We start from the raw sequence: 65613 nt of genomic DNA, 5'->3' as shown, positions 1-65613 counted from the left end.
TGACACTAGCCGTGGGTGTCGAGGATGCATTCTTAGTATCAAACAAGACTGAGTTCAACAGACACTTCAAACAACATGCTTAGTCTTTGATTGTTTGTTTGTTTGTTTGTTTGTTTGTTTTTAAGTCTCCTGAAATCTTCACTAGGCCATGGAGGCACCTCAGGCAGCTCTTCCAGGTTGTCTATCCAGTACAGGATGGCCTGGCCCCAGCTCAGCAAGGACTCCGCTCCTCTGGGATGTTTCCATCCGGGCAGGTGGACATGCACCATGCAGGACGTGTGTGCTGCAAGCCAGCCTTCTGATTGCTACTCCAGCTCTGGGATTTCCAGGGTCACTTACACGGAAATCTGAAATACTGCCCAGTTTGTTCACACGTCCAGTGCCGGTGGATGGTGGATGTATGCCTTTTGCCTTGTGTGTGGAAAACAGATAGCCAAAGAACCAGCTAAGTACTAGTTACTTTGATGCTAGTAAATATTTTCCTCCCTCACCAATTTGGAGAGTTTGTTTTGTGAGCTCTGCAGTTTGCTCCTTAAGCACCTTCACAGGCTGTCTGCGGCATCAGTCCCTCACGGTGCGTGAGGACAAGCAGGCTGCCCTGGCTCCGTTCCTCCGCTGCCTTCCCGTGCTGCCCCCAGCCCCGCAGCCCCCTGCCAGGGGCCCTGGGCCGAGTTCCTGACCCTGCCATGCACTGCTGACTACTGCCACTCCAGGGCTGCTCTCCAGTGGTGGTACAGAAAACCCACGAACAAAAGCCAACAGGAGAGAAGACGTGGTGGTGATGTGCTCCAGGAGGGCCCCAGGACAGCTGCTGTTGCCAGAGCTCCTGGCACTCCTTACCCCGGGGTCTCACCGTAAGGCCCCAGGAGAAGACGCTGTCCATGGGCCGCAGACAGACACCAGGCAGCTGCTGCCAGCCCCCGGCCCACTCCCACCTCGCTGGATGGGGTCTACGTGTGCCAGACTGCTGCAGGCGGTCCTGTGCAGGACACGCCATCTTCCTGTGGGGGGACGCCATTTCCAGCTCCACAAGATGGACACAGGGGCAGATCAGAAATTTATCTTCATGAAAAAAAGAGCCTAGTGGAAATTAAAGCAGTAGAAAGTAAACATAGAAATGGTTCAACTGTTGGGATCAGGAGGACTGGGAATGCTGTCTGCACACGTGCAGTCCAGTCCTTTCCAATTGCAGAGAACAGCCTCACATAACCTTGCCAACCAATGAATCAGGCCCTGCCCAAAGCCTAGTTGGAGCTCTCCTCTCTGCAAATCCTCCTGAGGGATCTTTCCAAGACATTTACCAGACATTTTTATTTGCTTACAACTTGCACCAGTTCTTTTTTGCTAATATTGCCTCATAACACAGATAACTTTTTTCTACCCTAGGTATTTTCCTACCAGCATATCTGTATCAGGAGTCATACCTGTGTTCGTTTGGCTGTTCCCCATTACTCCTTTGATCACCCTTGAAATTATTCCTGTTCTATTTCCTATTCTTCTCTGAACTCTTGTTTCTTCACAATGAGAGTAGTGATTTTGCACACTGGCCAAAAATGTGTATAGTCACACTGCCACCACCACTGCCACCTCTAAGAGGGAGCGTTTGCGAGGGCTGTGACTGTCACTGCGTCTGCTGCTGCAGCACCCCAGGCTGCCCAGATCTGCCTTAACACTCGCAGCCTCCTGGGTGCTGGCAGATGACCATCCCCAGGGAAGCGGCTGCTGCTGGGCCCCAGGCTGGCCACGACACCCTAGCGTGGCTTCTGGTTGACTTTGCACAGACTCACTCTCATTTCAGGCATTTTTTTCTATGACATCTATTACAAGATGTATTTATGTCCCAGAAAATCTTTAGGACTATGCCCTAGGATAGCAAGCTCAGTTACGTATGGAAAACAAGGGCTTTAGGCTGCCTCAGGGCAACACAAATACCAATCACAACCATGCCAGCATGCCAGAAAACCCTGCCCAGCAAGGGGTTTGGGTGGCAGTACGAGGTCAGTCTGGCTGCCCCGCTGCCTGCCCCTGCCCAGGCCAAGCCTTGGAGAGCATGCCGGAGGCTTTCCCTCCCCTTCGCCCTGTCCCTCTGCCTCCTTACCTTGGACGGACGCATGCTGTCTGGGGGGAACTGCCTCCAGCACAGGCAGCGAGGTGAGGACTTGGGATCAAAAAGCTTCCCAGCCAGGACTCATACCTCAGCCTGTGACAGCACACTTTGAGGGAGGTGGCACCAAGCCCTCCACCAGCGCAAGGAAGCTGCAAGCACCTCAGGAGGTGGTTCCTTGGAGGAGCCCCCAGGGATGCAGCTGCACAAGTTTATGGGGCGCAGGGTGCAGGCTCTCGGCTGCCCGTGTGCCGGGGGGCTGCAGGCGCAGGAAGGAGGTGTGGTGCCCTCCAGCTCCCGCCCCAGCAGTTCTGAGGCCAGCGGAGAAACCCTTAATGCTTGAACCATGGGCCACCTTTTAAGTTACCACATGCTTTCTGGCAATTTTCTTCTATAAACCGTCTGATACACACGGTGTTTGAGGTGGACTGGTTCGGCTTTAACACAAGCCAATGGATGATGAATGTCAAATAGGCTCCCAAAAGAGGCTGTAAGACAGTCAAAAATGTGTGAGATAAGGAGGAAGTCAACACACTGCTGTCACCCGCCTTGATGCAGACATTTCACTGTAGACTAATGACCTCGCAACCCCTTTTTCCAGTTATATCAGAAATAACGTAGTCCGTTGGAATTATTTCACATTATAATATCCATTACTGTATCTATGCTCATGCTTCTAAATGACAGTAATTATACAGCTCTTAAACAGCCATTCTTTTCTAAGTAGTCTAATATTCGTCTTCATTATTTAGGAGTATTCACCCCTAAAAAATAGTCTGACCTTTAAAGTCCTAAAATCCAACTGAATTTTAAAATACATCGAATCTAATCCGTGCCCGGACTGATCTCCTCCTGTCACCGTCTCAGAGGACAAATGTGATCGCAGTGGGTAATTCACTGCTGGCACCGCATCTTTCCTGAATGTGTGTGAGATAAACAGCTTCTTGTCTTTTAGCCCTTTCTCCCTGGCCTCTGGGGGAAAGCTGTGGGAGAGGCAGGCCTCCGTGGTCCCGCGCTGTCTGGGCAGATGCTTACGGGGTGGGGCACAACGAAGCTGGAGTGTGGGGGGCTGGACATGGGGAGAAACCTTCCCCTCTGTCCCAGGCAGTGCTGTGGGGCCCGGAGGGGCTGGGGGATCTCCATCCTGGAGGTTTTGGGGAGCTGATGGAGTAACGCCCTGAGCAGCCTGGCCTGAGCCCACAGCCGGCCTCATGCAGAGCAGGGGCTGGGGCAGGACCCCGAGGCCCTGGTCCTGTCCCACCTGGGGACTGTGTCTGGGAGTCAGCGCAGGGCCACGGGGGTGGCCTGGACTAAAAGCAGCAGTTCTGCTGTTCCTTTTGTTCTCTGTTCACTTCAGTGTTTACTTCCCAGGATGTGAAGTTACACAAATACCTGCAAACAAAGGGACTGAACTGCCCGTGGGGAACAGCGGTTCCTGCACCTCAGGGGAAGCAGCAAAGGTTCCCCTTCTGTTTTTTCCGAACGCGCGTCGGGACACAGCAGGTGCAATGTGAGGGCAACCCCGGGAGGACACGGACAAAGCAGGGAGCTCGTAGAGGCACTAGGTAGAGGTATGCAGTGCTGTTGTGTCAGTCTGCTGCACTGCCTCGTGTCTGAATGAACACTGGGAATCGTGTTCTTCAGAGGAAAAAGCATTTTCAAAATGTGACCTCTTTTATCCCGTGGAAAATGTTGTATTTGTTAGCGTATCAGCCCATTCTTATCCCTGGTCTCGTTTCAATCACCTCTATCCGCACAATGTATTTCAAATTTTCAGCTGGCAGTTTTGTAGTTTTCTTGAGCGGGCAAGCATACCACTAAGAGTTTTCTCACATTAGCTTGTCATTGTGCTTGGCCGTGACACCGCTCTGCAGCTTCTGTGGTGACCGTTCTGCAGCCTGCGCCCACAGCTCCCTGGGAGAGGGGGTGACTCAAGGTGACTGCGACTGCCAGGTAACACCAGTGCATCTCTCTGTGCCATAAACCAGCACTGAGGCACCTCGGGCCTTTTTTGCAGGGTCTGTGGCGAAGGTCTCCGTCTTTTTAAGACAAAGGACAGAAGTCACTGTCAGCAGCACGGGTGCCGTGTGGACACAGGTGGCTGCGGCGATGCGAGGCCAGGAGCCGTCCCCAGGCCGCAGGGCACAGTGGGCAGGCTGGCACAACCTGCACGAGTCCCTTGGAAGCCCTCTTCTAAGGTCCTGCCCAGGTGCTTTGGGTCCAAGCCGTCAACAAAAGGAAACCCCCCCGGCCATGCCTGCAGCAGGGGGCTCTGTCCCTCCCAGTGTTGTCTGCGCTGCCTGCGGCTGTCCCTGTATGAGATGCGGGCGGGCGGGTGCACTGCATCCAGCTTCGCTGCCAGCCTCCCAAGCACACCTGCCCCAGGCCCGGCCCTGCCGCAGGACGCAAGCAGCCGGGGAGCCCCGTGCCCACAGAGCAAAGGGCCAGGCCACCCCTCGGCAGGGGGGCTGTGCTGTGCTGGTGGCGTTGCTGCCTCTTACCCTAGGGTTTCACGTTCTGTGATACAGAAAACAAGCAAATGGTGTGAGACAAAAATCTCTGCAAGCTGTCTGGAGGTCGCTGGTCAAGGGAGTCAGGCTATGGCCAAACCCCCGTGTTCCTCGGTCAGTGGGTGCAAGGGCACCACGAGCAGGTGAAGCCGAGCCCTGGCATGGCAGCACAGCACACAGCACACGCAGCGCACAGAGTGCATGCAGTGCATGCAGCACACCCTGCCCTGTCACCACAGAAGGAACAGGCCTACAGCCCCAGTGAGCAGGCATTACAGACACATTTTCACTGTAGGCTCAGGTGTGACGTGCTTAGGGGGATGAAGCCCAGCACCAGCCAATGAGTGGTGCCTATTGCAGCTGGAAGAATAAGGATAAAAGGAACCAGCTGTCTAATCTCCTAGCATGCAGACCAGCCCATCATCTGGTAGAAAGCCAGCCCTGCTGGGGCTGGGCAGGGATGTGGGAAAGGTAGGTGCATGCATGCATGGGTGCTAAGGTGGGTGAGGGTGCTGTGCTGGAGTATGCTTTTGAAGCTGGGACTGTCGGGGCTCCCTGGTACCAGACTTGTCCGAGAGAGGTTGCTCCCCTTTGCTGGGAGGAAAGTGCAAGCTCTAGAGAGGCCCCAAAACATGTCCTTGTCTGCTTCTCTCTTGGGGCAGATAGTCAAGGTATTGCACATGTATTCATTGAATCATGAATCATGAATGGCTTGGGTTGGAAGGAACCTTAAGGATCATCTAGTTCCAACCCCCTGCCACAGGCAGGGATGCCACCCACTAGATCAGGTTGCCCAGGGCAATCTAGCCTGGCCTTGAGCACCTCCAGGGATGGAACATCCACAGCTTCTCTGGGCAACTTGTGCCAGTGCTTCATTGCCCTCTGAGTAAAGAACTTCTTCCTAAAATCTAATCTAAATTTCCCCTCTTTCAGTTTAAAACCATTCCCCCTTGTCCTATCATTTTCTACACGAGTAGAGTTCCGCTCTATCCTTTTTATATGAACCCTATAAGTATTGAAAGGCTGCAATGAGGTCTCCCCAGAACCTTCTCTTCTCCAGGCTCAACACCCCCAGCTCTCTCAGCCTCTCTTCATAGCAGAGGTGCTCCAGCCCCTTGATCATCTTCATGGCCCTCCTCTGCACCCGCTCTAACAGCCCCACATCCTCCTTGTGCTGGGGGCCCCAGACCTGGACGCAGGGCTCCAGGTGGGGCCTCAGGAGGGCAGAGCAGAGGGGCACAGTGCCCTCCCTCCCCTGCTGCCCACCCCTCTGGTGGTGCAGCCCAGGACGCAGTTGGTCTCTGGGCTGCAGCCACACACTGCTGGCTCGTGTCGAGCTTTTAGTCCACCAGAACCCTGCGATCCCTCTCTGCAGGGCTGCTCTCTGTAGGTTCTTCCCCCAGTCTGTGCTCATGTCCACCCTGTCCCAGGTGCAGCACCCTGCACTTGGACTTGTTGAACCTCATTGGGTTCGTGTGGGCCCACTTCTCAAGCTTGTCCAGGTCCCTTTGGATGCATCCCTTCCTTCTGGTGGATCAACTGCACCACTCAGCTTGGTGTCATCTGCCAATTTGCTGAGGGTGCACTCAATCCCATCATCTATATCATTGATGAAGATATTGAAAAGCACTGGTCCCAGGACAGACCCCTGAGGGACACCACTTGTCACCGGCCTCCACCTGGACACGGAGCCATTGACCACCACATTCTGGGTACAAACTTCAAGCCAATTCCTTATCCACCGAATGGTCCACCCTTCAGATCCATCTCTCTCCAATTTGGAGATTAGGATGTCATGTGGGACTGTGGCAAAGGCCTTACAGAAATCCAGGTAGATGAGGTTTGCTGGTCTTCCCTCATCAACTGATGCAGTCACAGCAGGCCACCAGGTTGGTCAGGCACAATTTGCCCTTGGTGAAGCCATGCTGGCTGTCTCGGATCACCTCTTTGTCTTGCACGTGCCTTGACATTGCTTCCAGGAGGATCTGTTCCATGATCCTCCCAGGCACAGAGGTGAGGCTCACCAGTCTGTAGCTCCTGGGTCCTCCTTTCCACCTCTTTTAAAGATAGGAGTGATTTTTCTCTTTTTTTCATTCACCGGGGACTTCACCTGACTGCCAGGACTTTTCAAATAGGATGGAGAGAGGCATGGCAACTCCATCAGCCACCTCCCTCAGGACCCTGGGATGCACGGCATCGGGCCACACAGACTTGTACCTGCTCAGTTGCATCAGGAGGTCCCGAACCTGCTCTTCACTTACAGTGGGAGGGACTTGGCTCCCTCAGCTCCTGCCCGGAGGTTCGGAGAGATGTGGGAAGCAGGGGGGAGGGAGGGGAGGCAGGGTACTGGCGGCAGGGAAGAAGCCTCAAAGCCTGACAGGGGCTCTCACCGGTGCTGCGCTGCAAGGACAGGCAGGAAAGCAAGCACAGGTCAGTGCTCTGGGCGGTTCCCTCAGCAGCTTCTTTTCAGCTCTTCTGTGCTCCCTGTAAGTATGGCTGTTGGTGGTAGGACTCCCTCGAATCCCGGTTGTGCAGCACTGCTGGGTTTTTGGGGGGTTAATGGATTGTGGGAAGCCAAAGATCCATTGCAATGTGGCTTTGTGTGCTGGCGTCAAGGCTTCTTAGTGCACATATTTGGCTGTTTCAGATGTTTCACAGAACTGAAAGCTGCTGTACAAGAGCAGCGCAGCCTTCCAGGATTCTGTCCTCAGGTTAGTTGGGCTCATTTCCCTGCTTGATGGGTCGGTCTAAGGCTGCTCAGTTTTGCTTCCAGTTAGCATTCAGTCCTAGAAGTAAAGGGCTCCCGAAGCCTTCTGCATTCCCTGGCCAGCCAAACTCTGTTTGCAGTGTTCTTGCCTCTAACAGAGGGGGAGTGAGGGATTTTTCTCCTGTGTCCTTGTTGGTTTTTACCCTCTGATCTCATACTGCTTTTCCACCTCTGTGTGGGTGGGGGATGGCAGTGCTAGGGCTTGGGCTTGCTGGGATGGTGCAGCAGGAAAAAGGGTTCCAGGCTGGCAGGTTTATTTCTTAGCTCTAGTCTGGGGGGGACACAATTCCTCTCACGTCGCCTGAATATTGGCTGCATCTAATCAGAAGTGCAATCACACACTTGTCGGTTCCTTCCAGGAAGAGTGCTGCTCTCCGGGGTGGGGTGCCCACGCGGTGTGCCCAGGTGTGCAGCGCTCTGCACGCGCAGCCGATGTGCTTCCTGCTGAGACCCGCGCCACTCGCAGCCCAGTCAGGGGGAAAGGAAGGCTTCTTTTCCTGCAGGTATAGTATTTGTTGTGCCGCTCACTGAAACCAGACAAACTTTGTAATCGAATGTGAGCATCTAGCATTATCCAGGTTGAAGCCAACTGTATTAGTGGAATGCAAGCACTCAGAAGAATGTTGATTTTGTAATTACTGTAAAAAAAAAAAAAAAGAAACATTCTTAAAGGAAAAAAAAAGTGGTAGCTTTCTCAGAAAGATTCTTACTTTATAAGATCTAATCTGGGGTTCAGAGTGACCTGACAGAGCCCTCTCACAGCAGTTCAATACAGTATGCTCCACAGTATCTTGCCAGCTGCATGCTGTGAAACTTTTGCAGTCATTAAATAGTGAATATATTTGACATACCACAATTACAGAGTCCTCTGGTGAATAACTGTGCTATAAAGCACAACTGCGAGGACTGCTATTTTAGAACACGCAGTGTTGTAGTTCCTGTTATTTGTGCTGGATAATATGATGTGTAACTATGTTGAATTTTGATGCATTTTAAATGGGGTTGAAATATATTTGTATATTTTGCTGATGCAATAGAAAGATGAAAAACACATGTATCCTTTCTTTCCCTATTACTCCATAACATTAAATGAACAAATAACTAGTCTAGTTCGTATGTGAAGATGCAGGTTATACTTCAAAGTGATACAGCAGGGTACAAATTGCACCCAACACTTCTGACACCTTGCAATAAACTGAACCTAAAAAAATCCCTGCAATATAGAAGAGCTAAAACTGATCTTGTTTCTTTGTTGGAGATATAGGCAGCATTATTAAGTGTGCAGAGCTTCACCCAAGGGACAAGGGCCTGTGATGCTCTGGCTCTGCAGAGGAGAGTGGATGCGCGCCTGGCTCTCCTAGTTGCCTGTGGCATTGGGTGAGTTCTCCTGGTCCCCTCTCGCAGTGTGTCAGCAGTTAGGAACAAACATTGTTGGGTGGCACTGGAAGAACAACACACTGACTGCTTTAGATGTAAGAAAGAGGAATTCATCAAATTAACAACAGGCTCAGTGCAGCAGTTAGAGGAGGTGCAGACAGTGCTGCACCAACAAAGCGCGCGGGTACAGCACTGGCCCCTCTCGGCTAATGCTGCCTGCTACAAAGGCTGTGACTTTTGTTTGTGGTGCCAAGAATTGATTATGTGATAGGGTGCTGGGGAGGCTCCAAGGAGAAAGCTGTCACTGTTCATTAGTGCTGCACAAAGTGCCTGGATCTGCTGGGCACATGCAGCATCAGCACGGTGCTGTGTGGGGATGTGGCCAGGGATGTGCCTGTGACCGGAGCGCAACACAAATGCTGTCTCTGTGGCAAAGGCTGGCTGGAAACATGCCGGGGGGGGGGGGGGGGGGGGGGCAGGGGGAGGCGTGCAGTGGGGCAGGCAGTGTCTCTGAAGAGAGCTCCTGGTTCTCTGCTGCTTGCTGCTGGTGGCAGAGGCTGTGCTCCTGCTGCCGTAGGTAACGGCAGGTCATCAGTCCCGTTCTAGTGCTTACCAGCCAAGGATTTGAAATGTAGATCTTAAAGTAAGATCTTCTAAAATGTGGTGCAGGTGAGGAGCTGAAGGTCTTCTTTTGCAGTAATGGGTTATTGTTTTTTGGTGCGGTTTGGCTCCATAGTTGCACCTTGCAAACTTCATCCCCAAATGCATTAGAACACAAGTTATCTGTATTTTTGATACTGAAGGGAGAACTTGGTAAATGGAAACATTCAGAAATAATCACATAGAGGAGAATAGTTTCCCTATTGCTTTTTTGGTACTGTGAAGGTTCAATACAAATCACCCTAGACAAGTCACGGCTCTGGTGCCTGGCATAACAATTTAAAATTACCAGAAATGCAAATACGGGTTAATCTAGACTATCAATCATAAACCTTTTAAAATCAAAATAAATGTGTTTATATCTTGCTAGGGTCTAGAATACAAATAAGTATATTACAAAAAAACTAACGGTCTTTAGCTTGGCCTCCCAGACGAGCACGTCTTTTTCAGCTTATGAACTAATTACTGGAAAAAGCATTGGTACAAGCTATGGTGTTAAACCCTCAATGAGGGCTGGTGGCTCCCTCAGCCAGAGCACGGCCACTTAAGGCAGCTGCTGGCATGCTCCTCACTGCGGCAAGCCCCTGGGCTGCTGGCAGCTGGGGGAGGCAGGTAGGATCAAAAACCACTCTTTTGTCAGTTTTCCTCCCTTAGCCTTTGGCCCTCTCTCACAGGTGGGTGCTCTGTCAAGCTGGGTATTTCTCCTCCAGCGGCCGAACGTGACTGGGTGCATCCCGTGGGCCGCTGGGTTCTGCATCCCGCCTGGGTGCGGGGGGCGCAGGAGCTGGGCTGGGGGGAGTCTGAGAGCTGCTGGGCTTCTTCAGGTCGGAATGGGTCGTGGCACCAAGTCTGGTGGGTGCAGTTCAGGAAGAGCCTGGACAATGAATGCTCTGTTTGATTCCTGGGTGGTCCCGTGTGGAGCCCGGAGCTGAACTCCGTGGTCCTTGGGGGTCTCTTCCAACCTGGGCTATACTGAGTCTAGTTCTCTGAGGTCTGGGAAATGCGATGGTGTATGTGCCTCTGCGCTGTGTGCTCTGGAAACAGCAAGCCTCACTGCCTGGCCGAGCTGCCGTGGTCCAGGCATCAAGCTGAAAGAAATGGCAAGAGCGAGCACACACACGGACACCTCCTCTCCAGAGATGCAGCAGCTGACTGGGCTCTATGCAGACATACTGACTCAGATTTCCTTTCTTCTGCCCACACAGCAGCAAAATCTTGACCTTCTGAGCGTGGGGGAGGGCTCAGGCAGGACTGTCCCCTCTGACTGCTGCTGGTCCTGGCACAGCCAGCACATCTTGTTCACTTGTGTTGGGTGAGTCACACGCCTTGTTCTGCTTTGCTCTTTCTGCGTTTTTGTGTCATGAAAACCCATCCAGCTGCTAAATATGTTCTACCTTCACCTCTAAGTAAACAGCAGCAGAAGCTGATGTTGCGTGGTGGCAGATGGAGTTTATGAATGCTCTCTCTGTTTAATGTTTGCATGGTGCAGGGCAAATATTGCCAGCAGTTCTTGGTGCTTGGGGGTGGAAGTGTGAGCTCAGCACTGGGGCAGACACTTGCTCCTGTGCCTCCCCCGGGGGGGGCTCATGCAGCACCTCACCTACAAGCGCCATGAAGGGCTTTACGGGGGCCCTCGCCTGTTCAGTGTTACCAGTACCGCGCTCTGTGCTACAGCAAGTGCTGTGTGAGGAGTGGGGGAGCCTGGAGGTGCAGACCCTGGGAGGCGCAGCAAGGCCTCTGGCTGCCCACCCGGCTCCTGACCTCCCGGGGAGAAGCAGCCCCAGCTTCAGGGCTGGGAGCTGCAGGAGGCCCTCGGGGCTGCATCCAGCATTGGTACTGCCCTGTGGGGCCTGGGCCGTGCCAGCAGTGGCCTGGCGAAAGGAATGGCTCTCAATGTTATTTGGGCAATGTCCTTGTGTCGGGCAGGTCAAAATGGAATCGGGTAGCACAGGAGGCAGACTTGCAGAAGAGGGGGTTGCATGCGTGCTTAGGTAAAGGGTTTGCCTTTATCTTTTCCTTGCTCTTTCTGACCATAGGTCTTGCTGCTCTAACACAAAGGTGTTCTGTGCAGGCTTAGCACTCAGCCTATGAGCAGAAATTAAATGCCAGATCTGAAGCTTTTTGGAACACAGTGTGTCGTGTCCCCCCCCAGTATTCTGTCTGTACAGTCCTGTCTGAGAACACCAATGCCTGGTGCAGCTCAGGCACGGCAGCGGGATGGGGCTGGGTGCAGGGCTGCCTTCCCCCGGCCGTGCCGCAGCTGGACGCCCGCACACACGCAGCCCTCCTGCCCGGCCGGCGCTCGGCCGTGGAGCAGCAGCGAGAGCGGAGCGTTATTTTTATGTCTCATTTGCCTTTCGTGACGGCGCAGATGCTGGTTAGGATGGGAACGTTCACACGGCTCAGCCCACACGGAGGTATTTTTGTGCTGGAGGAACGTGGGGGCTTTGCTGCTGCTTTCCTGGAGTACCGACAGCGGCTGGCACAACACAGCCCTTCGCCTCCGGGGCAAGGCTCTGTGGAGGGAAGCCCTGCCCTTGTCTGGCAGGATCCGGCTGCTTGCTGGATGCTCAGCTGCTGCCCTTGCGTTGTATAGAGGTCAATATCCAGGTCTCATGCCCTGCGGTGGGGTGAGCGGTCGTGGACGGGGCTGGCAGGAATCAGACAGTTCTGCGTCCCATCCTAACGAGAGTGACCCCCCCGACAGAAAACTGGCATCAGCAAAACTACAAAAAGCCCAGAAGTGTGTGCCAGGGTTATGATAGGGAAAAGAAGGGATGATGGATTTCTAGGAGTTGTTTGTGAAAGCTTTGCCTGATTCCTAGATGGAGTGTCTCTGATCCAGACAAACAAGGCTGCAGAGCTAAAGACACCTGAGCAGAGTGGGGTTTGCGTGCTGCTGGGGATGATGAGGAGGTGCAGGTCTATTGCTGGGTCCCTCCATGCAGCAGGGTGAGGGTATGGCCCACCGGCCCTTCAGGCTCACAGCGTATGCACAGATTTCTTCCCCTCCTGCAGGGCTGCTGCTCTGGCTGCTGTGCCTCCCCCGGGAGAGGCGTGGGGCGCTTAGCAGGCTGCGGAGGGTGGGGTGTCTCAGGAAAGAGAGTAACCCTGCTCGGGTTACATACCACCCAGAAATGACATCTTGGGACACAGGGCTTTGAAATATGGTAATGTCCTTAAAAACAAAATAAAAAAAACACTGAGAATCAGAAAGGAAAGGAAATGTCTGCCTTGTGTCTATGATGGATAGGGAAACAAACGGTGGGTGTGCAGAGCCAGTGTCTGGAGCAGAACTGGGAACTGCCTCGGGTGGTAGGGCATGGGCAGCTTATCTGGAGGTCTGCAGGTCCAGCTGGACTGGGGATTCAACAGCTGCCTCTGGGAGCATCTCCTGCTAGTCTGTCCTTCCATGGTAAAAAAAAGTACTTCTAAACAGAAATCTAATTCTGGAAGGAAACAGAACGAACCAAGGGACTCTCCTGCTCTCTCTTCATGAACCTGTTGCTCTTGTCTTTGCTGCTATTAAGCAGCTTTTCTGCACGGCATGCAGAGCGAGAAGTGAGTCAGTGGATGAAGTCTCTCATCCCGCTGTGCCACCTACAAAGTTCCCTAGAGGTGTCTTGAGTCACACTAGCAATCCCTTCTGAAGTAAGTATGGAAAAGAGGAGTTCAGCCACTGAGACAATTGGTGGTTTTCTTTAGAAGGTAAATTTACACAAGTAGGCACTTACAGACTGGTAAAACAAGAAACCCCACTGCCAAATAATCCCATTACTGAACGTGTACAGAGCATGCATTACACTTGGTGAAAGGCTTTCCTTCCATTATGTTTCAGAGTTCCAACCACAGTATGTCACTTGGGGATTGTTTAGAAGATGCTGACAGTGACATAAGGAAACAGTTTTACAAAAACAGGGTGTGAGATCTGGGGCCACCTTTTTAAACATAATTGAACCCCCCACATTCATTCTCCTCGAGAAACTGGCTGCTCGGGGCTTGGACTGGCGTACGCTTCGCTGGGTTAGAAACTGGCTGGATGGCCGGGCCCAGAGAGTTGTGGTGAATGGAGTCAAATCTGGTTGGAGGCCGGTCACTAGTGGTGTCCCCCAGGGCTCGGTACTGGGGCCGGTCCTCTTTAATATCTTTATCGATGATCTGGATGAGGGCGTCCAGTGCACCCTCAGTAAGTTTGCAGACGACACCAAGCTAAGTGCGTGTGTCGATCTGCTCGAGGGCAGGAAGGCTCTGCAGGAGGATCTGGATAGGCTGGAGCGATGGGCTGAGGTCAACTGCATGAAGTTCAACAAGGCCAAGTGCCGGGTCCTGCACCTGGGCTGCAACAACCCCAAGCAGAGCTACAGGCTGGGAGATGAGTGGCTGGAAAGCTGCCTGGCCGAGAAGGACCTGGGAGTATTGGTGGATAGTCGGCTGAATATGAGCCAGCAGTGTGCCCAGGTGGCCAAGAAGGCCAACGGCATCCTGGCCTGTATAAGAAGCAGCGTGGCCAGCAGGTCGAGGGAAGTGATTGTGCCCCTGTACTCGGCTCTGGTGAGGCCGCACCTCGAGTACTGTGTTCAGTTTTGGGCCCCTCGCTACAGGAAGGACATGGACGTGCTCGAGCGAGTCCAGAGAAGGGCGACCAAGCTTGTGAGGGGTCTGGAGAACAAGTCTTACGAGGAGCGGCTGAGGGAGCTGGGCTTGTTCAGCCTGGAGAAGAGGAGGCTCAGGGGCGACCTCATCGCTCTCTACAGTTACCTGAAAGGAGGCTGTAGAGAGGTGGGGGTTGGTCTATTCTCCCACGTGCCTAGTGACAGGACGAGGGGGAATGGGCTAAAGTTGCGACAGGGGAGTTTTAGGTTGGATGTTAGGAAGTACTTCTTTACCGAAAGGGTTATTAAGCATTGGAACGGGCTGCCCAGGGAGGTGGTGGAGTCACCATCCCTGGAGGTCTTTAAAAGACGTTTAGATGTAGAGCTTAGGGATATGGTTTAGTGGAGTACTTAGTGTTAGGTCGGAGGTTGGACTCGATGATCTTGAGGTCTCTTCCAACCTAGAGAAATCTGTGAATCTGTGAACCATTGCTGATGATAATATGAGTGCTGATGATGGTAAATTGGTACATTTTCTGGCAGAGAAATCATAACCACTTGGCTGGTTCTGACCTGTGTGACTTGTCCAGTTTAAAGGTTGTTGGGTCTATGGGGTCATTCAGTCACACTGAGGAGTTGGTTTTTGGTGTGGCAGAGTGGCACCAAGCCGTGCACACGCAGCAGCTTCGTGTCTCACTTGCCCATTTGTGCAGGAGCCTATGAACCAGCATTCATTCACTGTGCTTTGTCTGTTCCTCAGCTGCTGTTCAGGATGTCTGTTCCACTTGGGAAATATTTGCTGTCATCTTAATCATTCTTTCTATTTGGCTCTTATGTCAATAACGACTGAGGAGCAAAATTAAGCATCCTTAATAGGCTCTTGTGGGGATCTTATCAAAAGCCATTTACAATTCTTCACTTTCCTTCTGCTTTAGATAAAGTGTATTTGTAGCTTGAAACAATGCCAGCGGCTGTCACAGTAAGTGCTTGTTGCTGTTCACAGCGATACTGACCGCTGCGCAGTGCGTGCAGGCAGCGGTGGGCGCCGGGCGGGAGCTCCGTTGGGGTGGTTTCCTTCCGCATGTCTCACCACGGCGGTACCGGGACGTCTGTTTTAACGAGCCCTCGCCTGCTGGCGAGGAGCGATCCCCGGGGGTTCCCTGTCTCTGCGGCCCGTGGGAAGCACCCTCCAGCTCCGGCAGTGCCCGGGCTCAGCGCTGTCCGTCTGCCTGGGGACCTGGCCCCGCAGTGGGGCTGTGCCCGCGCCGCGCTCCCAGCAGGAGCTGGGCTGCCCAGGCTGGGGGCGTTGTGAAAGCCCCCAGCTGGGGCAGAGCAGGGCACGGCACTCTGCGGTGCCTTCGGAGAAGTAAAAGCAATGTCACTGGGAGAACTGAGCAGAGCTGGTGGGAGATGTGGAGCAGATTGTATGTTGGGATTTTTAATGTGGAGCTAGGGCTGGGACAAGGTTTTCTGTTTTTCTGGTAGCTTCCATCACTGCGTGGTAGAATAGCCAAGTCCATTCCATCCTCGGTCCAGGCAAATGCGTGTCAGTTCTCAAACATGGACTGATGCTTCAGGGGGGCCGGAGGTGGTGGTGGTGGAGAAACAGCAGCACTCTGGTAGTAGAGCTTTTACATGAAATGTGTGGTTCTGTCCTCCCCTGACGGCTGGGGAACATCACTTTGCATACTGCTGAGTAGCTCGACGTTTTGGTTAAGACAAGCGAGCCACCTGATGTGGTGTGAGGGCAACCTCAGCGCTGCTCCTGTCATCCTGCTGAAGTCCTACCCGAATCGCCTGGCCTAACGGGTGGTGGTGAGGGCCGGCCGTGCCAGGTGACTGCCTTGCAGCACGTGCTGAGCCTGGCCCCAGCAAGGTGGTGCTGAGACATGCGGTGCTCCCACGCACCAGACGGAGAAGGGTTAATGTGCAGGATCACCACCACAGCAGGAGCCCCTGCTATCCACCCCGCTGGCTAACCCGCTGCCCGCTGCCTACGGGCTTCAGAGGGAGCCTTTGGAGACAACCTGCAGGCTGAGCCAGGGTTTCTCGCTTGGTCCTTTTTTACTGATAATTGCCATTAAATAGGCTACTGCTCATCCTGCTGCTATTCATATCAAGCCTTTCTCCCTTCTCCCCAGCTGTGAACCTGTTTGAAGCAATAACTGTATTTAAGAAATAATAGAGTAAGCGGGAGGAACTGGTGTTTCTGCTCTTCCAGATTATCTGTATGGTGAATATAACTATTTGATGTGGAAAAAAAAGAAATTGTCATCTCTAGCAGCGCTCTCTTTCAATCCCCCTCCCCGTCTCCTCCCTACCCCCCAGATCATTTAGTTTTTCTTATTTGGTATATTTTCCTCTGCTTTAAATGGGTCTTAGCATTATTCATCTTTGAACCCTATTCAGAATTAATGAGGCAGTGAAAAAATGGAGATTTACATGAGAAGCAGTTTGTGTATTTTAGCAAGGGTCCTTGGAGCCTTCCCTTGACAATGATACAAGTTATTTCAAAAGCAGCATAACTAGCTCACTTGTATTTTGTTTTAAAAGAATCTGCTTCTTTTCACTCCCTTTGTTGGCTGGAGCCTTGAGTTCAGTTCTCTGAGGTTTCACACTGTTGCTCTCGCTGATACCAAAGTCATTGCAAATACACGTTTCCCATCAATATGTGTTAAGCAAATAAATCACCACTGCAGTGCTTTTTCATGTGCAGGCTTCTGACTTCAGTGTCTTGACTAAGCTAAAGCGAGATTTCCCCCAGCACAGCCTCTGATAGGAGACTTGAGCTTGGCAAAAATGGTGATGGATGGGAGAGACAAAAAAATGTGGGTGTTGAATTTGTCCTCTGTACTCCTAGCACCCCGTGCAGCACCTGCAGGCCTCTGGCTGGGAGCCGGTGGTGCTGGCGAACACGCGATGGACGTTTGCAGTGCCTGACAAGGAGAGCAGGGACCCACGGTGGGCAGGGGCCAGGAAGAGGCAGCGGGGGGCTCAGGTTGTCCGGTCTGAACAACAGGGGCTGGAAGAGAGGCAGCTGTGCCTGCCGGCTCGTGTGAGACGCCTGGCTTGCACCATGCTCGGCCAGGGCTCACGCCGCGACCACCGCGTCCCCGACCTGCTGCAGGCACCGCCACGTCCCCCGTCCGGCCCCGTCTGCAGCAGGGTTAAGCCTGCTTACAGCCAGGTGAGCAGACACTTTGCTGTAGAAGCTAAGGATGCTGTGTCCCTGAACTGCCCGTGAGTAACCTTTGAATAAAAATGTTTCATGACCTTTGGAGGGGTGAAAAAAACAGAGGCAGGCAAATGTATCTGTGTGACATCTGAGAAAGGTACAAATCCAAGCTGGAATGGGAAGTAACTTAGTTATCCCTTTGGAGTAATTTTGGAGAAGAAAAAACACTGAATACAAAATTTACATCCAGTTGGTTTGCTACCAACACTACTCTACCACACAAATTTCTTAAAGGACAAAAGTTTACATTTATAGGCTCAGTCTGAGCTTGTGGGCAGCTCCCAGCTGGGCTTGTAGTTGGCAGAGAGGCTTGAAGGGGCTCCTCTGAGCCTCTGCTCCAAGGCTTTGCTTTGGGCATAACAAGCCAGTGTGCACAGGGCGTGTTCTTTGAAATGCTGCTGCCAAAACAGTTGGGCCAAGATTCTGAGTATATTGTGATTAGAAGATTATTAAATCAAAGAAAATTCTTAACTGGTCCAACAATTAGCTGTATGCATAAGATAAAACATTGCAGTCTGAAGTGGCAATGTGAGAGCCTTAAAATAACCTGGCTGGTTATTTTAAACACCGCATGTCATTAATGGTGAATAAATCCCAGCAGGCAGTGTGCTGGCTAATGCCCACAAGCTACCATGCCAGTCTTTACCTGGCCTTTCCCAAGCCCTGTGCCTGTTTGCACTGGGTGTTTGCTCCTTTCTGGGCGGTGATGGAGGACAAGGGAGAAGTGCTCAGTGCTGCGCCGTGGCTGGGGAGAGCAGCAGCCTGGCAGCTCCTGCGTGCACCCTCCTGGGACCAGGGCCCATGTCTGGAGCTGCAGGGGCAATTGTATCTGGCATGGTTATTCCTAAGGTACAGACTGACTGGAGGGATGAAAAGCATCTGTCCTCCACCACTGGCTGCACACAGCTGGTGCTGCGTGGGTCATGGGTCTGGCTCCAGCAAAACCGTGTTGGAGAGGAGGTGCATGCTCTGGGTCCTGGGTACCCTCCTGCCTCTCTGGTCGCCTCTTTCTTCTGCGAGTATATTTCCTCAGTATTTTTTAATGGCTTTTTCTGACAGTTTTCTTCATAAAAATAACTAACCAGTCTCATTAATTTTAGATTTGCTATTGCTAGAGTAGAGCTGTGGGCTCTGTACTGACAAGTCGGTGCAGTCTCCAGCCTTGCATGGGCTTTCCATGGTGCAAGATGACGAGCTTGTTTTCGGTGGGACGGTGACTGTCTGATGGTTAGGTGGCCGCTGCCTGAATTTGCTTTGGCTTTAGCTTAACTTGCTTTTTGTTAATTACTTGCCAGCGCTATCAAGGAGCTCTGCCAGGCAGGGTCAGCATCTGTGACCCCGCAATGAGTGGCAGAGGGAAGCGGCTGCCCAGGGGTGCCAGCGGCCCTGCGTCCCCTGGGCCAGGGCAGGGGCACAGCCAGGCACCGGGGAGCTCCCTGCTGCACGAGCACCGGGGAGCTCACCGAGCAAGAATTTAGCTGTATTTTTAATGATTTTAAAAAATAATAATTAGATAATTTGGAATGTAGGTGTTAGTGCTGTTGTAACTGGACTAATAATAACTGGTTCTCATATTTCGATTAGGCTGGTAAAACATTAATTAGACTAGCAATAAATTCTTGGCACCTTGGATGTGCGCTCCTGTTTGCCTGTAACAAGATTTTGAGTATAATAAATGAAGTGTATATATTTTTATGGCAAGCCATAACACTTCCTCTGAGGTATCTTAGGTTTCATTGGATGATTCCAACTAATTGTCCTTGAATTCATTATAGAGAAAACTCTCAGCTGTCATTTGAAATGACTGAGATTTTTAGACATGGAAAATGACTGTTCAATGGAGATAATCTGCCAGAATTTCTTATTGCAAAGTCCTGTGTTTAATATCTTGGCATTCCTCCTTTGTTTCTTCTAATGTAAGGCAATAGTTATCATTACTATGTCATCTGCCTGGAGTGGGGCTTGTCTTCATCACTTCTCTTGGTAGAAAAGTAACTCCTTATTTCCTAATTGCTGGATTAATGTTTTGAGCTCAGGAAGTTAAACAGTGGCAGGATGAGACAGTCACGCAGGGACAAGGCACAATGAGACAGCTGCAGAGCCGTGCTGCCACAGTACTCTGATAAGGGAGAAGAACGTATCATTTCCATTGGCAATTATGTTGAATCCATAGTAGCTTTGCTTCATATTTGCAATCCATTCACCAGGGTTATTTTGCAATCATATGAAAACAATCATGTTTACATGATTGTACACACATGGAATACCTAAACATAGAAAATGAGATTTATAGAGTTCAGTGTGACAGCTGTACTTTCTACTGGGGGCACACTTGTTCACCAAATTTCTTTCCCTCCCTCACTATCCCCCCACCCCCTTGTTGGCATTTCAGTGAAGAAAGGATTTAAAATACAGAAAACGTTAAGGATATGAAGAATCATTCTCACAATCTGACTTATGTTAACTTCTGTAAAAACTACAAGTTTAGGAAAATTGTCATTGGAGGATTTCTTTTGTTCTGTTTTTTTTTCTTTTTGAAGACTTTTTGATAGTAAAACAGATGCAAAGTAAAGTACATACAAGGAACAGACGCAGTCACAGAACTGATGTTTTGCAAATCCTTTACAACTTTCCACTCATATTGATGTAAAACCGGTGATCAGACTGCGTCAAACTGCTTGACATATGGATCTGTGCAGTTTGTATCTGTCAGGAGCAGAAGAGACAGCACGGTGAGTCAAACACGGTGGGATCTGAGAAACAACAGAGTTTTGGTTCCAAGAAGAATGAGAGCTAATACATTTAAATGGGGACAAAACTCATGTCCACATTACACTTCCCAGCAGTCATAGCAGTGGGCATAAAGCCTCAAAGAAGATGGGATGGGATCAGTCTGGGAGTAGTTGCTTCTGACCCAGCGCTTCGCTTACTGACTCCCCTGCCGAACAAGCGCAGGGCCAGGCTGCGGGGGGTTTCCTGGCTGCCAGGAGAGGTGATGAGAGCTCCTGTGTCTGTCCTGGCTCCTTCCTGCCCCACACACGCAAAGGCTCAGCCCATGGGCTTGCAGCGCAACGCGCTGCTCTCCTCACGCACCTGCTCGCAGTCCGCTGCTGTGCACCCGGAGGCTGGTGCTGCCTCCAGCACGAGCGAGGGGAGCGGGCAGATGAGTGGCAAGATGCCAGCCTGCACGGGGCGAGTCCCCTCGCTCCCCTGTCTCCACTGCTCAGGCACTGCGGTGTGCCAGGAGGTGGCTCCCCATTGCACCCTGCTCAGCTTGCCAGCACCCGGCCCCCAGCACCCCACGGTGCCCTCATGCTCCGGCTGCGGCTCCTGGAGACGTGCGCTCACCAGGGCAAATCTGCATCCCAGCTCGGGCAAAGCACTGATTTCTCACAAATAGCTGCTCTCAGATGGTAGATCCCAAATCTTACGTGCCACACCAGGTTTATCGTCTGCTGCCAGAACTGCACTTAGCTGTAGAGGGACTCCCTGACCTCTGTGCCCATGGAAAACCCTTGTTCATCTTCAGACGTTGCTACGCAGACATACAGCGGGACACCTGCTTTGCAGAAATTGAACCTGAAGTTGCATTTGTATAATTTTATTCAAAATCTTTCTGTGTGGTTTAAAGACTAAAAAAGAACGTAACCACTTTCCATTCAGATGCCTGACGTTGCTTCTGTATGTTTTGTGCCCGTGTCTTGTTGCTGTTAGCACAAGGAAGCTGGCGGGAGCTGCAGCGGCGTGTTGGCAGGGCTGTCACTGTGCGGCTGCTGGGCTCCTCGCTGGAGGCGGTGTGTTGTGACTGGGGGGGGGCAAACGCAGAGCCCCCGGGGGGGGACAAGCTGGGGAGGAGAGCAAGGGCCCTGCAGGGCCGGAGAGTGGCAGGGCACGGGGCTGCCAGGCCTGGGCCGTGTGGTGGGGGCCCAGGGGGGCAGGCAGGAGAAGGCTTCGGAGAGCTCAAGTGTCCAGGGTGACCCTAGTGCTGCTAACGCTGCTGACGTGGTGGCAGCAGCTGACAGCAGAGGCTCCGAGGTTTGCTCCTTGCTGACTGAGAGGCTCCACGAGCCGTATGATGGTGTCAGGACCAGAAATACTTCAGCGAGTTTAGTTAGCTCATCATGGGAAATCTCACAGGGATTTTACATTTACTTAATTCCTTGAGAGAAATGTTGCACCTCCATATACTTCTGTTACTTTATAGCCTTACTAGTTTTATTTTTATTTATCTTCTTCATTGAAGAAACGAGTCTTTTCCCAGCTCAGGAGGGTGTTTGGTGCAAGCTGTTTGAGGTGTCCCTGTGCTGGGCGGCTGGAAGGAGCAGACCTGCGGCGGGGCCAGGCCAGGAGCGGGCTGTGCAGTGTGAGCTGCAGGTACCCGAGCATGCGTCCTGCCAGGGACTGTAGCTCAGCTGACAGCTGATGTATTCTTTTTAATTTGCTAATGCCACAGGAGAGACTCATTAATTGCATTGAGAACTGATAGGCAATGGCTGGGACTTGTTATGATTATCTGGAAATGATGCTGTACAAGCTGACACGATTAAAAAAAAAAAAAGATCCTGGCAGTTGTCCTTTATACACGTGTCAGCCCCTGCTCAGCTCGATCCATGGTCTGGCTGGGGGATCCAGCGGCAGCTCGTTGCTTGATATTGCTGTGAATCTTCTAATGCCCGGGGGCAAAAGCTGAGTGTTCCTCTAAAGGGAAAGTGCTGAGATTGCATTCTGCATATATCTCTGGTGCGAATTGACATTGCTTCTTTGGCTTTGTACCTCTGAGCATAGCTTGGCCAAAACTGAGGGAGGCTGAGGCAGAGAAATGACTGAGGCACGGGGGAAGCAGTGTCTGGGGGGTGCTGCTGGCACGCAGCAGCTCTGAGCACCCTTCTGCCAATTCCCTGGCTGTGCTGGGCTGTGTGACCTTTCTGGTGAAAGAAAATTCAGTGCTGAAGTATTTTATTTCTTTAAAGGGGAGTTTTTAATATTTATAACATTCACAGTAAAATTAAAATACATGAAACAGACATTGCCCTGCAGGCGTCTTCGGGCATATGGAGAATAGAGCTAGCAAAAATGATTTATTTTCAGATATAATGTAAAAGAAACTTTCTTAATTTTCAGATGTGTATTAGCTAAATCACAGGTGAAACAATAATAAATCAGCAATTTAAAAGATTTCTGCCCACTTTTGGCAAGACTGGCACTATGATTCAGTGCTGTTAAGGCCATTTGGCAGGTTCATACCAGAATAATGTTTGGAAAAGCGTGACTTTAATAATCCTGTGAGTGAAGGGAAGGATCAATTTCTGTGTTTTTAAGATTAGTAAGAAGAGACAGGTTGCCCGGTACAAAAAGAAGGAAAGAAAAGAAAATCACCTGTGCCTAGTACAGTGCCATTGTTAAGAAGCATCCTCCAAGCTCAGTGTATCTGTATACAGGAGTTTGGTCTCCAGCTGACTGGCAAATGAGGCACTCTCCTCAGTGAATGCACTTTCAGAGAAAGCCCAGCGTTGGATTGCTTTTCGTCTAAACGTTTCAGAAGAGGAGACCCCAGAGTGCTGCTCTGAAGCTGTGGCTTGCATTTCAAGTGTATATACAGAAACGTGTCTTCCTTTCTTTCTTGGAAAAGCATCCAGACACAACTATTAACATAATGATACAGCACAACAGCTGTGCTGCACAGACACCCGTACCGGAGCGTTTCTTACAAATAGCTGATTTACTGGGGCCTTGGCATGGCACATTGCACAGGCAGGGAATGAAACCTCTGCCTGGCCTTGTCCCTTCTGTTCTGGAGGCCCTTGTTAACCCTTGCTAACATGGATTGGGCTTCCCTTTTCCATTGAAAAAGTACATTTATCCCAGCTCTGGGCTCGTCCTTGTTACCCTAAAGGTACTGGGGAGATTGGCTGCATCCCCTCCATCCCCTCCATGAGTAACTCGCAGTGATATCACCAACTCCCTTCCCTCTGACTGTGTCTTTGCCTCAGGACTGGTCTCACTGCACTGGCCGCACAAGCATCTCTTTTCAGAGCATTGCACCTCTTCTCACGCTGCAGGAATGAGACGTGCTGCAGCAACGCGCCCACGCGCCTCACCCCACCGCAGGGCATCTCTGCACCCACCTGGCTGCTCACCCTATCAAAGAGGGGCCCAAACCTTTCAGAGTCATTCTTCAGGCTGCAGGCTTGTCCTGGGGATGTTGAGCCCCTCGCAGCTATCAGCAATGTCCCCACCACAGGAGGCTTAACAGGACACCCCTCTTCCTTGCAGGCAGCGGCGGTGACACCCGGTCTCCTCAGAGACCACCTCCCCACGCCCTCATCAGCAGCTCTCCATCCCCGAGCTCCACAGCACCTGCTGATGCCCGAGCTCACCCCTGTCTGTGGAGCAGAGCCAAGCTCTCTCCTTTGCTCTGCACGGGGAAAATGTCCCGTGCTGCTTGGCCCGGGGACGATCTCTGCCAGATGAAATAGAGCAGAGCCAAAGGGACTGCAAATCCATAAAAGCATCAAAGACTGAGAAAGTACTGCTGACAGGAAATGACTGCGGCAGGTCGCTTCTACAGGGATGCTCGCTCAGAAAACCCGGCACCTTGCTCCCAGCAGCACCGCACTCCATCACTCACTAAGAGCCACTCTCCCACAGAGCACTGCACGTGCTGTGGAGCCGACCGCAGGGCTGCGCAGATGTGTTTTGTCTCAAACCATTTCTGTACTGGTGAGTGGAAGACAAGATCAGTGTTCCAAAAGCACGGATACAGAAGTGCAGCTGGGAGAGAGAAAAGGAGAAATATTTTTCTCCAATTGCTTTATTGTTTTATTCTCATCAGTCTTCTTAACAAGAAAATAAGTACATTTTTGGTGAAGTACTGGTGCAGATAACTCACAGGAAAACTTTAGGATCTTCCTGAGCCCTGCCCAGAGCTCTATGTCTGTATTTTGGTGTTCACCCTCTCTCTGCAGGGATGTGTGCTGCCTACAGCCTTCTCAGAGCCCCTGGCCTCCCTGCACTGCCACAAGTGCTGTGAGGTTGTGGGACTGCAGCACAGGATGCAGGGGAAATCAGTGTTGTGATCTGAGGCAGAGGAAGAGCACCTGACTCATTGGACAAACTCAACTCCTTGGCTTTCCTATTCGCACTTATGAGCAGAAACAGTAAAGGACCTCCACTTTCACTTTTTAATTTTATTCTTTTTTAAATTTTTAATGAAGATGCTTTGCAGGCAGACCATGCTTTACACAGGTATTCATATGCCTGCTGCATTCAGCACAAGGGAGCCCATCTCATACCAGAAGTCTTGGCAAATAGCACTGGAATACAAAGTCCTTAATCCCAGTCCAAACACTTCCTGTGTTTTGCTCTAAAGCTTGGACAAGGTTTCCATTGCTAACTTTCTCTTTACCTGCTCAACTTCTGTTACAGAATTCTGGCTGTTGATGTCTCTTAGATGTATTTTTGTACAGTGTTTTAATAACATGACTTAAATTATAAAACAAATTTGAGATTGATGTAAATCTAGCTTTAGCCATTATTAAATCCAAAGAAAGTCATACATACCATTGGGCCTAACACCTAGAAAATAAATATGCGCTTCTCAGCCAGAAGCATTAGATGCACCAGAAAGTCCATTGTCTGATGGAAGACGTGTGGTGTTGCTCGCACCCAGCCGGAACAGAGCAGGAGGATATTGGAGCTCCTGGGAGGGATCAGGACATTTGTGAAACAAATACGTGGGTGGATTGCCAGGCTGCAAGCTCAGCACATATGAAATAAATACATAAATAACATGAGCTCTGCAACTGAGAGCTGTGTGTGTGCAGGTGACAGTAGGGGCTGGGGGCGGAAGGTGGTGTGTGCTGTCAGTGTCCAGAAGGGAGAGCAGCTACTGAAAACTGCCTCTCCATCAGTCAATGCGTTTACTTTTACATACGCAGAGAAGAATTTTTGTAATTCTCTCAGTGCAGTCCGTTTGCTCTCATTGACGTAAGAAGGGTAATCGTCAGGGGCTCACCCTGCTTTGTTCTTCCCTGCCAGTGCTGAGTTCCAGCCTGCACGTCCCCTGCTCTGGTGTGTCACTATTACTACAGCTCGTTGGCTCCATTCTCGCCTTGGCAACCCCTCGGCTGCCCTTGCCCCATGAGGTGCAGCTCTGGTTCTCCTGGGCTGGTTGCTCTGGCTCTGCACTGCTCCCGTGCTGGTGCTGCTGGTGGCAGTGCCCCGAGGCCCTGCGGCTGCTGGTCGGGCCCAGCCCTTGGCAAGGGTGAGGGGGGCAGCGACCTTCGCGGCCATGAAACTTGCATGGGGATTTCCTGCTCTCTGTGGGTGACTTCAATCTCCATCGGGGTTTTTGAGACAGGAACTACCAATGGTGATTGGAGCTGAGGGCTTCTCACAGGAAGCTTCCTGTGAAGCAAAACTGAGCTGCTGAGCTGGGAAGAAGAGGGCTCACACACAGCTCCAGCTCCCTCAGAAATGATGAGGCTTTGCCGTGAAGCGTGGCCATTTCTGCAGGAGCTCCCCCCGTGCCTTGCGTTCGGAGAGCAGGGCCCTCGGAGGGAGGCGTGCTGGGGAGGCTGCGCCGCGCGCCCCAGGGCCTTCGTGCTGCTGCTGCAAGGCTGGGCGCCGAGTGCTGGCAGACGGGTGGTGAGGGATGGCTCCTGCACAGCACATCGCCTGGCGGCGAGGGCTGCCGATAAACTTGGCCTGGCCAGACACACAGAGCTTCTCCTGCTGAGGCCCAGGGCTGCACCCCTCATCCCGGGCTGGGGAGCAGGCAGGTGACTGCTGCAGAGCGGGTAACACGCTCCTCTTGTGTGGGCAGACACAACAGGCTCCAACCGTCTGTGGTTTGAGTAGAGCATCTCCTCAAACTGAAAAAAAAAAAAAAAAAAAAAAAAAAAAAGAAAATCTCTTCTCGATCTGAAGACACCAAGTGCTGATCAAATGATACTGGCCCACTTCAGAGGATTTGTTTGATCCTTTTCTAAGTGGCTTAGTCTCCTCTACACGGAATACACAAAATCTTTTCTTATATCCAATTAAGATTTCTTCTAGGTGTGGGTAGCACTTTGCTCTGTTCAAAGGCTCTCTTCTCCCTGCTGCGGGAGAGCTCTGTGCATAGCGTGAGCTTGCTCTCAAAGGCACAGGGAGGGCAAGACGCGCCTTGCTTGTTTTTTCTGGTCAAATTGTCAATTGAACAGAGCATTTCACAGTGGCACAAGCAGAAAATAATTGGCTACACTGCACTTTTCTGCATGAGTACCTGGAATTCACAGCGTCAGAGGGAAGAGGTTTGCTCTGTTTGGTGCTTGCGTGGCTGCAGGTGGGGTGGGAGCACGGTGAGCAGCGGGCGCAGGGCCTGCCCGCTTCCCCGAGATGGGCACGCCAGGAAGGGCTGGGGACAGGGCTTAACGGTGGTGTTAGTAGTGGCCAGGCGTGATGATCTGATGGGTCTTTTCCAACCTAAATGATTCTGTGATCAGCGTGGTTCATCTTCTGGCAGCAAAGGGCCAAGCCGGTTGTGGGGGCTCTGGGGCCTGCCCTGTGCCGACCCCCGGCTGCAGCAGCGGGTGCTGCCGCGCCACCGCCCTGGGGACCGGCGGGGTGCAACTGAGCAGGGCTCAGCCACGTCCTCAGTGGCTGTGGATCATCTCTCCGCTGGGGGGCTGGATACATGAGCATGTTAGAGGAACGCTTTTCACAAGATTTGTTCTTTTCAAGGAGGCCGTTTCCTGATGTCCGAGTGATATAAAACCAGTCTGTAATGTTTTGATTCCGCTGCTGCTGCAGACGCGGTGCAGTGGGAATAGTGAGCTGGAGTCACAGATTCACAGATTCACAGATTCACAGATTTTTCTAGGTTGGAAGAGACCTCAAGATCATCGAGTCCAACCTCCGACCTAACACTAAGTACTCCACTAAACCATATCCCCAAGCTCTACATCTAAACGTCTTTTAAAGACCTCCAGGGATGGTGACTCCACCACCTCCCTGGGCAGCCCGTTCCAATGCTTAATAACCCTTTCGGTAAAGAAGTACTTCCTAACATCCAACCTAAAACTCCCCTGTCGCAACTTTAGCCCATTCCCCCTCGTCCTGTCACCAGGCATGTGGGAGAATAGACCAACCCCCACCTCTCTACAGCCTCCTTTCAGGTAACTGTAGAGAGCGATGAGGTCGCCCCTGAGCCTCCTCTTCTCCAGGCTGAACAAGCCCAGCTCCCTCAGCCGCTCCTCGTAAGACTTGTTCTCCAGACCCCTCACCAGCTTGGTCGCCCTTCTCTGGACTCGCTCGAGCACGTCCATGTCCTTCCTGTAGCGAGGGGCCCAAAACTGAACACAGTACTCGAGGTGCGGCCTCACCAGAGCCGAGTACAGGGGCACAATCACTTCCCTCGACCTGCTGGCCACACTGCTTCTTATACAGGCCAGGATGCCGTTGGCCTTCTTGGCCACCTGGGCACACTGCTGGCTCATATTCAGCCGACTATCCACCAATACTCCCAGGTCCTTCTCGGCCAGGCAGCTTTCCAGCCACTCATCTCCCAGCCTGTAGCTCTGCTTGGGGTTGTTGCAGCCCAGGTGCAGGACCCGGCACTTGGCCTTGTTGAACTTCATGCAGTTGACCTCAGCCCATCGCTCCAGCCTATGCAGATCCTCCTGCAGAGCCTTCCTGCCCTCGAGCAGATCGACACACGCACTTAGCTTGGTGTCATCTGCAAACTTACTGAGGGTGCACTGGACGCCCTCATCCAGATCATCAATAAAGATATTAAAGAGGACCGGCCCCAGTACCGAGCCCTGGGGGACTCCACTAGTGACCGGCCTCCAGCCAGATTTGACTCCATTCACCACAACTCTCTGGGCCCGGCCATCCAGCCAGTTTCTAACCCAGCGAAGCGTACGCCAGTCCAAGCCCCGAGCAGCCAGTTTCTTGAGGAGAATGTTGTGGGGAACGGTGTCAAAAGCCTTACTGAGGTCAAGGTAGACCACGTCCACAGCCTTTCCCTCATCCACCAAGCGCGTCACTTGGTCATAGAAGGAGATCAGGTTCGTCAAGCAGGACCTGCCTTTCATAAACCCATGCTGACTGGGCCTGATCGCCTGCTTGCCCTGCAAGTGCTGCGTGATGACCCTCAAGATAATCTGCTCCATGAGCTTCCCCGGCACTGAGGTCAAACTGACAGGCCTATAGTTCCCCGGGTCTGCCCTGCGGCCCTTCTTATAGATAGGCGTCACATTGGCTAGCCGCCAGTCAACCGGGACCTCCCCCGATAGCCAGGACTGCCGATAAATGATGGAAAGCGGCTCGGCCAGCTCCTCCGCCAGTTCTCTCAGTACCCTCGGGTGGATCCCATCCGGCCCCATCGACTTGCGCACATCCAAGCTCCGTAGCAGGTCGCCAACCATTTCCTCATGGATAGCGAAGGCCACATCCAGCTCCCCATCCCCTTCCACCAGCAAGGGTGAGTCCAGAGTCCTGGTTCCTTCCAGAGTCATCTCTGCCTGCATCTTCAGTGCAGTTGTTTCCAATTGCTCGGCCAGTCAATTATATTTTAGCAATTCCTTTGAAGGCATTTTGCTTGCACAGGTGTCACTGAAGATTAACTTTAACATATGAAGTCTATTATTTGGAGCTCATGCTTCCCTCCACCCCCAGGAGAAACTTGGCTCAACTGTCAGAGCCTTGGAGAGGTTTGCAGAGCTGGCAGCTAGAAATAAAAACATCTTTTAACAGCTCTTTTAATCTAGCAGAAATAAAGTCTAGCAAAAGCCAATCAGTGAAAGCTAAAACCTGACAAACTCAGACTAGAAATAAGACACAGGTCTGCATGACTGACTGTGATTAACCAGGACTGCAGTTCACACTGGCGCATAGCAGGCTCTCTATCACTTGCGGTCTTTACACCAAAACTGGGTGTCTCTAGTCATCTGAGAGCTGGTGAGTTGGTCCATGGAGGAGGCAGCTCTGGGGCTAGGGGGACTTGGCTCCATTCCCCCAGCAGGGATTATTTTCCCTAGATCCTGGTGAGCTGGCACCACTCTGTGTATAGACTGGAGATGGCTTTATTCTAGTGTGGTCTAGAGATGTAACTAAACAAAAGCCGGTAGAGGAGTCTGTATCTTGACTTTTTATTCTTTCTTTGTGTCCTTGGATTTAGCGATCAATAACATTATTATTGATAATCTCTAAAAGATAGCTGAAATGTACAATAGGGCAATCTGTTCATTCATTACTCATTCACGACTGGCAGACTTTATTGTATGATAAATTAGGCTAGTGGATTAATTGTAGCTTCAATATATCTAATAGCAAGTGAGAGACTGCAGAGCTGAATCCCCAGTATTTGGAGAATGGGCATCTTGGCTGGTGAGTGGGGGTACTCGGCAGTTAAACCTTCTTCCCTGGGAGGTCTCACACACCAGTAATTTCAAAACTCTTGCCCTAATGAAGATCCTGTTTTCCTCTTTGCACACTTCTTTGGCCTTGTCTTTAATATCTGAGCTCAATGTAGTTGTTCCCCTGTCTTCATGGCTGCCTACTGAGATGACTGGTAACAGCACATTATAAAACTGCTGCTATTTATGGTTATGCATGGCCACAGTTTGCATTAACTTTTCATTTATTAAAATTATTTCATACAGTGCTGTTGAACAAGGTCAGATATTTTAAAGGATTAGTTAATACACACACTTTTGAGTCAATATGCTAAATATAAGCTGGTTTGATATATTGTTTTCTATCTGATGTTCTTAGATGGTGAGTAGTTTGGAGTAGAAATGGTCTTTTCCTAAGCACAGTCAGTATTCAGTACAACTGTTTCCTTAATGTAGCTGAAGAATCTAGCAACCTCCATGTATGTTTTTATTGCTTTCTATAAAAGGTAATCCCTGAAATAACTAAAAATTGAATTGTCACTCCTAAATCTATCTGTGAGATTTATATGAAGTTTTGTATGAATTAGCACAATCTTAGGGGTAGAATTTCGAGGCTTGAAATTCTCCATAGAGTAAGTTCAAAGATCCTTAATCCTCCTAAAAGCTGTTTGCTGATGTTAGCCTGGTTAAACACTTGGAGATGTACTAACTCCTATTGCTGAGAAGTCTCTGCTGCAGAGCTGGATTTGCAGAGGGAATGAGGTACTCAGTATTCCTAATAGCACCCTGCCAGCACAGCCCCCCGTGATGTTGGTGAAGCAGCAGGTTGTTGATACCAAATTGCAAGATCACCAGTGGTAAGCAAAGGAAACCTGCCGGAGGAGCTGGGAGGGCAGGACTCGCCCCCCGGCTGCTCCGCAGGCACAGCGCTGCCGGCTCCAGGGTGCAGAGCAGAGCCGGGGCGGTTTGCTGCCTCCCGTGCCCCGGTGCTGCACCGGCCGGGCCTGTGCTCCCCACTGCTGGCAGTGGTGTGGGGGTTGTGGGGTGGCAGGGGTACCACAGGCACGCTTTGGGAAGGACTCGGCCCATTTCCAACGGCCATCAGGAAGGTGGTGTCAGGAGCGTGATGCAGGTGGCACCGGGGGAACCAGCTCTCATGCTGTGGTCCTGCACCACAGCCGTGAACTGTATGGCTGGCAACACTGGAGTGAAAGAAATCAGATTTATCAGAGAGATGCTGCTGAGAGTCCGTTCCTCACATTGCCTCTCCCACTGTCTAGTGTCTTTGCTCTGCTGAGGCCAGAAATCTCAAAACCAGGAGGTTCAGTAAAGCTCCTGCCCTGTTAGAGGAAACAGCATATGCTGACTTTTTTGGAAAAGGTACTCTACCACCAGCCATCTCTACAATAATTAGGCCACCATGTTTTCTGCCTACTGTGCAGCACCTTGTCCAGGAGATGTAACTTTCCAAAATGGGCCTTCCCTTGGAAGAAGCCAGAGTGTGTCTCTGGCTGATAGCAGCACAGAGCAGAAGCCTTGCTGGAGGTTTGGGCAAACCGTCACTGGTTGTGACACTACTCTATGTTTTGTCATCATTTTTCAGTCTGACAGTCCCTTAGGGAAGCTCACCAGGCTGTTCTCTCCTGTAGTGCTCGGGACTGCTGTAGTGCCTACTGCAAAATATCTCACCAAGCAGTGGGAGCTGGCTGTAAAGCAAATGCAAGCACCCAGTATTGAAGTGTCCTTCAGGCTTTGATTCTTAGGATTTTCAGCATTTCATTGTATGAATCAGTACGTAGAAGCTGTTGTTGCACTCTGAAGAGGTAACTGCTTTCTCTTTTCTCGGTAGAAGTTTGAAAAAAATGGCTGGGTTTCAGGCAAGACTGGGTTGGTGGCTGGGAATCAAAGCAAGTCAGATACCCCCATCCCTGCCAGTGCTGGAAGGCTTCATGTCTGCTGGACATTGTCTGTGCTGTGCAAGCAAGACAGAAAATGTATTTCAATACATTGCAGAAAGAGATAAAAACGTCTTTGAAATTTAAGGGCTTACTCTTTTTGTCATATGTGGCTTTTGCTGTTAGAGATTTGGGGCTGGTCCTGCAATCCCCAAGGTATCGATGGGGACTGCCTGAATTTTATCTGACGTTTGATGGAGGGGGATTCACATTTTTCAAGGGTGCTGCTGGTGCATTGCTCTCTGTAGCACAGAGACTAGGTGTACATTAACAACTACTTCACTTTCACACTCACCTCTGTCGGTGTCTGTAGAAACACTGACTTTCCTGTAATGTGACCTTCTGAGTACTGAAATTACAGAAGCAGCAGACCTTTCATAAGACTGACTTTTAAAACTTATTCTTTCTACTTGTAAAGTAATCCAAATAAGCCTCTGCTTATTGCCTATTAAATTAAATAGTTGCAAGGAGCCCTCCACGTTCTCTGTGAACTGCGTGCTGTCAGCCTGATAGATCTGAATTTCTCTTCAGTCTCAGACCCTGTCATGTTCCTGACCTGAAGTTCTCCTTGGCTTGCCCGTCACAAAGCAGCCATTGCTGCTCTGTGTCATGACAATATTAACAGCCAAAGATCATGGACATTGACGGCTGCTGAGCCTTAAAGAGAGTTTCTGTTTATTGCTGGTGGTTTATTTGTGATACATGATGCAGTTACAATTTTCCACCCCTGGAGGAAATTCATAATGAAATAGCAGTCCCTTATTGCTTTGGGAGACAGATCTGCTCTTTACCTTGTTGTTGTCTACTTCCAACATACTAAGCTTGCTTCAGAAAGGCAATGATGATACCTTCTTAGTGTCCATAATCTTGGCTTTTTTATTATTTATTTATTAATTTATTTTCCACCTTTAATCCTTGAAAGCAGGCATCAGTCCACACGAGGCTGTGTCTGGCATTAGGACAGCTGATCTTGCAGCATTTTGACCACCTCAGCAGGGTCTGTGCCATCAGCGGCTGCTGAAGCAGCAGTGAATCGAAGCAAAGCCAACACCTCTCCTAGCAGCGCTGCCATCAGCTAACTGCACACCTCGGCCTGCTGGCAGCCAGCAGCCGGCTGAGCTCCCCGAGCAGCCGCCTGTCCCCCAGCAGCCAGTGGCTTCCAGCCATTTCCCCGTCCCCGGGCATGGCTCTGTGCCGCAGCCCAGCAGCCCGCAGCCCGCTCCATAGCCCTGAGCGCTGCAGCTCAGACCTGCTCTGGTCTGGGTCCTGCAGCCTGAGCCCCCCAGCTGCTCTCCCCCTGAAGGCTCCTTCCCACAGTCCTGCTCCTCACGCGGCTTTTATCTGGGCACTTTTACTGCTCAGACTTGGAAGCAGGCTTACGTGTAATTTGCAGGTATGCATCGATTATATTTATTGGCTAATAAAGAACAGAAACAGCTGGTGCTGAGGTGGCTGGGCTGTCAGCATTAACAGGGAGGAGGGCGGTGATGTGTGGAGCTGGTCTCACCCTGCTGCACAGACGAGTTCGGGCTCCGGCCCCCACACCGGAGCTGCGTGCCTCTTCTGCTGCTGCTCCTCATTCGAGCAGGTCACGACTGAGGGACTTGACTTCTGTCCTTGCTTATATTTTCCTCCTCACGGCACAAGCTCACACACTTTCATCGAGAGCTCCACAATGGCTTTTGCAGCAAAGTCAGCCAAGGGGATGCAGCTGTAGCTCAAACAAGGAGCTGCAAGCTGTGGTCTTCCCAAACTCGCAGAGTGCAGGAAAATGCACTTGCACTGTTGGATCTGCTTTATTTCTGGTCCCTGGTTTAGGTCTTCCAAAGCTTAAAAAATGTGACTACACATGCAGGTGGCTGCCCTGGTGGGGTTCAGGTGGCTTCTGCCACAGAAAATGACCTAATGGTCTCCCAAATTATGGAAAGGGATATAACGTCTTCTACTCTCTCCTGCTGAAGCGTTTGGCTCCTGACAAGATATTTTGCTTATTAAATCATTTTATGCAGCCATAGTTTTCACCTCTTACAGCCCCTTTGATGAAAACTGATGTGCACAAAGCCTATGACTCCGCATGGAGAATATCACAGCACCCGCCTGGCCCAGGAATTAACCATGGATCTAGTGGAGAGACGAGCTGTCTGCCACTGAACCCAGCTACAGGCACGGCAGGATGGCCCGTTACCAGGGTGGCATCGTGATGCCAAAATGTGGACTAACACGTGGCTATCCCCACACCAGTCAGCATTTTCTGTCTTTCATGCAGAAGAGCAGTGAGAGTTTATTGACTCTTCTAGACCAGCAGTTACCTCCTCAGGAGGCAGGAGCTGGCTCCCGAGGTGTGTGAGCTGCAGCAGGAGCATGGGGATGGCCGGTGAGGATGGCCGGGAGCCGCCGCAGGTCCGGGCAGCGGAGCCCCGCTGCTGCCCTGAGCAGGGTGAGTGCTGGGCTGGTGCCGCCTCTTCCTCTCTTATCCTCTTGCTGCAGCCTTGAAAGTAATTAGCACTTCTTTGGAGTGCAGAGGCTTCTCAAAGCATTTACCATCTGGTACCACTTACCACATTAATCATAGTCCAAGGACCAGAACAGACTAGTTTTGACTTGAGATTTCCGACGTAACTGGATTTCTCCGTTTCAGATGCTATTATAGATAAATCTAAAGTTTTGCGTGATACCTTGTGTTCATGTCATTGCTTCAATGGAAGAAAGAAAAGAAAAATAAATCCCAAATCCCAGATCTGAAAACAAAACTTGGACTCATCTGCTTTTGAACTGAAGCTTGGCAAAACACAATGTCTGCATTTTTGATAGTATTACAATTTAAACTTTCATGACCCAAACTGAAAAGCATACCTCTGGCAATATTTTAATATTGATAGGCAAAATTGTGATTCATCAACATCAAACTGTTTAATTCATTAGCCAACAACTTCTATGCAATGTGGGAATACATTTAAAAGAGAGTGAGATGAGACCGAACATTAATTATGCAGTCATTGCACAAATTAATAACTTTATGTCGCACAGAGCTTCATATGTATTAACACTTGAGAACCTGTTTCCTGCCCTGATTCTTAAGTTCTTTTGGGGTATGTGGATACACTGTATTTTTAAATAAAATTTAACTCGAAATAATAAAAATTTACTCGAAAGTGGTAGGCAAAACTAAACATGAAAGACTGACATAACGAAACCATGTTTTCCTTGGAGGTGAAGCATCTCCTGGTTTTAAGTTCCCTGGTCTCCATATGTGTGCATGATTCTCATGCACAGTTGTCTGATTACGTGAATTGTCACTAATAGTTTTGTGCCAAATAAAGATTTTACTGCCATTTACAATGTTTGCCTTAACTACATGAGCACATTAATGCTTGTCTCTCGATCCTCGCTGAAATGCCGCTATCTGAAGGTAGACCAAAGGAACTCCAGTGGTGGTGGGAGGTGAGGAGAGGTGGGGTGCGGGCAGTCACACCTGAGACGTCTGTGTGGGAAGGCGCAGGCCGTGCCTTCAGCTCTGACGTGGCGTTTAGGAGTTACCAGCTCACCACCTCTGCACCGGGCCACTCGGAGCAAAGGCCCAGGTGCTTCCAGCACCCGTGCGCCAGCAGCACAGCGGGGCAGGGCTGGGCCGCCTGCCGTCAGCGTCCCCAGCAGCACGGAGCTGCCTGGGGAACCGGTGCCTTGGCTCTGCGCTCTAGCTCCTGCTTGTCCCCTGCTCCTCTGCACAGGGCTGTGGGCACATTGCACAGGGGAAGCACTAGCAATCCCAAAAGCCAAGGGTTCTCTCCAGAAACTCCAGCATGTGGGTGCTTGACACCCGTTCCTTGCCCACTGCTGCGTGCCAGCCCAAGGAGCGTCGCGCTGTGCTTCCCTTCTGCTGGGCAAGGCTGGAGCGGAGCCAGGGCAATAACAGAGCTGCTGACAAGCAGGCTGGCCCGGGGCAAAGCTTGCATCACGGCCAGCACAGTCAGAGGGAAGAACCACACATCTTTCAGCAGGCTCCTGTTGCTTCCGACTTGTGATTCTTGTCAGTGAGATGAGCCTGAATGTGCAGGTGGGATTATCCAAACAGAAAGGAGTCCACAGACCTGCTGTCTGAGACACTGAGGCACGGGCCTGTGTTTCCGAGAGGGAGCCAGATGTTGCCAAAACCTTTTGGACTGGTGGAAAAATGCTGTCTGTCCCCAGGACAGAAAGTGAATTTTCATATTTGCCATGTTGCTGATGTTTAATTTTTAATTGCTCCGCAATGTGATAATCTCCATAATAAAGCATGAAAAATCTAAATTTGTCCTGAAGATATGAAAGCTGCTGAATGTTCTTAAAACCAGAGCTGGAGTTGAAAGCCAGACTGAGCAGTCTGAGATCCTGAGCTAAGGCAGCCATTTCCTACAGCGCAACGTGTGTAGAATTAGACTTGTGGACACAAATGGCACAGAAGCTTTTGAGAGAGAAACACTCTGCTGGGCTGGCAGGATGCTCTAGGGGCAGAAGCCTTCACCCTGCCCCTGGAAGGTCTGGAAAGCAACCTGAGTCCCCAAAGGTACAGGAATCCTCTGCTTCTCACCATCCTATTAAATAGCTGTAAACTGTGGTCCCTGAGATTAGACAAAGATAACTCAGTAGTTGTAAGAGCAAAGATCTCAAATTCCATCCCAGTGTGCCTGTAACATATTGGCTTAGGTGAGATTTAAATTGGAGACAAATGTTACACACATTTGGCTGAAGCAATTTCTTCAAGAATGTTTTCCTAAATTAGGAATGATAGTGATGATGCTACTGCTTCTTGGCTGTTGCTTACTACTGGCTGAGATTTCATATGCTAACCACTTGTTTCTAAAAACTCACAATCTGCTTTTACAGCTACTTCACATGGTATGTGAAAACACTTTTTTTTTTTTGACAAGTTTGTGTTCATGAGCTTTGCTATTTCCATGGTATAATTGATTTTATAAGTTAAATTATTGTGTTTCTATTCCTTGGCAGAGAGGTGCAATTTTATTAAGCAGGCTCTTTATTTTTATTTTTTTTTCCTCAGATACTCTTTTCAGTGACTTTTACCATTTTTAATCTATAGTGCAAGGACTAGAATAGATCTTTTTCCACTGGAATGCCCCGAGGATGCTGGCAGGGATGCCCTGAGGATGCCTTCAACCTCAAGAATATTCAAGCTCCATTTGCTGTTTTGCATACTTCTGTGTGGTTTCTACAAATAGTTTTTTGTAAATTCATTCCTCAAATGTTCCCAGTAAAGGGGTGGAAACATTTATGGATGCCAGGAAAATCTAATCTAATCTTTTTTTTTTTTTTTTTTTAAATACATGAATACTCCTCATTTCCTCCACCAAAGGTACTGATTTCTTAAGTTTGCCTTATAACTACCCCTGTGCAGATGTAGCGGTGAAACCAAGATGGCTCTGACACGAATACATATGTTTAATTATAAAGCAGTGAGAGACATAGTTTACATTTTTCTACTAATTTACCTATTCCAAATTATATAGTCTTCTTTTTTGATAAATTTCAGAGCTTTTCTGTCAGTGTTTATCCAACTAGAAACTAGTACTGTGGATGTCATTTAAAAGCATCATGGAGAACAGATACAAAGCATCTTTCCTACAGCAGGTCCGAACCACGCTGTCTGTTGCACACCCCTCTGTGCTCCATTCACCGTTCCTTGTCCAAGCTCATGGGGGTTATCCTGGGCTGGGGTGTATGCAGCCAAGCGGTCTGGGTGACACGGACAAGCCAACCCTGGCTACCGAATGTAAGCAGCACGTTTGTGTTTCAGCAGGGCGAGGAGAGCTCCCGACTGCCTCCGTTTGTCCGCCCTGGCCCTGGCCGCGTTAGGGTGCGGTGTGGAAGGGCTGAGGCTGGACAGGACAGCAGCCAGCATTGCTTTTGATGGCATAGGATGCTTCTCACTAGAAGGCTTCACAAAGTCCTCTCCTGAAACATCAAAGCTTTGAAACCAAACTCCCCAACAGCACACAGGTGTGTCCCGTCACCCGGAGTGCTCCTCCAGGCTTGCTGCCTGCGCCTCCTTGCTTGTGCCAGGCTGCGCAGGGGGCTGGGGCTGGGGCTGGGGCTGGGGCTGCCCTGCCTTGTCCTGCCCTTACCTCTGCCTGGTGAGACATTTGTGCTGACATCTCCAGGCAGAGCAATCAGCGCATTTTTTTTTAGCTTGGAACAGATAAAACCGAATCAGCTCATACCTATAGCTTGCTAGCATCAGTTAGGAAGCTGCCTGGTACTCAGCTTGTAATTCTTCAGACAGCGTGTAGATGTTTAATGTCATTTTAGATATCCTGGTGGCTGGCAGTGATTCATCCCTGCTCCTGCTGCGGCTGCCTCCCCTGCAGCCGCAGTACTCCACCCCCAGCAGCGCGTCGGTGCTCTCGCTTGTGTGCTGCACGTGTGGCGGCAGTGGGATACGATGCCGTGCTCTCTTAGGCCTGGTCTGGCCCTCGCCTGATGTAAATGTTTGCTTTATGGTTTCATGTCCACGTGCCTGCCATCTCCGGTCGTGTCAGGTCTGTGATTATACCAACCTGCCTGACGTCCCCTGTGACAGACCTCTGACTTCCTAAACCGCGTAAGATAAGCAGAAAAGTGCAGGATGGGCTGGCTGTGAAGCTCTCGGACACTGCACTTGGAGAACAAGGATGCAATGTCCCCACTGTCTTGCAATGCACTACCTGTAAGTAACACTACCGGAGCCAGGGTGATTTGCTCGGTGAAAACTGTGTGTGATGGCAGAATTGGCTTCTTTGGGACCCAGATTTGCAGATACCATTTGTGAATGGCTTGAGACTGCTTCTCCCATTTTGTAATGCACAAATCATTTACATAAAGCAGCATCTTCATTCAGAGGAGTTTGGTCTAAAATTTTCATAAGTGAACAGTGAATCACATGCTCATATAAATGCACATAAAAGCTAAAAATTGCAACCCTTCATGTTTATTGTGTGTCAATGAGACGTAAACAGAAACGATGCTTTGACAAGGTGGTAGCAGAAGGCACCTGCTATAAACAGTATGAAATGAAATAAGATGGGAAGAAGATGGGCTTTGCAAGGGTACCCAAGCTGTGGGGAAACCCATTCCTTTCAATCCATTTTCTCTTCTCAGAAATCTAAAATTCTGTATTTAGCACATGTCTCATTCCAGCTGTTACTTGTATAAAACCTGACCACAGGTTTCTAGAGGTATTGTAGTGACGCGGGGATGCTCACCCGAGCGGGGCAGTGGAGGCAGCCTGGCAGTGCCTGCCGAGCAGGGTCCCCTGGCAGCTCAGGTGCTTGGGTTTCCCACACAGCCGAACCTCTCTGGATGAAATTTTTCTCTGCTCATCTTATATGGGAAGGAGGAATTTAACTTATTCAGACTTGGGTGAGACTTCATTTTCCATCTTGGTTTAGCAAGACTGGAATTCCATGACTTGAAAGTAGTCAGCCCAGGTTTACAGAGCAGGAACAAAGAATGTTTCAAGACCATTACACATTTTTGCTACAAATGAAAAAGAAGCTACCTTTTCTTCATTTCTTTATTCTTGGCAGCATGACTTTCTACCAGTTTTGTCTGGGGTGAAGTGCTGGAGAGCTTCTCTTGTAAACAGGTTCCTAGGTTCGTGCCTCTGCATCCCCATCCCTGGTGTCCTAGCTCAAAAATAGGAAGACAACCTCAATGCAAGAATTTTGCATCTGAATTTTTGAAATTTGTGCAGTGACTCCGTGCCATAGTACATTTAGGAGAACCAGTATGTCCCTGTGTGCTATGAAGGAGTGTCCCTGCAAGATGCCACAGACAGTTCCCATCCCCAGCAGTAACAACAAACGTGCTCATTTCTGGTGCTGTGTGGTACAACATCAACTGATCACCAGTGGTGGTATTACATATTCCTTTGTGAATTAAATGTTCTTTTGTGTTTGGTGGTGTCAGTCTCCTGAATCCCCCTTGCTGTTCAGTGTCGCCTACCAGGATGCCAGGAAGATGTGCTGCCAACAGCTGCTGAATTGTGCTTCGTGGTTGAAAGAGAAACGTGGGCTTCGAGAAGACAATAGAAGAATTTATTCTGCAGGTGGGTGAATGTATTTTTGAAAGGAGGAGATTTTAGGTGAGTTGTAGGTGTGACTTTTTCACTGTTCATCTGCTTTTACATGTCTGCCTTCTGTTTATGTTCAGTTAAGGTGAATGAGGCAGGACATGAAAGACAAAGCAGGGAGAAATGGGCTGTTGTGTCATTAAAACTGCGGGCCAGAAAGTCCAGGAATGGCAGAAGGGCTGGAATGGAACATGAGAGGTTAAACTTCCCAAACAAAGGCTGGAATTATTTTGTTTCTGTTTTGGAAAGCAAAAGTAAGACCAAGAGAGCCATGGAAAGCCTGCCCTGAGCCAGGAACACGTTTACAAATCATCCTGCAGCAACCAAATCGATACATCTGTACATCTCCCAGTGACTTTCCAGAATCACAGAAACCACAAATAGTTGTGGGTTCTTCAAGGTGTTTGTGGAGAGGCTGTTTACTTTTTTTTTTTTTTCTTCTCTGGATTTGATTTCACTGTGTGGGGAATATGTTTATTTAAGAAGAAATGAAAACCACACAAAACTGTATGTGGAGAAAGCAGATGGTTTCTACAGAATTACTTCTGTGAGAATTAAGGTGTTGGCACAACCTGGGAAAGGAAAGCGGGAGAGGAGCGGCAGGTGGCAGGCGGGGCTGCGTGTCGCAGCGGCAGAGTTCGAGGCCTGTTTGCGACGTGCCACGGCTGCAGGCGTGGGGCTGTAGGCCGCCAGCCCGCGGGTGCTGCCCCACGGGGCTGTGCGAGCACAGCCACCTCCCGGGGGGCTGCTGGGGGCAGCTGAGGGGCTGAGGCATCGTGAGGCGGACGGGCGGGGGCTGAAGCTGGAGCACAGCAAGAGGGGGGCCGGCCACCATGCACCAGCCCTCCGGTAGCGCCAGTGCTTCTGCTGCTGCGCGCCTGAACACGGGAAAGGCCGCCTCGTCCGACACCCTCCTGGCAAACCCGTCCCTGCTGGCTGACCGCAGCCAGCTCTGCCTCGGCAGCCACGCGGGGAGGGCAGCGCTGCTGCGGCACAGGGAGACGCTGCTGCAGGGCAACCAGGGGACTTAGGCCAGTCCCCTGCTGGGACGTAAAAAACGGCATCCTCCAGTTTGGATTATAATTATAATTCCTACATTTAATTATCAACAGTATACTCTTAAATATCCACTGCAGACAAGCGAACCTCTGTGCCTTCCTTGTGTTTGATGTGCCAAGTATAAATATTCAGCTCAGTCTCTCAAGAAAACATGAGGTTTTACACAAGAACAACTATCCCAGATGAGCAGGATTTATAGCTCCAAAATGGTTTGGTTTCATAATTTGCAAAAGCTTTAACCTTTCAAGCATTTCCAAACCTATTTTAGCATGCAGGGAGAAGTGATGCACAGACATTAACATTAAAACTTTGTGTGTCTCCAGTGAATATCCTTACAACAAGAAGCAAAACGTATCCCTTTTCTTATTTCCTTTTCTAATACTTCAATGCTGTTTGCTTCCATGAAACAAAACAAAAAATAAAAAGAATATATTCTTATAAAATTCACAAATATTGCAAATCTTTAGATACCAATTAGGATGAATAATTTAACATGCAGATATCAGTGCATGACAATTCTATGCTTCATCTGCCCGTTCACAAGCTTATGGTAAAAACCTGAGGTAGATGTGATGTAGCAGATCACATTTCCTTGAAGGTCATTTAAATGGAGTTTCAGATTTCCTTTCAGTCTTCAGGTGATCCCTTTAATGTTTAAAAAAAAAAAAAAAAAAAAGAAAGAAAACAAACAAATGCAAAACAAAGCTGGAAGATCTGAAAGCCAAAGCAGATCAAATAAATCATATGGCATTCCTTGGTAACCTGGCGTCACGCACCAGTGCTGCACAAGAATGCAGATCAGACATTTCTCTTGGCTCCCATCTGTAGAATTTGAAGACAACCCAAATGTCAACTCTACCCCAAAGTGCTTCATGCCTGTGAATCGTGGGGCTGTGGGGCATCTATTGCTCTGACTGCTGACAGAGCAGGAAACAGGGTCGCTCCCACCCTGTCTGTCATTGCTCTCTGCAGAGGATTGCCTAGGGAGAGAACATGGCAAAGCATGGGCAGAACCCGTCTGCAGCCTGAGACACGGCCGGCTGGAGGAGCACCAAGGTCTGCGGATGCATGCAGTCACCAGTGCCCGTGTGGGAACGTGGCAGGACGGGGGGAGAAGTTGTAGAGCCGTGGGCATCACAGATCTGGCAAAAGAAGGGGATGACATTTTCCTGAAAATCCTTTTGTGTGCACAGATGGGTTCCACCACTGCTTCCCCTGCAGCGAGCTGGGGACCTGTATGCACTTTGTCTGAAAGAGGAAGGTGGGACCTGGATTCTGGGTCCCATCTTTAACTGGAGATGTCTTTGTACAGAATTTCTGTTACATGAAACCCAGAAAACCAGACTAGGACAATGTCCCTCTGAATATGTAAATACTTATAATGTCTGTCTTTAATAAAGAGAGAAGAAATAACCTACCTTTAAGCCTGATGTGGACATCTTGCTACCTGCCTGGAGTTTGCTTGCAGCTCTCAAGGGTAAGCACTAATAGTAGAGCACACAGATTACTCTTGTAGCTGGCTGTTCAGCTCTTAACTGCATTGCTCTTTTTAAAAACAATCTATGTTCAGATTCGGGAAAGGCAGTCTGGTATCAAAACTGCTAGATCACATGCATCTGCTGCAGCTGCAGAACAATCTATATCTGTCATGAGCGCCCTGATGGAATCAATTGTACCAGCAATTATTGACAGCCACGGGCAGGAGAATAGATCCAGCATCATGTAGACGTATCTTGATGTTGTCAGCTAATGCGCTGCTTTTCAGAGGTCCTGTGTGCCCTACGTCCTCTTTTGACAACTCAAGTGCTCCAGCAGTGAAAAAGCTCTGGCAAAGGGGCAGACCTTGCTGCTGAGGTTCCCACGCACAGATGAGTGATGCAGGAGTGATCCCTGTAAGCCTCTGGTCTGGGGAGGCAACTGAGTTTGGACACTCCACTGCAGGCCCAAGGAAAGCCCTGTTGTTCTCACTGGAGTAACTTTAAAATATTTTTAAGTAGTTCCCTTTGCTCAGGTCCAGACAGTCCTGAATACCTGGAAGAATACTAAGGGGAAGAACAGTTTGAACTTTGCCTCATGTAATATCCAAATTCTTCCTGGCCCCAGCTCTGGACCAGAAAGCTGTACGGCTCTTCTGTCCTGTGATCCCACTGGATGTCACTCCGGCACATCTTGCAGAAACTTGTCAGCTGGCAAAATTGGTTTCCGTAGGGTTTGGGGGTTGGGCGTATAGCCTATTGTACAGACAAAATTGGAAGATGACAAGAACATTTTGGAGTGGATTGTCGAACAAGATTCACAGGATAAGATGACAGACAACAGTATTATTTTTTTTCATCATATTTTCCCGCTTTGTGACCAAAGCAGAGAATTGTTTATCATGGTTGGTGTGAGGAGATGGTTTCTTAGAAACTTAATACTGTAGCCATTGTCCTGCTTTAAAACCAGATATGGCAATGCAGTTTCTGTAGGCTGTTACCTCCTTCAGCTTCTGGAAGAGTCTTACTGTGACTTTGATTTTTATGGCCAGGCTGAAGGGACACGACGAGAGTAAAATCTAAGCAACCCAACACACTTCAGAACCATCAGCTGAGCAAGTCTTTAGACTTCTCATCACAGATTTGACTACCCAGATATATTTGTGAAAATGCATCTTCTTACAATAGCCTGGTAACACCAGAAATGCTTCATAATTAAAAATATCATGGAGACAGGCTTTTCCTTGCAATATTCTTCATTTATCATCTTCCATTCAGCAACTGGCGATGAACTTAGAGACTAATTAAAGATACTATGTTTTCTTGCCCTATCAAGGGTGGATTTTGCAGCCTTCCTATTCACAGCTAAACCAAAGCTTAAAAGGTTGCTGTTACACAATGGGGTGTTTGGCAAGGACTGTTCTTTGCTTGTGCACAAATTAGAGTGTTACAGACCACTATTAATAGCTCTGATTATTCTGAAAAGAACTTTGCCTCAAATATCAGCACAAAGAGACCATTGGTACCGCACCAACCTAGCTGTGGCAGAAATCATGTCAACCAGAACCGTGCTTTGAAAATAGAGCACTAAAAATCTATGCGAGAATTGCACTGCCATGGCAGCAGGGCACCTGATACCAGCAGGACTACTAAGGAAGCGCAGCGAGAAACCATAAAGCAAGGCCTCCTTTATGGGGAGGTTTCAGCAGGATTTATGGAAAGATGCTCTGGGGTCCTTGGCTTCAGACGGAGTTCATGTGCACTGCATGGGCTGCCAGCTCTGCTTGTCTCTTAGCGGTGAAGCTTAGGGCATGTTGCAATCCAGCGTCTCCATCAGCTACCCTCATGCTATCTTCATATTCTCGTGGGGTAAATCAGCAAGGGCAGGAGTCCAGACATCAGGGTCTTGGAGCTGTATCAAATACTCAGCACCAAAATAATTCTACTATTGGCTCACTTAAGTGGTCCGATCAAATATCAGGGATGTCTTCTGTCAAATGTGGAATTACTGAAGTGACTTTTAAGGACAACAGAAATAAGCTTAGTGGGTTAGAAGCTAATCAGTGACACGATACACCATGCACAACCAGTGTGAGCGCCTCTGATGCTGGTAGAATTCAGGAAACTAAAGGGAGTGAGCTCTAGCAGGGATATATTGAAACTGCCCAAGATTATGAACAAGGTTAGATTAATGCTGCACGGAAGAAAATGCTCAGAGGTAATGGGGCATAGTGAATACAGGAAGCAACACCTGTGGCACCTGTAACTACTAATCACTGAGCAAATTGGACTAATTTCTCACTTTCTCCCAGCTAAAATCTTAATCTTCGTGCACTGAATTGAAAGAAAACTATTACTGTGCAACACTTACAAGAAGAAAAGGTTGTTCTTTGAATGGCTACACCCTTAGCTGACGAAAAATGACCTAGATTTCTTGATGTGAAATGCCAGATATATAGTAGCGTTGCTTTTGAAGGTCCTCTCTGTGGTGGATTTGTAACTCACTTGGCATTTGCCCTTAAACGGTTTCCTTTTTTACCCCATCTTTGTTTTGACAATCAGAAAGCCTGAATCCTGGGAGATTAAGTGCAGTCCTCACTCATCTTTTCTTCTCTTTTTCTAGAAAAACATAACTGTGGCATTGTCCTGTGTTCTGCCTGCTGAGCCTTAGGTTCTTGGAGAAATAGAGTAGGTACAAGTTGGCTCAGGACCATTGAAGAAAACTCATGTTTTAGAGAACTTCCTATAACTTTTCAAGGATTACCATACCTTTGCAGGCCAGAAGGACTTGAGAAAGTCTTTTCGGGCAGTGGATATTCAACACGCACCTTATTCAATGATGCTGACTTGACGTAAATGACAGGATGTTTGTCTGCGGGCTGAGGACAGCAGATCTGCCCTTAATTCACTCTACTGAATTATTGAGGAAACTGCAAAGAGGTGATTTCTTATTAAGAAGAAGTAACTACTCGTGTCTCGCGTGACGAATTAAGAATTAAGAACACAGGGTACGGGAGGAGCTGCAGAACGAAGGGCGGTGTGGGAACGCGCACTGAGCAGAGGCTTGCTCCCTGCCTGCCGCAGCGAGAGCTCTGCAGCCACCCGAGAGCGACCGCCGGCACGGGCAGCCCCGCGGGGCGTGCAGAGCGCTCTGCGGCACACGAGAAGTACAGGGTTGGGAGAGAGCTGGAAAAACTACAGACACCTTTAGCCTGCTCTTTACCCAGAGATACATATGAATTCTTAACACTTGTTTTTTATAACATACGGCTGCGTGCCATTTGGAGAAACGCTGTGTCCTGTCTCAGCCAAGTGCTCTGGATTTGGTGCCCGAGGCTCTGGAGAATATTTTCTGACCTGACCTATACCAGATGAGTTAGAAAAATTCTGTGAAAAGCCAGTGTCCAGCTCAGTGGGGACATGTGGAAAGTTCCTGATTTTGGTGGAAATAATAATCTGAAAAGTAAGGTTGGCCAATGCCTGGCTTGGCAGCAGTTCTTCAGAAAAGGATCTGGGAGTTTGAATGAAGTGCAAGAAGAACAGAATTCACCGAAACCATGCTGGTGTGAGCAAGGCAGCACGTAGGCACGTCTGAGGAGGGGCAGGAGGGAACAGCCTGCAGCCTCCTCGCTGCCTGTGGGGCCGACCTCCAGCCAGGGCAGGAGCACAGAGCCAGGTCCTTCCTCACTGCCCCTCCGCAGGCACAGCCCGGGCTCTGTCTTGCAGTCATTAACTAATTGGTCCCTTTCAGCAGCGCTCGACCTTTCCCCAAACCGACAGCTCTCTGTTCATCACTGTTGTAACTGGAGTCGTTCGTTTTATCTTGTGTAGAACTGAAATTATAACATCTTGCTTATTTAAACTTTCCAAACTGCTGACACCTTCTGAGATATTTTGTCTTGAGAAAGCATTACATATTCTTTCGTAATCCATTTAATGGTGAAGGAACCAAAACAGGTGGTTTTCAAAGTTTTTCCACGCAAGACACATATGTCTCACTGTCATAACAGTTTGTCTCATTACATGGGGAGAAAATTCAAGAAAGCTGATGTATTGCTTACAAAGGAAGCGACAACATTATCAAATGATGCAGCACTGTTTGTTCTATAACAGTGTTGTAGCTTGAGGAGTTCAGATGCCCGAATCTCTGAAAGTTCAGCTGAGGCTGGCAGAATAATAATATTAATTATTTTGTTATAAAATAAAGAATGTTTCTGTGCCTTTTGTGTATCTTTATTGCTTTATAGCCTTAAGTAACTATTTACTAATATTTTGAGCTTTACAAGATTGAAAATGTAATGTTTCTTTTCTCTTTGTTTACTTTAGCTTTTCCTGTTTGTTTTTTTGCTCACTCTGATTTTTCTTTCCTTTTTCCCCGAGGCTCTTCAACACTTTAAATCACATATATCACTTGGATTATAGTGTATGTCATCTGGATTTCTTTGCAAGGTTCAGCTCTATCTGAAAATGGCAATAAATGATTTGTCTGTGCCCTTTAACGTGCTCCGTCTTTTCTGACTCACAGACCTTTAAGGGGCACGTCAGGGGTATCACCGGTACCTGCCCGAAGCCCGGCTGCGCAACCACGTCTCAGGGTACGTGCATCGGCAGGCGGTGGCAGCGCAGCGGGTCAGGCACAGCCCGTGGCAGCGCGCCGCCTGCTCGCCTGGCACAGCCCGGCTGCTCTCTGCCTGGGGGCTGCGTGCGCCACAGGCACCGACCCGCCGATACCGCTACCGAGGCCTTCAGTTATCCACCTGGAGACTGGCAGCGCTCGTCTCTTGTGTTAAAGAGCCGTCATACAGTCTGAATTTTGGGGTGGACCTGTGTGGTGCCGGGAGGTGGACTCGATGATCCTTATCGGCCCCTTCCAACTCGGGACATTCTGTGATTCTGTGATTAAGATAACCCACCAACACAAGAGGTAAAACAGTGTAATACCACGACACACAGCACAGAGATTGGCAGAGCTAGATAGAAAGTAGCTTTGAAGTCCCCAAAGGTACGGTGCCAAGGTGAGCGTGTGTTAGGCAGAAGTGTGTTAAAAGGAGCTGCTGCGCTGCAACCGAAACTCTGTCTGGTTTGATACTTGAAAATAAATACTGGATGCAAGGGCTTTTTTCCCTTCCTTACCCTATAAATATCCTAATATGTTGTTTACAAGAAAATGAATATAAAAGCATGGTGCTTAGTTTCAAAACGTATCAGCTCTGAATAGCGTGGTGTATGGTGTGTTCCTGGTCATTGCTCACTTAAGCACATGTGCTGCCTGCACCGACTGCATTAGCCACGTGATTTCCTCCACTGATGCATAAACGTGTGCCACTGAGCCAGAAGCAGTTGTGCTGCTGTTGTTGATGTCATTTGTCTTTCATGGAAGGCACAGATGGATCCGTCCTGTGACTTCTAGGGAGAGGACAAAGGTGCAAGGTACACCTTCTGTAACAGCAAGGGTGAAAAGACAGGCGGTAATCCTACCTGCTCTCTCTAATGTTGATTTGAAGCCTCACTGCAGGTTCAAAAGTCTTACTGAAGCACAAGTGCAAAGGAAAGATAGTTTGAAATTTAGAAAGTGATAATAACTGAGCCAAGGCAAAGACAGCCAGCCTGACCGACCCTCAGCCTGTCCATAATATCCTACAATATTGTAGAAAAGCCTGTCTGATGAGCTGCTCGCACAGCCTGAGGAGAACAGCTGGAAACGAAAGGCATTTCAGGTAGGCTACGAGGGGATCCACATTTGCTGCCCATGGAGTAATTATGTTTTCATTACTCTGGGGCTATAATAAAAGGAAACTGGCGATGACAATGCTGCAACTATTGTACTGAGGATTCAGCTGGCACAGCCGTGTAAAACAGGATTAATTAACTTCCTGCCAGAAGCACGCTGTAGCGAGCTGTCCTGTCCATCTTCTAAGCGATGCTGTACTTCCTCCCAGATGATGTAGCTGCAGAGGGGCGACGGTAAAATACTACTTACAAGCATGTTTGATTGAGTACATGGCTATTGTGAGAGCAATGAAAATCTGTCTGGCAGAATGTACTACCTGCAGTGTACACATGAAAGCTAGGTTTTAAATATATTTGAGAACGTGCAAAATACATAAAAGTCTGGGATCCTCGCTACGGCAGTGTCAGACACCTGCCGCTGCCGCTAACCGTGGTGCCAGAGTCAGGCTGAGGCCAAGGTGGGCTGGTGATGGAGCGGCGCCTGCTGCAGGCTGCCGACAGCCCCGCTCCAGAGGGGCTTCTCACCTGCCCTCTGCCAGGCACCCATCCCGTTTTGTTCAGCTGACCCAGCTTTCAGCCCGGTGAATGTGCATGATGGTTCTCATGTCAGAGATCTCGGGTTTGTGAGGAGCACTGGCAGGCCTCCCACCTTTTCTTTTTATTCCGTCTTTGTATCGCAAACATGAATTGGTGCATATACTTTATCACGATAGATTAAGATAAACAAAAAAGCAAAACAGTTATCAACACCAAAAGCAAAGCAAACACATTTGAAAATCAGGCAACCCAAAATCAAGCCCCCAAAATCAGGCATACCTTTTATTTATCAGGCCAGCTCTTAACTGTGATACTTAGACATGATTAACAGGTGTTTTGATTACCCTGCCAGAAATAAATCCTGCTTGGCAAAGAAGCTTTTGTCTCCCGGAGAGCGGAGACAGGCAGAGCATTGAGGATTCAGGGCTGTGCAGCCACCCTGGGATGCTGCTGCCCACAGGGACGGACATGGGCAGCGGAGACACACAGCAGCGCCTCTGTGCCCCCAGTTTTGCCTGTGACCCTGATTTTCCTGATGAGTTCCTTGCCCAGAGGGCTGGGTGTTTAATGGTGGCATAAAACTCTTCCAGGAAAGTCACCGGGAGAATCGCTGGTAATGAGATTACAGCAGAACAGTGCTTGTCCTTCTCCACTCTGGGATGTGAGGCTGTAAGGTCATTCAGTGCAAGAAGGTGTTTTTTTGTTAAGTAAAGAGATCCAAGCAGAAAACCTCTGATCTTGCAATGTAATTCCAGAGGATTGCTGTGCTGGAGGGAGCTGGAAGAAGAACAGCGTCCTACAGAAGAACACAATGCAGTGCAATTAAAGACCATGCCATCCTGTGCACGCACCAGGGACCATGGTCAGGATGAAGGGTATAACTTCGCTCTGCAAGGTTTAGGAAAATATTTTCTGCTGTGGAGATGGTGGGAGACCAGGAAAAGGAGATTTTATGCTCTAGAAGCTTACTATGCTGCACTGGCATTCCTCCTAACTTAGAGTGCATTTCTGCTTGGCACAGCTGGGAAGAAAACTCCAGCAGTGGGCTCATTTTACTTTCTGGGGGTGGGGGGATAGAAGAGGTTTGCTTTCCCCTCTTGTAGGTCAAACTGCAGACCTTGCAGTTTTATTCCAAAGGAAAAAAAAAAAAAAAAAAAAAAAAACAAGTGGTCCCTCCTCGCCTTTAAAGCTTCATTTTGTCCCTTGGACCCCAGGGGGTGCCTGTTGGCAGCGCCAGCCCTGCCAGCCGCCCCTCTGGCCTCGCACGCCGCTCAGGGCTCACCAGCCACAGGACTTTGTGCTCTTCTCGGTGACTGGTGTTCCCAGCAGCTCTGGGGGGAAGGCTGAGAGTCAGCTGAGCCTAAGAGAGTGGCAGTTTAACCTGTATTTTTTCCTCTGCTTCTTTCTGTCTTGTAAAGGCTGCCTTGTGTAGTCTACCTCAGTTCATTAGAGACTGTTCTCATTAATCCACACATTCTCTCTAACTCATTTCCCATGAACAGGAGCTGGATTTCACGTGGAAAAGTGCCAGTGGATTTCTTTGTGTGCCTGCTCCCACTCACCTGCATGTAGCTGCCTCCCGACAGTCCCTTCGGGGAAGAGCGGTTGTCTCGTCTTGAAAATCTCCACTGCTTCTCGCAAAGTTAAGTCTAATTCTCTTAATAACTGTCCTTTTCCTCTTTCTCAATTAAAGCACAATAATCCGGTCTCTAATTAACCTGTTAACTGTTCAGATTCATTGCCTGAGCTTTATCCACAGATTAGTGGATTTGCAGATTATAAAGCCAGAAGGGACCAACCAGTGTTACTTTCTGCCTTACAGAGGCCTCAAGACTTCCTTTGGTTAACTCCTGCTTGATTTAGAGTACTGAGGAAAAAAAATAAATAAATAAAACTAAAAATTAAAAAATGCCCATATCCATGGTAAATTTGTCCAATTCTTACATCAGCACCAAGCTGTGGCCTCTCTGACCTCCCTGAACCCCTGCTAAGCAGAAAATCCCCTTCGCCAGGTTTGTGCCCAGCAGCAGGCGTGCCCAGAGCAGCACATCTCCCCTCCCCTCTGCCGCCAGCAGCTCCATCAGGCCTGCTGCCTCGGATGCTGTTCTTTAGCACTTTCAGCATTCTGGTTTCCCTGGCCCCCCAGTTTCTCGCACCCCACCTGGGCCGGGTGATGGTGGCTCTGCACTGGCAGCGGCCGGCAGAGAACCCGCCTGCCGCTGAGCCCACTGGCAGGGCAAGCTCCCTGCTCAGGGCCAGGGACCCTGCTCGGGACAGGGAGCCTTTCATCCAGGGCTGCCCTGACAGCTCCATCCCACCAGCTACCTGCAAGGCCCCACAACCCCCTTTGACCCTGCCAATTGCAAACACAGGTCCCCCAATCCTGCAGACAGGTTTCTTCTCCTCAGACACGATGCTGCACGTGGGCATGTTGGAGTGATTATTTGAACAAGGCACCCTGATTTCCCTGCACCGCTCAGCCTGTCTGTAACACACTTCTTCCCCAGTCATCGTGGTATCAGCCCCAAATCGCCGGGCAGGGAGCGTGCTCACGGCCAGGCAGCACCCACAGCCTCTGCCCAGTGGTCCACAAGCACCGACCCCAATTCACTTGCTGGCAACAAATGGGCGCTGTGTCCCCGTGCTGCAGGACAGGCAGCACCATCACACGCAGTATTTTTGATTAAAAAAAAGTCAACACATCACATACCCAGTGGGTTAAAAAGCAGCTGGTTAAAAGGTTTCAAAATGTCGTGATAAGCGGTGAGCGTGCCCTGGTCACTCGGCTGTCTGCAGGGATGGCCGTGGGGCATGGGGACGCTGGCCCTGAGAGATGCCGATGACGTTTCCTGGAGCACCCTGTGAGACTTCAAAACAGGAATCTTGTCCAAAAGGAGGATAATTAGTTTTGCAAACCATCACTGACTATATTTTATTCTTTTAGCTCTCTCTTGATTAACTTCCATAACAGCTGTTCTGTTATTTTTTCCAGCATTGATGTTGGGCTGACATGTCTATAATTATCTAGGCCATCTTGCTTATTCTGTTTTATAATACTGGTATACTTCCTTTCTTCTCACTTTGTGCCAAATATTTGTAGAGAGATTCTGAGCCAGCTCTAAGAAAAACTCTAAATGTTACATTATACATAACTTTTTCCATGTTGGGTGCAGTATATCTTGATTTTTGAAATTTTTCATATATGGTGATCACAAAGCCTGATGATAATTCAATAGTGGCAGAATAACCCTTCCAGCATATACCATTCTTACCAGGACTCCTCTTCACAATATGTCTTCTGTCCTGTTATAACTCCTAACACAGAAGGATGCTTTGGTGGTCTGCACCAGAAATCAGTTCACACACCTTCCACCATTCTGCCTGTGGTCATTCGTTACGGCATGTCTCCAGGTACTTCTCACAGACTCCTATTGCCTTGCTCAGCAGGTCTGTGTTTACTGCATCCAGTGCATTTGTAACCTCCAAGTTTTGGGGTGCATATGCCACAGACCAGTGCCACCAAAAGCAGGATTTCTGCTCAGAAGTTTGCAGGCTGACTTCCATTGCACATTACCCAAGCTCACAGCACTGACGCGCGAGCAATTACCCACGCATGTTCTGTGCAGCGTTCGATGGTTTTCACTGAAGTTGTTTCACACTCGTGAAACTGTGCTAGCTGCATCCTGTTTGAAGGTCTCCTTTTTAAACCCAGTGCCCCTGCCTGCCCCAGGCCGTCGAGCCTGGGAGGTGGCAGGGGTGTCTGGGTGGCCTCGGCACCAGCAGCGTGCCCCAGGACACTGCCGTCCGCTCCTGACACTGCTGGCGCCTCCGATGTCACTGCTGGATCCCCCCGGTGGGACGCCCTGGAAAAGACCATGGGGACCACCTCCTCCAGGAGACCTCTGGTTTCTCTGAAGCTGGTTTCCACCTGTGGCCGACTCAGCACCTCTGCCACCTGGGAGTGCCTGCGAGTCCAGCACTGGTGCACGGGGCCCCCCCTGCGCCCACTGCCCCCGCGGCGGCCCCGGGGGAGCGGTGCCACTGAGGCCCCCAGGCCCCCAGACACCTCTGGTCCTGGCGGGGCCTCCAGGACAGGGCGCGGGCAGAGCCCTCCTGCCGTGTGCGGGGGCGCGAGGCAGTCTGAGAGCCTGCAGGTGCTTCGCGCCATCTCACCCCCGATCTATAGCATTAATTGAGAGGCTATGGCACATTTAAAATCTATACGGGAATTCACAGGGAGCAGGCACAAGGTTGTTTGTGCTGCCTGAATATTTGATGGTTTTGACTTCAGAGCTCCTAGCCGTGCATCCTTAACATTTGTTTAACATTACCTTTGTCGATCGAATGTATTTGAACTTTTAAGGAGTTAATTGTTTTTCACACTTTTGCTTGTAGCTATCTCCTTGATCTAATAGAAAACTGAACTTAATTAGGCTTGTTCCAGGGAGATTAAAAAGGTCTTTTCCACCTATAGGATCTATGATTTAATGAAGTGTGCATGTGATTACCTTTTTGGACGTATTCACCAAACAGAAAACCAGACTGGTGCCCGTGTTTCCTTAGAGCAGCATCCGCAGCTTTACACAGCTGTTGTATATTAGCAGTGCAACAAACATTGCTGATTGCCAAACAAAAAATATAGATTTATAAGTGACCTTTAATGTCTGATGATGTGAAGTTTAGCAATCCAGCTGCACATATGCATCCAACTCTGCTTCTGGAAATGCACTGAAGATGATTTCATGCTCAGAGTCATGTTCATGCTTAGAAGTTGTGCTCTTAGCGAGCCCAGTGACTGAAGAGGGGAGTCTCTGGCTTTAGCTACGCACGTATCAAACAGCAGAAACCCTTCGGGTACGTTCATTCTCTTCATATAAATCTCACTACGATTTAGCAGAAAATATCTTTAAGAACTGAAATGTTTCAACGAGAATGTCTCTGTGCACTCTTACCCAAATAAAGATAAAAATAGGTATTTATTTCAGTGTCTGTACGTATCTGCAGGTAAATATTGCTTCCAAACATGTCCCTATAGGCCTTTCTGACTAAATACATGTAGATGCCGGTTCCCAATTTCCACCTGAAGCATTAGGTTAAGGAAAACCAGGCCATAATATTCGTTTGAAGTCTTGGCCTACCCTACAGAGCTGTATGAATTATTCAAGAGGGAGATTGAAGGTTGCACAACATTGTGTCACTTTTTAATGCAACACAGGGAGGCAGGAGACTCACAGAGTTTCCCATGGCTGCTAATTGAAACCCAGAGGAGTTAAAAAAAACTGTGGAGAACAGAAAAGATAAAAGTGGAACCCAAATGAAGTTCTCTAACATGTTTTAAAGAAATGCTTTTTGATGGAGATTTAAATACCAAAAAAGCGTCTGTAAATAGCCTTTGTGCTGAACTATTCATAAGGTAAAATAGTACAAATACATTGGTTGCCCCTTTCAATGGAAAAAAAAAAAAGTCAACATCATTTACAACTCTTACCTGCTTTGGAAGAATCTGGAGGAAATGTACGCTGCAGTGTGAGGGCAAGGTCCTGTGGTGCTGTTACCTTAACATTCATCACCCCTAGTCTGGATTTTCCTTTCACCGCTAATTTCAGAGTGTGATAGAAAAGGGTAAGTTTTACATGGAATGAAAGATGTCATTGAAACTAGTAATGATTTCCATCTAACTATGAGAAAGAGAATATTTAAAACAGGAATGAGAGTACTCAAGACATGCCTGTTTGGAAGGTGTGCAACAGAAAGCCCGGGAGATGTGTGCCAATTTTTGCTTTAATTGCATCTGAGACGTACACCATGCTGTGAATGCTACTGCAAAAAACCAGGCAGTTTCCAGAGCTTTCTATTTTCTTGAAAGAAGTGTGCAAGTTCTTACTCCCCTCTCCATCTGCCTGAAAGAAAACTAAGGACACCCCCTGCAAACCCACAGCTAGGGGCCAGTTATCCTAGATTAATGCAAAATCTAGAAGAACAATAACGGGTTTGAGTATCCTGCTAAGTGCTGGCACATTTTTGGGAGCAATACATTTTCCTATTTGAGTAACCCTGCAGTATTTCACTCTCCTGCAGTCAGCCAGCTCTTTCCGTGTGCTGCAGAGATGCCTGTTGTCCCTGCGCCGCGCCCCGCGGTCCTGCTGCGCACCCTGCCCGTGCAGAGCACGGCGCCGGAGGGTGCTGTCCCTGCCCGAGGGGGGCGCGGGGGGCGCCGGGGAGGCTGCACGGAAGAAAACACCCCAAGCAGTCCCAGCACAGCCTCCTGCCCCTGCCCCTGCCCCTGCCCCTGCCCCGGCCCCTGCCTTGCCTCTGTCCCCGTCCCCGTCCCCATCCCGCTTGCCAGCAGCCCTGAAACGCGCCCCCCTGGCGTGTGCTGGCTGCCCGCATCTCCACCAGCGTTGCCTGAATGCAGCGACGAGGCCTCTATTGTAATTTTGCTGGAAGTGAATTCTCATGTTTGAAAGAGAGAGATCCGATAGCAATCCTCAGCTGTCTCCAAGCACACACATTTCCTGCTGCAAAGATAAGCATGATGATTTGATGCTTAAAATGTCTTTTTCCTCAGTGTTTCAGAGGCAAGTAACAAAGAAAAAAACACCCTAAAGACAGGAGACTAAATGGATATTTTAGGTCTTCATAATGAAAAACAAAGTATAAAACATTTCAGGTGATATTTTTATTTATCATTAGTGGGTTGTTTGTATTTATTATGAACTGTAAAAATAGAAGAGCAGTAAGAACACACGGGAAAAAATCCCCACTATATTCCTCTTACTGAAGACTGACCTACACACTGCTAGTTCAGGTTAACATGAATTAATGACAAAGTAAAAATAAATTCAGATATGCCCTCATTAATTTTTTAAACTAAAATAATCACTATATTGATAGTTTGCTTACAGTATTATTATGGCGATTTCTAAAACAAATACCAAAGAGGTACGCAGAAATGGCATGTTATACACATCAAAGTACCACTGATGAAATCACAGTTTATGCATATGGAGTTTTCAGTACTATGGACAGATAAATATATTTTTATCATCCACCATCTTTTTTTTTTTTTTTTTTGGCATGAGTGTAAACTGCTTTTGTGGGTAGATTTTATCAGTTTTGTGCCTGTGATTGTCCACATATTCTCTCTTTCTCTTTCCTGGTGTGTGAAAGCTCTCATCAAATGAGGTAGGGGACAATTTTGCTTTTCTGGGGCATTCTGCTCAGAACTGCTTTCTACTTTTCTCCCGCACATATATTTCTGGGAGAACACATAACAGAAAATTGCAGAGAAGCTGTCTCTTACCCTTCCTGGGTCACCCTTCCCTACCAGGCTGGGCACTGCCTGGCTGGGGGGGGGGTGCCTCATCCTCCCTCCCCACTCTCCTGTGCTTGTGCCTGTCCCACCGTGCAGCGCTCTCCTGCACCTCAGTATCTCTCTGGAGATGGCTTTTCCTGGTACTAGCAAAAGCCTCCAGGAAAAATCTATTAGCATCTACAGAAGGCTCTTTTTTTTTTTTTTTTTTTTCTCCCCGTGACTACCTGCTCTCTAGTACAATCTTGTGTCTTGCACAACCTTTGAGCATTTTTGTTTGTTTGTTTGTTTGTTTTTATTATTATTGCACTGCTGTAGATGCATTTTGGCTCAGTAAGTTTGCAGTAAGGTGTGAAGATTATCATGTTGGTCTGTGAAGCTGGAGCCTCCCATTTTTATTCACCTGTAAATAAGAGAGAAATGCCTTGCCTGCCTCACAGGTCTGATCACATTTGCAGATCTCTCACGTTGGCTTCTTCTGCATAGCACCTACATCTGCCAACACATATTCCTTTTGCTCTCGTTGTAACAACTGACGCATAATACTTTTCCATAAACTCACTTACTACTTAACTAAGCCTCTTTTTGCATGTGTGTGTGTTTGTGTGTGTATGTTCATAAAAGTGAAGTTTCTGTGGCATTACATTCTCTGAAGTCTTCTGGGACAAGCATTGGAGCTGAGCCCTTGCAAATTCCGTGCAGAGATCGTGGCCCGTGACTAGCCGTGGTAACGCCATGTCACAGGGCTACACTGCTACAAGCTCAAGAACGAGCCTCCAGGGTAGCTCTGGCACTGCACTCAGTGTAGAATTTGCCTCAGTGCACTCAGTGTAGAATTTTGTATTTTTGTAGATATTTTGTATTTTTGTAGATATTTTCAAGGCACTAGGCATCTTCCAGTGGGTTCTTTTCGCCTCCAGCACGAGTCCATGCATGGACAGCAATTCCCTTTCCCCTTGATGTGAAGGCTTCCTGGATCCCTTCATTTCTTTGATTTCCCACCGTTTCATGCCTTTTCTCTCCTAAACAAATATTTATTGTATTCTTCCATTTTATGTAGTCACTTGAGGGATGGTTGGTTTGGAAGTATCCACTCCAAACAGAAATGAAGGTACATTGCATTGTATTGGTTATCCTTTAGCAACGAACAAGGACAGGCTAGGGAGCAGAAAAAGGGATCTGAAACATGAGAAGTATTTAATGAGACATCTTCCTGGACCACCTCATTTCTAAGCAGAGCGCATAGCAGTTATTGCTCTCCTTTCATCTGGGAGAGGGAGACAGTGTCCTTTCCATTGTCAGAGATGGGAAAGAAAGGGTGTCACTGGTGTCACTGGTATCTTCCCTCTGCTAGTTTTCCATACAGAAGAGAAATGTGGGCAAGAACCACTGACATTTTCCTGACTGCCCAGGTGGATCAGCCTGAAGTCAACAACAAAGATGCAGAAAAACAAGCAAACAAGCAAACAAAGAAACCCTCCTGAACAATGAACAAACTCCTCTGCTGTTCTACTCATGCCTGCAAGAGGCAATGCTGTAAGGACTACCCTTTTCTTCTCTACATCCAGCCCAGAAATAATCAATCTTTCTAAGGGAAAGTTGCTCCTTGGGAAGCCGATAGTATGTTTTGTGCCCAAGAAAACCACAGTAAGGTTTCTCCTACCTGGGCTTCTGGATGCCTTTCATGACTTCTTGAGGTTTTCTAATTCTCTGAGGAGGCTGGCTGACTGGTAGTAGGATCAGATCTGCTTTCACAACAGTTTTAACCCAGAATGAATGGTAAAATATTGTATGATCCCACAGTGCAGGATTTTGAATCTTCCAGTGTATGTGATCATTTGAACATTACGATGGGATTTTTTAAAATGGCTTTTATTTTTATAAAGTAGACTTGTCAGACTGGAGAAGTCAAGCACACCAAGAGCATGTCTGCGTGAGGTATGCATGCTGTTAGAAAATCAGCAAAACCCACTATTGTGTTACTAGCATTTCTGAAGTCATCCCCTGTGATGACTCAGGCTGTTGCACAAGCCTGCTGAGCACTCTGTAGTAGTCCTAATGAAAGATGTGTTTGACTTTTTTCAGTACCTGACAATAATGCAGAGACCTGCACAGCAGTTGCAGAGTGGAGCAAATTTACCGTGGGACATGGGTAAAACCCCATCCCTACCACTGCTAAGCAGGCAGTGAGATGCTGTAAAAAACTGACAGACTTCAGCAGGTCCTGCAGTGTTTTGAATAAAGACCTCAACAAGGATTAGAGAAGGAGATGTCTGGCAGTTATAGCAGCACATGTAATTTCTACTGCCTGTTGTCATCTTCACCTATTACCTTGTATTTTGCATAGTTATGAACAGATTTGTAAAGAGTGTGCAAAAGTGGCACCCCCTCAAGAGTAAAAATAGTGAGCTTGAGATGTGTCATTTTAAATGCACAAAGTGGTATAAAGTGACTGCAAAATTTGCAGGTGTCATAGCACTGGGACAACTGTTCTAACATGCCTTCTAGGTACCATGACTGCTCCTTCACAGCTGTGGTGTTTGATTGTGCATGTGCCTCCGCCTGTTGAGAGTGCCAAAGTAAAATAAATCCTCCTGGAGATTTGATTATAACATCCAAACGAACATTTCTGTGCTCACTCACTGTGGGCTTCAGTCTTGTCTTTTAAAGTGTGACTGGGTGATGTGCTCTGAGGACTCCAAGTGTCCCCCAAAACACCACCAGCTCCACGACAGAAGATGCCTACAGTACAACTTCTTGCAGAATTAAATCTACTCCAAGGAGAACAGAGGTTTATAAGCATACTGTTACTAAGCATGTCATATCCCTTTTAGGCTTTAGGCTAAAGTCTAATAGATTATTTCTTTCAAAATCATGTATGAACAATTCTATGTTTAGTTGGGCAGCTCTTTTGGGTAGACCCGTGTGGTGCCAGGAGTTGGACTCGATGATCCTTATGGGTCCCTTCCAACTTGGGATATTCTGTGATTCTACGATTCTATGATTTAACACTCCAAGGCCACAGATAATACCGAAAAAGTAATTATAATTTTGTCTATCCCTGAAGATTCTTGTCCAAGATACTTAGAATTTGATAGTAGGTGTTATCACCCAACATTCAGTAGTAATGACAGCTTAATTTTAAACTGCTGTCTTTCTTCTGACTTGGAAATCAGCACAGGTCCAAGACTACAGTACACAAAACCTTGCTTAGGAGGGCACAGATAACACGCTGACCACGCTTGCTGGCAGCATGAGCGCTACTGACCAGGGGCTGTGCAAGTGGAGATGGAGACCAAAAGCACATTTTCCCCTTCCACTCTGAAGACAGAAGATTCAGGGCTGGCAGAGCTTATCTGCTTGGTGATCCAGGAAGGCAGAAAGCGTTGTCCAGACTGAACGCAGACCACTGCAAAGAGCTGTCAGCTTAACTGACAGAGCACATCGTACAGCTTATGATGACCAGAAAAGAACTATGCCTGCTACTGCTTGAGATAATGATTCATTAGCAGGTCAAATGTACAAAAACCTATTTGGAAATGCAGTCAGTTTCCTTCTGTTAAGAATCCCTCATTCAGGTCTGGAGATAGCAACTATTTCCAGCCTCCCATGTCAGGGCAAAATAGCAAGGAAGGCAGCTGTCCCGCGGTGCGGCGGCGCTGGGTGCTGGCCAGAAGGCCATTCGCCTCTCGGTCCTCGCACAGACCCTGCAAGGGACTGGGCCACCACTGGTGGCTTTAAATGCCCACCCTGCCACAGCCCTGGTCCCACCACAGGAGCACGTTGCAGGGACATCCGAGTCACAGCGCTTCATGAGGAGCACGTCACGCTGCCTGTTACAGTGACTCCTGATGTGACTCTTATGCTTTCCCTCTCCTTTTGCCTTTCATGGGAAGAGTTTTTGTTTGTTTTTATATAAATTTAGCTGTGGGTTTCTTAGGTTTTATGTTTAGAGTAATTGAGTACAAAAACTGGCTGATAAAATGCATTCACATGTAGCTGTGCTGTGTCCCCCACATAACTTTGAATGTCAGCTGCTGTGGCGCAGCACCGAATCTTGCCCTTTGTAACATGAAGGAAAAACACCCGCAATCCCAGAGGCATAAAATCCCATCTTCTTTTGCAAGGACTCCAAGTAGCTCAGTAATTCTTCTCCAGAGATGAGAAATTGCAAGGTCCATTACTAAGATACTTAAGTATTTACAGGGAAAAAGAATACTATATAAAAAGAAAAGGTTAAACAATAGCTGCAGGGTTTTAATCTCCTTGCAAAGGTGATGATCACCGCATGTTTTCCCTCTGACATAGTTTCTTTAAAGATAAGACTATACCGATAAGGTTATAAAGCATGAAAAACATTTATGAGAAACATTGATTTAAAACATAGTGGCAAAATATATAAGCAAGCAAACCTGCGTGTGTTGTTACATGACATAACTATGAAGAACAGGAGAAAATGTGAAATAATCCATTAAAAAGGTATGACAAATATTTTCAGCTGGAAATAATAATACCAAAATTGCACATTTATATTTTATTTGTAGACTTCTGTATACAAGAATAATAGGCTATTGGTGAATTATTGCAACTATTGTATTAAATATGAATCCTGATAATAAAAGATGAGGGAGAAAGCCCCTGCTACCATATAAGGAGTCTGAAGACCCAATTCAGGGCAGAAACATGAACATCTGTACCCCGTGACAGCTTTTCTGCTAATGTAGCGTCAGGCAATTATTTCAGACTTTCTACAAGTTAAGTGTCACACAAATTAAGCGCAACCACAGACAGCTGGTAACTGGGTAGGAGACCACCAGGTAGAAGAAGCCTTTAAAGCAGATGTAATAGTGATTCCTGGGATGGCTTCTTTACTTCTTCTTCTCAAATGGGCTGTTGTCAGCATAGCATGAGAAATACGCTGCAGCTACACACTGTAAATTGTGGGCAGGATGGGTAGTGTGGGACTGTGATTGATTCCTGACATTTTTTAGCAATATGGGCATCTTTCACAGATTGTCATGAACTCTAACATGGCTAATTATGTTACACCTTCATAAATTACAGGCGATTCTGAAGTGTCGGAAGTCAAGCAGGAGGGTCAGAAGGCCAGACTGGCTGAGCATGGAACTCCTTCAGGAACTTAGGTGGAAAAAGAAAGCGTATGGCCACTGGAAGCAAGGTTGGGCGACATGGGAGGACTGCAGGGATGCTGCTCACCTTTGTGGAGAGAGAATCCAGGTGGCAAAACTCAATTAGAGTTGAGGCTGGCCAGAAGCGTGGGGGACAATAAGAAAGGGTTTTTTAAGTCTGTTAACGGGAAAAGGAGGACCAGAGCAAACACTGGTCCAATACTTGGTGAGGATGGTCACCTCACAAACAGGGACATAGACATACCAGAGACATTTAATGCATTTTTTGCCTCTGTCTTTAACACCAGCGATGGGCTCTGCAACCCCAGGTGCCCTGAGTTTGAGGACTGTGACTGTGGGAACGATTAACTCCCAGTTAACCCTGAACTTGTGCAGGATTTTCTGCTCCACTTGGATGCATACAAATCCATGGTCCTGATGGGATTCATCTCAGAGTACTCAGAGAGCTGGCTGATGTCATTGCAGAACCTCCCTCAATTATTTTTCAACAGTCTTGGGAATCTGGAGAGGTCCCAGTTGACTGGAAGCTGAAAAATGTGGTCCCAATTTTCAAGAAGGGCAAGAAGAAAGATCCTGGAAATTACAGGCCTGTCAGTCTCATTTCAGTACCTCGTAAAATTATGGAGAATGTTATTCTGGGAGTTATTGAAAAACATCTAAATTGCAATGCAATCATTGGTCAGAGCCAACATGGGTTCACAAGGGGAAGGTCATGTCTGAAAAACCTGATTTCCTTCTACAAGATAACCCAGATAGTTGACCAAAGGAAGTCAGTTATGTCATCTTTCTGAACTTCAGCAAAGCTTTTGGTACTGTCTCTCACAGTATCCTTCTGGACAAAATGACCAGAATAGAGTTAGATAAAAGCATAATAAGATGGGTGAGCAACTGGTTGACAGGGCCGGTCCCAGAGGGTTCTTGTAAATGGGGCTACATCAGGCTGGCAACCTGTCACTAGTGGGGTTTCCCAGGGCTCCATTTGAGGACCAGTCCTCTTCAATGTTTTCATAAACAATTTGGATGAAGGACTTGAAGTTTTTTTGAGCAAGTTCATGGATGTTACCAAATTGGGTGGAGTTGTTGACTCTGTTGAGGGTGGTGAGGCCTTGCAGAGAGATCTGAACAAATCAGAGAGCTGGGCGATCACCAACAATATGAGGTTTAACAAGAGCAAGCGTTGAATTCTGCACCTGGGAAGGGGCGACCCTGGTTATACAGACAAGGGGATGAGGTGCTGTAGAGCAGCCCTGCAGAAAGGGATCTGTAGATTTTTGTCAACAGCAAGCTGAACATCAGCCAGCAGTGTTCCTTGGTGGCCAGGAGGGCCAACCATATCCTGGGGTGCATCAGGCACAGCATTGCTAGTTGGTCAAGGGAAGGGATTGTCCCGCTCTGCTCTGGTGCAGCCTTACCTTGAGCACTGTGTGCAGTTTTGGGTGCCACAGTACAAGAAAGACATGAAGCTGCTAGAGAGTGTCCAAAAGGAGGGCAACAAAGATGGTGAAGGGTCTAGAGGGGAAGACCTATGAGGAGCAGCTGAAATCACTTTTAGATTGCTTAGTCTGGAGAAGAGGAGATGGAGGGGAGACCTCACCACGGCCTACGACTTCCTCATGAGGGGAGCGGAGGGGCAGGCGCTGAGCTCTGCTCTCTGGGGACAGCGACAGGACCCGAGGGAACGGCATGGGGCTGGGACAGGGGAGGGTCAGGCTGGGGGTTAGGGAAAGGTTCTGCACCCAGAGTGCAGCCTGTCCTATAAGTCTGAATAAATAACTCCTGCTTCCCTGCTTCAGCAGGGTTACTGCTGGTCTGACTGCTTCGGCAGGTGCCATGCCCCTGCTGTGCTGGAGGAGCTGCCTCTGCAGGGCCCTGCAGCGCTGCATCGCGGGGCATGGCCATGGCATGGTCAGCTGGGAGTCACTGGCAGCAGTGGAGAATGGATTCCTGATGCCTAGCACAGGAAACATCTGGAGAAGGAGCTCAGTTGCATCTGGTCTGGCCAAACCCCCAGGCAGGGAAGATGAGCAGGTTGGTTTCACTCTTGAATTTGCTGTAATAGCTTCCAAATATTGTCTGAAACCAGAAGTAGAAGAAAAAGTGAAATTAGTTAAGAGACAACCTGAGGCAATTATGTTCCTCTTTGCCTGCCAACAAGTCTGCATTTCATTAGCAAACCATGGAAAGCAGCCTCCAAAGCCACAGCTCGGTGCTGGCCCAGTCCCACTGCTGCTGCCACGGGTGATGCTTCCTAATGCCACCTGAGTGCGACCCACATCAGAGGGGCCACCTCTGCTCTGCTAACCAGTGGGGTCTCATGTCCCCTGCAGGCAGCAGATACTCAAATTGTTTCAGGAATATAAATTCAACGTTGTTAAAGTCATAACAGGAATGAAGTCAGAAGATGCGGGGAGCTTTTCCTGTTGTCTCAGCGGATATGTTTAAGGATCTGATTAAAAATAGCCTGTTCTGCTAGCAGGGAGTGGAGAGGTTTCATAGTTGCCAGTTTAAAAAAAAAAAAAAAAGTCCTAATAGGATTCAAAAAGTCCCAATAGGATTCTCCTCCACTGTGAGGGTGACAGCACTGGAACAGGTTGCCAGAGATGCTGTGGAGTCTCCTCCTCTGGAAGTGATCCTGTGCAACCTGCCTGGATGTGATCCTGAGCAACATATGCTTGGTGACCCTGTTTGGCAGCGTGGTTGGACTAGACGATCTCCAGAGGTCCCTTCCAACATCAACCATTCTGTGATTCCATGAATACTTAGGAGCTCTTTTAAGGATATTTTATACATTCAGGCAGTTGGTGTGGTGTTCAGCAGACTGGCAGCTCAGCATTAGGGCTGTTAGAACAGCAAAATCTGGTTTAGCTCTCTACATTTGTCAATGGAAAATACCAGGAGCATTAAGTTCCAAATGCAAAGGATAAGCAAACAACCCCTCTTTTAAACATAACAGAAAGGAAGAATAGGAGTTTGATTAAAGCAGGAAGCAATGTACTCAGCTATCAGATGAAGCATCTGCCCCAATATCTTGCTGTAAACCTTTGAGACCTGTATTCCTGGCTTCTTTGTTCAAAATTAAGCTCACTGTCACCAAAAAACACAGAAGAAGCTCCAAAGCTGCTGAAGGAATGTTGGTAGAGCAATCTAAAAAAGCAAACAAAGAGCAAACAAAGTTGTGAACTCCTCAAAGAGCTTCCTCTGAATCTGCTCTGCTGTTCTGAACGTTGTGCAGTCTCTGTCGTATCCACCATGATTTGGCACAACTTTCTTCTCATCTATCAGTCAGGCTCTCAGGCACTAGCTTTTTTAGGTCTCCAGTTCATATATCAAAAGTGTTTGTTATCTCCTGAGATGGAATTCTTTGCCAGATATGCAGCTTATATTATCAGTTAAATGCTTTCTTTATTTCAGTGGTGCCCTCAGATATCTTCATCAGTGAAATGTCTTTTCCTAGAGAAAGTTTTGCCCCCAGATAAAGAAACCCCTATGTCGGTGGGCAGCGAACTAACCTGGAGGACTTCTCTAGCGGTGACAGCTGACGCATGCCTTCTCCAGCAGGGAGACAGGCAGGTCCGGGCAGCAGCTTCGGCCGGAGCCTAGTAGAGAGCTGTGCCCGGTGCCAGCTCCCGGCGTGGCGGCAGCCGGCGGCCACGTCCAGCGCCCCGCCGCACACAGCGCCCGGCCGCCGGCTCGCCCCGCGCCACCTGCAGCGGCCAAGGCACAGCGGCAGCTCCGGGCAGCGTCTTCCTTTGCATGCAAGGATGTTTTTTCTCCAGGCTTCTTGATGATAAAGAGGCAGAAGAAGTGAGAATTAGTGTGGTTTGGGTTATCAGTGCTCTTTAAAACCTCTGGAGTTTTGCAGCCTGAGCGCAAATGAGAAGAGGGTTCTGTGCTGGCGAGCACGCAGTGTAGCTCTGTAGCCTGAACAGGCGGCGCACACCAGATCAGAGACAGGGCAGGCTTCCACAGTGTTCAATGAGCCAAACGATCGCGCTTTTGTCCCCTCGTCCTTGTGCCTGAGCTAGTTATAGAGGATTGCTTTCCGAGAAAGCGCCTGTCAGCAGCTTGGATACAGCTTGCTGTACGTTTTGGTGCCCTGTGAGGTCCTAATTGGTTTCATAGGTACCTTATATAAAATTACCTGTCTTACTGATGCTGGAAGTAAAACTGTGCAAAACTTCTGCAACTAGAAAGAAAATGATGGATGGCAAGCTTCCTTTTGCTATGCAATTACCTGAAGAATCTCTGTTTTTCCTAGTAATTTAGAACAATTATCCTTGTACATAACCTACTTTTTCCATGCTTTATAACTCTTGTCCTGAAGTGGAAAATGCAGTAAGCTATCATTCTGAAATGAAATAATTTCTCAGAGAAATCTGCACACAACTGACTTGTTTGTGTTGTTTGTGTTGGACAAATACCACATGGGCCTGTTTACAGTCTTGCCAGAGAATGTCACAGCCCTTCACATTGGTGAGGTGGTCAGGGGAGAGGTGCTGCTGCCTTGAAAGCCTCTGTCATATTTCAGTAGTGTGGCTGAAGAGGTTCGGTGAAGGTGGCGAGCAGACCTGCAGCACTGGGCCAGTGTGCGGAGCATGTCCTGCGTCTCTGGCACTGGGGACTCTCCGTGGCTGTGAAGGGCACCGGGCATGCGGTGAAGGCACAC

At 48.8% G+C, this 65613-nt stretch overlaps 1 protein-coding gene across 18 annotated transcripts; it reads left to right on the top strand.

The window, feature by feature from the left end:
* The first annotated feature begins 5020 nt into the window (after window positions 1-5020).
* LOC310900013 (uncharacterized protein) lies at window positions 5021-42220 on the top strand. Of its 18 annotated transcripts, XR_014584774.1 has the most exons (6): window positions 5021-5085; window positions 7262-7325; window positions 7741-7884; window positions 8646-8758; window positions 39548-39660; window positions 39765-41685. XR_014584774.1 is itself a non-coding variant. In XM_083837227.1 (5 exons), the coding sequence occupies exons 1-5, from the start codon at window positions 6751-6753 to the stop codon at window positions 42033-42035; spliced, it is 984 nt and encodes a 327-aa protein (XP_083693353.1). In that variant the 5' UTR covers window positions 5098-6750; the 3' UTR covers window positions 42036-42220. The 18 variants fall into 18 exon arrangements, 1 of the variants encoding a protein (XP_083693353.1); XR_014584772.1 differs by lacking the exons at window positions 8646-8758; window positions 39765-41685 and adding an exon at window positions 41716-42220; XR_014584773.1 differs by lacking the exon at window positions 8646-8758.
* The last annotated feature ends 23393 nt before the right edge of the window (window positions 42221-65613 follow it).

The sequence above is a fragment of the Anser anser genome (genome assembly GCF_964211835.1).
Source record: "Anser anser genome assembly, chromosome: 5".
Taxonomy (NCBI): Eukaryota; Metazoa; Chordata; class Aves; order Anseriformes; family Anatidae; genus Anser; species Anser anser.
Note: the sequence above shows the minus strand (reverse complement) of the source record. Positions and strands in the feature narration are given on the sequence as shown.

What these genes read in the sequence shown, in the direction of transcription:
- LOC310900013 (XM_083837227.1), top strand. Translation starts at nt 6,751, where the DNA reads ATGGAGAGAGGCATGGCAACTCCATCAGCCACCTCCCTCAGGACCCTG. An exon ending in CTAGTTGCCTGTGGCATTGG is followed by an intron (nt 8,759 to 39,547) that starts GTGAGTTCTCCT and finishes CTTGCTGTTCAG; the next exon opens with TGTCGCCTACCAGGATGCCA. An exon ending in TAGAAGAATTTATTCTGCAG is followed by an intron (nt 39,661 to 41,715) that starts GTGGGTGAATGT and finishes TGCTCTCTGCAG; the next exon opens with AGGATTGCCTAGGGAGAGAA.